This window comes from Marmota monax, unplaced genomic scaffold, assembly GCF_021218885.2.
Source record: "Marmota monax isolate L192 unplaced genomic scaffold, Marmota_monax_Labrador192_F-V1.1 WCK01_AAM20220418_F8-fsc00057, whole genome shotgun sequence".
Lineage (NCBI taxonomy): Eukaryota > Metazoa > Chordata > Mammalia > Rodentia > Sciuridae > Marmota > Marmota monax.
Genome location: NW_026693933.1, coordinates 3,743,466 through 3,815,554, shown reverse-complemented (window position 1 = coordinate 3,815,554; position 72,089 = coordinate 3,743,466). Strand labels below are relative to the sequence as shown.

At 34.8% G+C, this 72,089-nt stretch overlaps 1 protein-coding gene across 1 annotated transcript; it reads right to left on the bottom strand.

Annotated features, from left to right (window-relative positions):
- Positions 1-12,774: 12,774 nt before the first annotated feature.
- On the bottom strand, positions 12,775-67,405 carry Ahr (aryl hydrocarbon receptor). Its single transcript, XM_046463516.2, has 11 exons — positions 67,272-67,405; positions 55,994-56,181; positions 42,379-42,482; positions 35,883-35,972; positions 33,563-33,686; positions 25,215-25,345; positions 23,631-23,833; positions 22,872-22,981; positions 22,096-22,237; positions 18,750-19,992; positions 12,775-16,250 (listed from the first exon to the last, which is right to left on the bottom strand). Exons 1-11 carry the CDS (start codon positions 67,334-67,336, stop codon positions 16,104-16,106), a joined length of 2,547 nt encoding a protein of 848 aa, XP_046319472.1. The 5' UTR covers positions 67,337-67,405; the 3' UTR covers positions 12,775-16,103.
- Positions 67,406-72,089: the final 4,684 nt, after the last annotated feature.

The following is a 72,089-nucleotide window of genomic DNA, read 5'->3' as shown; positions in this document are numbered from 1 at the left end:
TAGTGTGTATAGCCAAGGGTTACTGCTAGACTTCCCATGTATGTAGACTAGCCCCTCACAGTAAGCAAGAACTAATCCCCAAATGTCAACAGTGCCAAGGTTGAGAGACTCATCAATGAGTGCATGAAGAAAGGAATAATGTGGGTTAGGGAAGGAAACTTGTTATGAGTGAAAGCCAGTAGTTGTGTTCCCAGGGAATATTTTGCTAGTTGCCTAGTTGCAATTTTGCAATGTTGATTATTACTTAAGAGGAAGCAAAGCATGCTCCAACTGAGTGGGAGACACAGCTACGAACTTTTTAATCATGATAGGTCCCTCTGCCAAGGTTACTCAGGAATAAAATTTGTGCATTGGTACAAATAGAAGAGGACATATCTTATGCAATTCTACCTCCAACCTTGAAACTTAGCTTTTGAAAAAAGCACTTGAAAGAAATTCTATTTGTTTCAGAAGTAGCAAAAGAATTCTCTGATGGGAACTCCCTACTATACCAGGAAATAATTCATGGTGGGAAGTCCTGGACATTTTTCTCCTGGAGGCTCGTGTCCATACAACTAGGCTAGGGTGTTGCCTAAGAATACTCAATATTCCAAAATGAGCGCCAGCAGTTTGGGTGCAGGAGAGAAGCTTGTGAGAAATTTAGACTTTCAGGACCTCCTGAACTTACTGGTTAGAGCCTGCACTGCAACAAGATCCTTCAGGGATTCCTATGTATATGAAGGATCAAGATGCTTTGCTGATGATCTTTATTCCATGGTAATAAGGCCTATTTTGTTGACACCATGAATTAAAGGATTTTGCTGTTATCAAGATATGTGGGCATTTGTTTATGACCAGCAATGTTGCACTGAAAAAGTTAGTTTACCTTTTGGACTTCAATATTCTCATTTGTGAAGATGAGAGGGTCTCTGAGTTCTTTTCTAATATTGCAAGAATTATAATGTTTTCCTCCAGTGTAAACACAATCCATAATGGTTTAGGTTGTCCTAGTGAGTGTAAATGTGTGAAGCACAGGGTCTCTGTCCAGTGCCTAGGATATGGTCAGAGCTATATTAATAATCATTGAATTCTTATGCAATTATACCTCAACTTTGAAACAGCTTACTGAAGGGGTGTGCCTTGGGCCTACTCTTTACACAGGTATTCTTTGCCACCCTCGTTGCCAGAAAATTATGTATAAATTGACCCATTACCAAGAACCAGCTTAGCCTGAAGAAGCAGGCCCTGCTGGGAGTGTCAGCGTGGGTGCCGATGCCTTGCCTACTTGCTCTTGGACACCCTCATCTGGAAGCAGATTTCCCAGCCACCTTCTAGGCAACACTGTCTGAATGCAGAATGCTGGGTAGGGAGGGATCTTGAATCATAGCTCACAGAGGTGAAAGGAGATCTATAATGCCCCTTGTTTTAAGAACTACCTCTGGGAAGTGGTTTGGGGAGATGGTACCTCAGCCTCATTGTGGTGATCATTTCACAAAGTAATCATATATCAAAAGACCACACTGTATACTTCAAACAATTACATCTCAATGAAGCTGAAAAATATATAAATGAATCAGACCACATATTAGAATACAAGAGTGCTACATTACATATAATATCTTAAAGAATATATTTAATTGGTTAAAACATTTTTAAAAGGTTTGTAAATAATAAAAGCAGCAGGGGACGAGCAAGACCATACTGCACATAAATCATAGAGGCCACCACCCCTCTGTTCTTGAAAAGTCCATGAGAAACCCTCAAAATCTTTGCCTTTTAAAACGATGGGATAATTAAAGTAGGAAAGTAAAATTTAACTTTTACTATAAACTAAAGCATAGAAAATATTTTTAAAAAACCATCATTGTACATTTAGTCAGTAAAAAACTCTTCTGTGATCTAGAGATGGAAATAATGTAACACTTCTTCATTTCCCAAACCAAGATAGACCTGATCCCAGCTGCCAAATACCAGACAGCAGGAAGTCCAGCATTACTTCTGCTCCCTGGGTCTTCAAGAATAACGAGGCCTTGTGCCTTGCTGCTTTGACAGGTTACCACCAGGTGGGAGGCCTGGAGGTGGCACCCTGATTGGACATCAATGCAGACCCAGAGCAAATCTTCATACCAGGCTCTGCACACGTCTGGCTGGCACTGCAGCTCAAGGCATATCCAGCCTCCTGCCTGGCCCCCTGCAGATGGCTTCATAGCGAGTACCATTGCCTCATAGCCTATACCACTCAGAATTGTCTTGATGGTTTATGCCAGACCCTTTAGACACTCTAGGATTTTTAACTGGAGCATTTCAAGGGAGTTGACAGGTCTGGAACCTCCCTTGTGTATAATGGCACCATTGTGGAACCAGAATAATCAAAAAAAAAAAAAAAAAAAGAAAGAAAGAAAAAAAATCAGCTACCATGAACTTTGTCAAGATGATTCCAAGATGAACTATAAATGTTAAACAATCTCCTTGCATTCATTATATCTGTTATCATAGGTTCTAGCATTCAGGGTTGTGACCAAAATAAATTTTCTTCTTTCATTCCATTCTTTGTTTTGTTCTTACTGAGCGAGTCATTCCAAAGTAAGTGGTGGGGGAGGGGAGACTTGAATTTGATTAGAACAAAAATACATAAAATAACATGAACAGAAAAAAATAAATGCAAAATAACAGCAGAGAAAAGAAAGAGTAGGAGGTTAATGCAAACTAGTAAGAGGTGAAAATATAACTGTGTGGGCTATAACAACATAAAGCATTGTCATAGTTGTGCCCTGATTTGGTTTTAAGCTTCCTTTTGTTCAAATAAAAAGGGAGTTGTTTACAGTTTGATGAGGAGAGAACATGCTATTTTCCTAGTCCAAACAATAAAAACAAACGGTCTTTTCTAAGGTGTTTAAGTATGATCCCTATAGCCATCTTTCTCATACACTACTTTTCCTAGTAACTCTCTATGAAAACTAAGATAAAAACACCAGAAACTCTGGCAAATTCTTTCTGCAGATGGCCAAAATAACATGGCTGAACTACAAAGAGTTTTCTGATGGTCAATTTTGATCAAAAGAAGATTTTAGAATGTTTTTATAAATGAGACAGAAAAGAAAACACACAGTGGATACTTCAGATGTGAAGATACCATTCAATCTCCCACCAAGTGAAAAGCTGGATTGGGGAATGAGGTAGAAGCATGCAGGAAATTCTTGAGTCTCTTTGCATAGGCAGCAAAATGGCAAGCAAGTTTAACAAGGGCAGAAGCTTCATATCTGTTCTGAAGCATATTACAAAATAAGGACTCTGAGCCATAGAAAATACAAGTGAAGAGCCTGGGGTCTTTTACTTCAGATGAGATTTTTCTCAAGATATCTTTCTTGGAACGTTGGCACCTGAAAATGGTTTTGGTGTCAACTTTGGAAAATATTGCAGACCAAGTTTTTCAGAAAATCACAATGTACATTAACACTGAAGATCTTTATAAAGGAAGCTGATTAACTATACATTGTCCAGTGTTTCCCAAACTTATCTGGTCACCAAATTCACATGTTGATATCTCATGTGACTAATATTCTATATAACACACATGAAAAAACATTTTATTTTAGTTTGTTTCTGATGACAGTGACTTAGCATGCTACTGAGATTAAAAACCCTAAGAAAATGTTACTGGGAAGAATGTCAGGGAAAGAAAAACAGCAGTCATTAACTCAAAGTTCTTACACACCCATAGCCAGAATGGAATCCTACAAGGCTGACTTTAAACAAGTATAAAATGAAAGTAAACCTTCCTCAATACTCCAAAAGGCTGGTGAAAATTTACATATGGAATGTTAGCCATACAATGATACTCAGAAGGGAAAGCTCCTTTCTATATTATAAAATCTGTTTGGTAACTTCAGTTTTGCAATGAACTGTCAATTTAAGGAACATATGGTAGTCTTTTAAATAAACATTCTAATAATTTTGTTTTAAACTGAAATAGTGTCATAATTTCTTAAATGTCCAATTTGCAGGTAAGGGCTTTTCTTTGATACATATGCTAGTGTAAGAATAAATTTTGTGAATGGTCTTTGTGCAGAGACATATAAAGTAAACTTTGTCATATGTATGTATGTATAAGAAACAGACAGCAAGAGAAACAATAAGAGAGGTAAATAGGGAGCCTACATCCTGGGAACAAATATTTACCCCTCACACTTCAGATAGAGCTCTAATCTCCAGATTATACAAAGAACTAAAAAACAATAAGAAAACAAATAACCCAATCAACAAATGGGCCAAGGACCTGAACAGACACTTCTCAGAGGAGGATATACAATCGATCAACAAATACACGAAAAAATGCTCACCATCTCTAGCAATCAGAAAAATGCAAATTAAAACCACTCTAAGATACCATCTCACTCCAGTAAGAATGGTAGCCATTATGAAGTCAAACAACAACAAGTGCTGGCGAGGATGTGGGGAAAAGGGTACACTTGTACATTGCTGGTGGGACTGCAAATTGGTTCAGCCAATGTGGAAAGCAGTTTGGAGATTCCTTGGAAAGCTGGGAATGGAACCACCATTTGACCCAGCTATTCCCCTTCTCGGACTATACCCAAAAGACCTAAAAAGAGCATACAACAGGGACACCGCTACATCAATGTTCATAGCAGCACAATTCACAATAGCTAGACTGTGGAACCAAAGCAAATGCCCTTCAATAGATGAATGGATAAAAAAAAATGTGGCATTTATACACAATGTAATATTATTAGCACTAAAAAATAACAAAATCATGACATTTGCAGGGAAATGGATGGCATTAGAGCAGATTATGCTAAGTGAAGCTAGCCAATCCCTATAAAACAAATTAGAATGTCTTCTTTGATATTAGGGGGGTGACTCAAAACAGAGCAGGGAGGAAGAGCATGAGAAGAAGATTACCATTAAATAGGGACGAGAGGTGCCTGGGAATGGGAGAGAGAAGGGGAATTGCATGGAAAATGGTAGGAGACCCTCATTGTTATGCAAAATTACATATAAGATGGTGTGAGGGGGAAGAAAAAAGAGAGAGAAATGTGTCACAGTAGATTGGGTAGAAAGAGGTGATGGGTAGGGAGGGGAGGGGAGGGGGGATAGGAAGGGCAGCACAATACAATAGACACTAGTATGGCCCTATGTTAAAACAGGCTGTATAACCAATGTGATCCTGCAATCTGTACACGTGGAAAAACAAGATTACGTACCCCATTTGAATCAAATGTATGATATGTCAAGATCATTGTAATGTTTTGAGCAACTAATAAAAAATTTAAAAAAAAGGCAAGCTTTCTAAATATGTAAGTAAAAAAATTCCAAGTTATGTTTCCCCTAGTAACTGTAATGAATTTCTTTGTGTAAATAATAAAGAATAATATTAGTATGATGCACCATTGTGCAAAATAAATATAAATGGTGACTTACAAAAAAAAAAGAAACAGACATGATATATATAATATATATGTATATATACATACACATATATGTATATGTATATGTATATATATATATATATATATATATATCCACAGGTGTGTGTGTATGTGTGTGTATGTGTATATATATATATATATATATATATCACATTAAAAACATTATATATATATACATATATATGTATATATATATAAATGTATATATCGCCTGTGATTTTAGGCATCCACTGGAAGTCTTAGAACATATCCCTGTGGATAAGTGGATCAAAATAGTTGGATTTGGAAATCAGATATCTTGAGTCTAATCTAATCTTTGATACCACCAGTTAATATTTGTGTAATGTTGAACAATCTTGGCTTCTTCCTTTTCAATAAAAACTCACCTTATAGTGTAGTGATAAAACCAATTCCAATAATAGATCTGAAGTTGCTGTGCAAATAAAGAATGACAAATATATGCTGTACTGTGTTCATATAAAAAGCATTCTGATAGTTTGGGTCACTTATGCTCATTTCATAGTCTTTTCTTAATCCTACTGGGTGTTATTATCCTGATATAGGTAATTTAATATATATATTTTTTCATACACAAAGACCTGAGACACATATAAAGCATACCAAAAAACAGCTTTGTGCAGAAAAAAAAACATTTTAAGATGGATAAATGACACTGCTTGTATATTGTCTAATCCACTGTAATAGAGTTTTTTTCTTCTTGGATAGACCAATATTTTAGGGTTTTTTTTTTTTTTTACAAGAACCAGAGACATTATCAGGGCCCTTCTTCAGAAACACATGTGAGGCTGTGAGCAACGCATTTCCTGGTTGCTCACATGAGATAAATATCTGCACAGGCAAGATGGTAATGTGATTTTCCACATTTCTTTGCAATGCTAAAGCAAGGCTGGGGTGCATCAGGCACCACTGTCAATCTCATAGAATGGGGGCTCTTTTTCAGGTCCAGAGACATCTCAGGGCAAAGAGGAGAGATGGGAAGTACTGCCAAATCTTCCTGGATCTTTGCAGCATGATAGCAAAACTGTCATAGTCAAGTAGAAGCAAAGAACAACTTCCATTTTTCTTTAGTTATTATCTTAATGGAGGAGTAGATGCTTTCTTTCCAACTGCATCTCTTGTGTTCTTAAAAATCTATAATCATTGAGTACTTTCCTATTGTTGCTGTAATAAATTACCACAAACTTGGTGGCTTAAAACAATACAAAGGTATTACCTTAACAGCGCTGGAAGTCACAAGTCCGAAAGTCAAGGTGTCGCCAGGGATATGTTCCTTCTGGAGGCACTAAAGGAGAGTCGGTTTCCTTGTTTTGGTTGGCTTCTAGGGGCTGCCTGATTTCCTTGTTGTGTTATCCTCCATCTTCAACACCAGCATCATAGCTTTCTTTTTCTCACACCCTCTCTCTCTTCTCTGGGTCTGTCATCAAACCCCTTTCTCTGACCCTCCCACCTGCCTCTTATAAGGACCACTGTGATTACATTGGGTCCACCCAGATGATCCAATTAACTTCTGTGTTAGTTTTCCTTCACTTTAACAAAATACCTGAGGCAATATACTTAATAAAGGAGAAGGTTTATTTTGACTCTTGGTTTCATTCCACAGTTGCTAGTCTTCTCGGTGGAACATCATACATGGGGGCAGAGTGGAAGTAAAACCTCATGGCAGCTGGGAAGTAGGGAGAAAAACCGAAAACCGCCAGGGTTCCCATATCCCCTTCCGGGGCACACCCCCATGACCTAACTTCCTTCCACTAGGCCCCACCTCCTATAGGTTCCACCACTTCCCAATAGTGCTGTAGACTTTGGTGGATATTTAAGATCCAAACAATAGCAACTTTCCATCTCAAGGTCCTTAATTTACTAACATCAGCACAGTCTTTCTTGCCATCTAAATTAAAATATTCAGAGGTTCTGGGCATTAGAGTATGAATGTATGTGGCAGGCCGTTGTTTTATTACTATAATCATCTTTGTCATTTTGATTGAATTTTAAAAATCTAGCTTACATATCTGTAAAACTGGAATTATTATATTTACCTCCTGGAAATATAGGAAATAAAGGAAATAACCTGAATCAAGCAACAGGCAAAACAGCTGTCAGAGCAAAGCCTTTACAAAGTGGCTGCCCAAAGATCTACTCTTAGTAGAAATAAGCTTAGATCTGTTTCTACCAAGACCCAAGTGACTGGAGGTCCCTTTGCCTTTATGGTCTCAGTTTCCTTATCTCTAAGGTATAACTTGAGTTTTCTCATCAGCTTGTGTGAGTTTGCAATAGTGATTCAAGTTTCAGTTTGACCCCACCCACAAAAGAAAGTACTTAACAGTTCCCCACCCAGTCTCACTTATTTGTTTGTGGAGGTTTTCAGGGACTATTTTAAATGCATCAGCACAGTAAACTCCCTCAAATCTTTCCATTCTGGTCCCCTTGGTTTACTTTGGTTTGACAAAGAAAAGAGATAATATGTATGATAGGAAACAATAGATCTAAGACAACTATAATTGGGCATATGAGAGAGGCCAAAAGAAAAAAAAAACATAGATGTTGCAAATAATTTTAAGTAATCAGGGTAAAAGGGAATGAACATGCTGGTGTCACACATCTCTAATCCCTTCTACTTGGGAGCTGAGGCAGGAAGATCTGAATGCTAGCTTCTGCAACTTTACTGAAATCCCATTTTAAAATAAAAAAATAAAAAGGACTGGATGTGAAATTTACTGAGAGCCCCAGGGTTTAACCCCCAGTACCACACAGTACCACAAAATCAATAAATTAACATATGTATGCATATCTATGTATATCTATATATAGAAAGAAAGAGGAAAATAGGGAATGAGCATGGAAACATGTCATATTATCTGGAGAGACAGACAGGATCCCACCCATTATTCATAAACTATTGTCTTTGTACCTTAGACACTACTTCTATGCTGAGTCAATTACCTCCTATAAAGCTTGCTAAGTTCTATTGTTTATCTAAAGATAATAGTTTATCTAAAGACATTCATGAATAGTTTATTTCTATTCCAATATTTTTTCTACTTCACTGAATTTACTGACTGCATCTTTATATGGATAATACATAGCCTACCTTAAAAGATTTTTGTGGTGCTTCAAGATGGAAGAAATAGGAGGAGCAGTAATGCAGAAGCACAAATGCTTTTTCCTGAAATAACAGCAAGGGAAGTTGCTACACGCAAGAACAAAACTGAATTTTTGTGATTCGTAACAATGTGAAGAATTAAATTAAATAAATGATACAGTACTTTTTCAGAAAAGACCAGCATTTTTCTAAGTGACCTAGTTATAGATATTTCTAGTTTTTACTTAGAAACACCGAAAAAAATAATAAACAATGTAAACAGCCCTGAACAGAAGTTTTTTGTTTTGTTGTTGTTTTGTTTCCTTTAGAGTAAGAATGATGATGGTGATGATGGTGATGGTGATGATGGTGATGGTGATGATGGTGATGATAGTGATGTTTTCGACAGAAGAGTCTTTTTCTATTACTCAGATTTCCATGAGGAAGGATGAATGTTCCCAGCCTCTTCTTGCTTTGTCCCTTAAGTGGTAGAAGGGCAAGGTCCACAGCATTCCTCAACATGTCAGTCTGATAGAAGGAAATCTATCAATGGTCCTGGGTATGAGGAATTTGGTCTCCTTCTCTCTCTCTTTCTCTCTCTCTCTCTTTTTTTTTTTTTGGTGTGTGTGTGTGTGTGTGTGTGTGTGTGTGTCTGTCTCTGGAATTGTAGGAGACAGTGACATGAAGTAATGGGCTGGCTTAGTCAAAGTATCCAGGTGTGGCTATGCTAAGGATGGACTTTTAAGTTTAAACTCAATAATCCAGGAAGGCTCATAGGGCCTGCTTAAACTCCTGCCAAGTGAGTGTAGGGTCACTCAAAGCACATTGTGGTTTGGATCAGGCCTCCCTCGTCTAATAATTAAGATATACTTGTGATTTTTAAGGATTGTAGAAGGACAAAGAGGTCCAAGAGTAAGCAGGAAAATAATTAAGAGTATAGTGTTACAGAAGCCCAGGTAAGAATGTATTAAGGAATGATTTCTTAATTTAATAGACCATTTGCACATGTGAAATTGGCATAGTTAAATCCAAACTGAAGGTTTGAAAAATAGAGGTTGGCAAGGAAGCAAAGAAAGCAAGTCTTAGCCAGCTGCTAAGATGTATAACAATTCTTTAAAAAAATGTAAGGAAAAAAACAGTGGTGATTTTATTTATTTTCCTTTTTAGAAGAGGATTGTTATGCTCATACGCTGAAGAAACCAATGTAATCAATGACTAAAGATGTGGAAAGATGAGGGTAAGGAAAACCTGAGGGGAGAGCTGGTAGGAAAAAACGTGAAAGGCAAAAAAGTAGAGAACTGGAGATTATGTCAGACTCTTCACTCAAGTTGGAGATAATGCCATTGTAGAGTGAGAAGACAGGGCCATGGTGGGGCAGGTGGTGAGGTAGAGAATCTATTTATTTCTATGGATCAGGGTTTGCCTGGTAGTTCTGTCAGAAGGGCCTCTGGATCTTCCTCTTTTTGCTTGATCATCATAGTTGATGGCTTCTGTTACCTAGCTCAAGGTGGCTGCTGGATCTCTATTATCACATCCACAAGCACTGGCTAGAAAGACAAAAAGCAGAAAAAGCTCTTTCTGGTGTCAGTAGGTTTCTTTGAGCAGCCTTTCTGGAAATATTTGACAAAATTTATACTTTCATATATTTGGGTATGTAAGGTACATCTATCTACAAAAAAGGATGGCAAATTTCTCTCCCCACCTCCAATGTAACCAGCAAAATGTCAGGACTTTTGTGCTAAAGGAGGGTGAGATGCTATGGCTGTAGGCAATCATCAATCTCTGCCACAGACATGGTAGGAATCTGGTGAGGTCAATTACTTTAGTATTGTGACTTTTGTCTAGTAATACTGCTCATCGGGAAAACAAAGTGTTTTGGCCAGGCCTGTGGGCTGGAGTGACTGTTATCAATAAGAAAATGAACAAATTCAGGATACAAGTAAAAATACTGCTCAAGTCCTGATACCAAGGTCCAGGCTGGACTACAAAAGGGCAATGTAAATTTAAGGTCTGTAGGTCACAGAGGCGAAAGAGTTGAACAAGATTGAGAAATGATTGGGAAAGTGATTAGAAAAGGAAATTTTGAGATGACAGAGGTTAGGCAGTTACGAACAGCAGAAGTATGAGGTTGGCTGTACTTAGATGGATGAAAAATAGGTTATTATAGTTGATGCTCGGAGATCTGAGAACCCAGCTGGACAGCAAAGTGAAAAGGAACATTTTAGGAATTGAAAACCACCTATTTATCAAATCGACTGTCAGCAGAATGAGAAGGACTAGTGGGGTATGGATATACCTACAAATGAGAAGAGGCTATTGCAATACCATAGGAAAATATCAAAGGCAAATCCTTATTGGGTACTTGCTGTGTGGCAAGATTAAAAACATTTTTACATGAAAATTCTTAAACAACTGTGAAACGATTTTAAATTGTCAGAAAAGTTGAAGGGTATGAAAAGAATTCCTTTACCCACCTTCCTCAGTTCTGCTATTGTTGGTGTGTAATATAACCATGGTCTTGGTGAAAACTAGAAATCTGACCAAGTGCAATAACTTCACTTAGATTTCTGAAATTCTCACTAGTGTTTGTTTCCTATTGCCAGATTCCACCCAGTGTATCACATTATATTGTGTAATGATGCCTCTTTAGTCTCCTCTGATCATTGAGGATTTCTTGGCCTCTCTTTATCTCTTTCATGACCTTAACATTTTACAGGATGCTCTCAGGAATTTTGTGGAAGGTCCCTGAATTTGGCTTTGTCTGATTTTTTTTATGCTTAGACTAGGTTTTTTTTTTTTGTTTTTTTTTTAAACTTGATCATTTGGTTAAAATAGTGTTAGATTTCAACAATGTAAAGTTTTTATTTTTTCCTCATCTGTAATCTTATGTTTGGAAGCAAGTGACTGAGTCTAAGTTAACTTCAAGAAATTGGTGGAACCAAGGTCCACATGTTGGAGGGTAGAATAGCTAAAGATATTATTGGGGATTTTTCCAAGGGAATGATTTTTTTTCTTTCCTATTTTTTTCCAGGAATTTACTCATATGAGGATGCATTGATGGACATCTTATTTTTTAGATTGTAATCTGATGCTATCATGATGTTTTGTTGCTCAAATTAATATAGTTTTGGCCACTGAGAGCCAAGTATTTTTACATAAATTTGTTGAATCCTCCAAGAATCTAGTGAAATAGGTATTAACTATTATTCTCATTTTGTACAAAAGGAAACTCAGGTTCAGAGAATGTATGAAACCTTTCTACTGATTCATTTCTTGCATGTGTTGGAGCCAGGGTTTGCCCCTCATCATCTCACTCCAGTCCATGTGATCAGCCTTGTTAAGTACTCTGCAAGGGAAAGGATGTTCCACAAATGCCAGAGGTGAGACAGCTTATCACCTCCTTTTACAGGTAAGATAACATTTGAGGGTGTTCCTTTTAGAGATAGTAGCTGCAGAATAGATAAGAATGCATAGAAAGATCATGAATAGTCAAAACTAAGCCTCTTGCCAGATGGGAAGAGGGAAGACAGACTAACAGAGGGGCAGGGAAGGAATGTTAGGAGTTTGAAGGACAGACAGTATCATAAAACCTAAAGGAAGAAAAATGTTCTTTAAAGGTGAAATCTGGTTGCAGGGCCATAGAAAATCAGTCTATGGTAAAAACAAGAAAATTTTAAAAAACCCACAAAATCAGATTTAGGGTGACCAAAACTGTTTCTCAGAAAGGAGTCATAAGATAATTTAGTCAAGAAAAGGGATGGAGTCCCAAGTGTATTTTCCCCAGGAAGGAGGGAGACCTGTACACACAGACTAGGAAGAAGTATGAAGAAGCTATTTGCATGAGAATGAGAAAGGAAGGGAGAGCCAAAGAGACATACAGACAGATTTTAGATGAACCTCTCCATGTTATTACCCAAACGGACATCTGCAGAATATTAGAGAAGTATCACCCAGTCCTGTGGGTGGCCAACACTACTGGGTCAGTGTTTGGCGGACTTGGTGAGCTGGGGCCAAGCTGGAGTTGTTCATGGTTGAGGGAAGCCACTGGGTTGGGGGCAAGCAGAGATCAGAAACAGATAGGTGGTGCCTTGCTCAACCACATGGATCCACTGTGAGAAATGAGATGTGAGATGATTTTGTTGTGTGAATAACACTAAGTATACTTATTTAGATGGTATGGCCCACTACTCATGTGTAATAAATGCAATCTGTTGTTGACTGAAACACTGTTATGCAGTGCCTGTTTCTGGATTTTTTTTTTTTTTTTTTTTTACTTTTTTCCCCTTCAAACCAAATAGTTAAAAACAAATGGTTTTGCATGCATATGGCCTTGGGTCCAATTTCTAGTATCACAGAAACAAAACAAAATAAAACAAAAAGCCATCAAATGCCTGAAAACCCTGAATATTTTAGGTAATTCTTAAAAGACAGTGTTAGTCTTTCTAAAATGTTCTCCAATAAGTGTGATGTTAACTTATGATCTGGTTTTTGAGAGACATACCTGAAGAGACACACATAAAACTAAAGTAAAAGTAATTGTTACTGGAATGAAAACTTTGCTTATCTCAGGAATTATTCTTCAATGAATTCCAATTGGAGACTGTTTAGCAGTTATGAACTTAAGATCAGGGTTTCTGTGTCATTTATATTCGTTAACAATAAAGCCCTAGGTTTGGGCAATATTTTTTCTAAAGCAAGCATAAAATGTACTTAAAAAAGGGTTATTTCAAATTTTTTCAGAAGTATTCTTATATTCTTATTTATTAAAATGGGGTTTTGGATTTTAGTCTTAGATCCTAATGCCACTACATTTATAACACTGGAAATACAATGATTTTTTTAAAACACAGTCCATTTCAGAGGCATTTTAACTTATGAAGTTATTGAAAGTTTTTTTTTTTATATATAAGTAAAGATCAAAATATCTAGGGGCAGGATTGGATAAGAAATTTATGAGTTACTGACTTAACACATCCTTAAATATTGTAGGCTACCTTTATCTAATGTAGTTATAACACAATACTACACTGTCTGTAATCATTTCCTTTATGAGAACCAGAAAGAAGAATTTACATAAAAACATTATTCATACTTGGTGACTGTTTTATTATCATATATATTATTATACACAACTCTGATAGGAAGGATAGTTATAAATCATACTCTAAACAAAAATCTATGCATGGCTTATATAAGCAGTAATAGTTTGAAGGATAGAGAAAAGCCATGAAAATGTTCACCCAAAATTGATTAATAGTGAAAAATGCTAGTTTGTACATATAATGATTGAAAAGCTTCATAATACATTGGAACACTTATAAATCTTCAGGTACCATAAGAACAACCTGGTATAGGAACGCTCAAATTCAACAGTCACATCCCTAGATGTGTACATCATCTCAATACAGCAGTTAGCATTCTTTCTTTCTTTCTTTGGCACTTAGCAATACAGACAAAGGTATATTTGGTTTAATGTGATTTTTATTATTCTTAAATTTTAGTTATTTTATATAGTTAAAAATATACAATACTGCTTTAAAAACTTTAAATTTTATAAGTGTATAGTTGATTATCATCATATTCACAATTTTAAAAGCCTATTTTTTTCAACTAAACAATTCATCCCATACATGTGAAAGAGACTAACAAAAAACAGTTTATAAGAAGACTTCAATGAGAAGTTTAAACATAAAAACAGAATATTAATCTAGAACACTGGTCTAAATCCTTAGTGATACCTCAGGCTAAAACAAATTATGAAATGTTTAGACATATTTTTTAACATTTAAATTAATCCTATAAATTCAAAATTGTGACTTAAAAAGTTTAGAATTGAAGAGATTTTGTTTGAAGCCTTATTTATATACATTAATTTAATAAAAAGAGAAAAGAAATGAAAAATAATGTATTCTAATACTACATAAGTTTGAGATTCCATCGGATTTTAAAATAATGTATGCACAATGTTTCTACAACCTTCAGGAGTTATATAAAAACAAAGCAAAAGAAGAATGGCAGATAGTAGCATTTTTTCCTTTAAATCATTTGAGGACAGTAAAATTGGTAGGGTGATTAAATTTGCCTTATGGAATACAGGCCATGATAGCATAAAAACAACCTAATGTTTAAAGGTAAATAAACTGTGTAGCTTTTTCTTAATATCAACTTAAAAATTAAATTCATTATTTAATGTAAGAAGATACACTGATAAAATATGTAAAGCCCAAACAAATTATTTATGTGCATATATAAGGTATTCTTATAAGAAAAGTATTTTACAAATAATTTTGTTCATCATATCTACACAATGCACCATTCATTTCACTCATTACAATACTTTGCACCAAACATTGCTATCTTCAATCTTAACATTCCTCAAATATGAGGAAAAACAAATTGTTTCCACTGTTCTAAAAGTGAAATTTATAAAGTCAATATATCATAAAGGATTACAGATCTAAGATAGTTTTTAAAGACATTTATACACATTGAAATGAGTGCTTTGCTTAATTTAATTAAAAAGCTAGACATAAAGCTCTTCTCTTCATTGCGATTCAATAAACATGGTTACATTTAACAATTTTTTTCACACTGAGACATTAACTATCATTGTGGAGACTTTAGTAAAGGTATAAAGAGTGATTATCTTTTTGGAAAACACTGTTGAAATATAAGTGCTACAGTCTTAATATTTATATAATAATTAAGAAATAATTTGAAAAGACATTTTACTTTCAAAATTTTTCAACATAAGGCACATAGCAATATTTAGTCTAGAAACAACTAGATTACATAATAAATAATTATCTTTTCAAACATTATTTACCCTTTACCTGAAAACAGAGGGTGAGTAGTGCAGTAAAACATGCCTGAATTACTTAAAATGAATTATGAAATTTCATAATTAAGTAATTGATTAATTACTTAAATGGATTTAGGAAACAATATTTATGTGCCGAAAGAATGTTATTAGTTTAAAAAACGAAAGGAACATTTATATAAAATATACATCCCACAGTGTTATAGGTAGGAAAAAATGTGAGGCACTTAGATTAACAGTGTAGGAGGAGAGCATTGAGATTATCTATTTGTAAAAGCACCAAACCATTTATTTTAACATCTGAGATAAAAGCAGAGGCTAAAAATATAGGGAAATAGGTTAGTCTTGTAACTTTGTACTCAGTCTACTAATGAGAACCCAGAAGTTCAAACTGAAAGTGTTTCATTTTTATTCTGACAAATAATTTACATAAAGTTTTCTAATTTGAGAATATCAAAGTTCCCCTGAATAAGTTTTGTGTCTTCTGCAGTGCTCAGGTGATATGAAACGTAGATGGCATCTCACTACTCTGTGGTACCACACTTTCTATTGTAATGATGATAATCTACCACATTGATATGTTTTTAAAACTCCTTTTGTAAAAACAAAGATTAAAATTTGGTTTGGAATATCAGTGCGATCAACATGCATCAGTGCCTCCATGTGTACTTGCTGATGCCCAACATTTACAGTTTTATTGTTCTATGATCCTTCACAAATTAATCTGATCCAAAAATTCAGGTGAAAATTGGACCTGGCATTATAGGAATCCACCAGGTGGCAAGTCAGGGAAAGGTCTGGCTTCTGATGGATGATGAAGTGGCTGCAGATGAGTGGTGGTCTGAGCATTACTTAAGTTGTTTAATTCAGCTGGATATGTCTCATTTAAAACACCTCCATTCTGAAACTGAAAACAAAAACAATATTGCAACTTATTAGGCAAGATCTTCCAAATGTCTTAAGCCATTTAATAATTTTATTAATACGTATTAAAAAAAACAGTCCTGCACATTGTTAAACTTCAAATTCCTTTACTACTGCTGAATTTTAAATCCTCCATTCAGTGAAGACATGTTGAGAATATATTGCATATATTAGTTATATTCATAACCTTTTGGTTTTCCCATTAATTTGACAAGAAATTTTGAAGGTGGTACAGATGAGTGATACAACTGTCTCACTTAGGATTGCCTTTGGATTAGACAGGAATTGCTGGGTCAAAGATTAACAGTCATGAATCACATTAAATATTCTCTGTCACAGTAGGTTTGCATTGACCAGACTTCATCTCAGTAGACTATATGATCAATTAATTAATTATATTCAGGATTGCAGGTGACCTAGGATTTTTCTAAAAATAGTTCTTGTGGAGAGTGGTCGGGTCCCTGATCATTGGCTGATCCTGCGGTATTGGCAAAAGCCAAGCTTGGGAAACATTGCTTGCCAAAAGGCAAGGATAACAGCCCAGAGACTCTGCTCTGATGCTTAAAAGTTATCAGACATTCCAGTACAATGGGTTTCCTAGGTGCAGCAGGACAATAGCAGGATGTTCCTAGCACTGTATGTAACAGGATAGCTGCAAAAATGTTTCTTGCTCTGTACCTTCTTAGTGCACAAAGAAGCCTCTTGATAACTCACAAGCCATGAGCACTTTACAATGTTACAATGCCCCTACAGCTTAACTTCTGATTATGAGACCATATATACTTCTGAATCACTGTTCCTCCATCAGAAGGATGATCTTAGCTTTGCTTAAAAACGTCTCTGTGTTTTCTTTGCCTCTGTGTTTTCCTGCATCTCCCATCGCCCCTACTCAAGATCCTTTGTGGATGCTGCATGGGGTGTGTCAAGTTCTGATTTTCAAAAGCTTTTTCAATATTCTAAAAATAATACATCAAGTGTATGATTTGCTTAACCATTATTTCTAATTTGTAATATGCTTTTAATTAGTAAATACCACTAAAAGCATTGTCCCAATTATAGATCAAGTTACCTATCAAACAGAAATGCTTTTTCCTTGTCTTTTTACACTAAAACTAGTCCCATGTCTAGAACTGTTATTACAAATTCAAAGAGAAAAAAGAAAGGAACGAAAGACATCGAACTACATAGTTCTCTACAGTTTTATAAACTCATATTTATAAGTTCATATTTTGGGGGGTTACATTTTAATACATTCATATAATGCATAATGATCAAAAAGGGCAATGAGGATATCTAGTACCTTAAAAATATCATTTATTTATGATGAAAACATTTGAAGTCCTTCTAGCTATTTTGAAGTTTAGAATAAATTATTGTTAATTAAGTCACCCTACTGTGCTACAGAACACCAGAATTTATTCCTCTAATCTGTCCATTTGTACATAATAACCAACCTCTTTCTAGCCTCCTGTCCTGGCCTCTGGTAGCCTCTACTCCACTCTCTACTTCTATGAAATCAATACTTTCAGTTTCCCTATGTGACTGCAATCATGTGGTATGTGTCCTCCTATGTCTGGATTTTTTCACTTAGCATAATGTTTCATTCATGTTGACACAAATGACAAAATTTCATCCTTTTTATAGCTGAAAAATATGCCACTGTGTATGTAAACTACATTTTATTTTATCTTGAATATTAAAATTTAATATAATTAAAGGAGGTCAGAATAAGAACTAAAAAAAACCTTCACTATCATTTTCTATTAAAAAGTTCATATATAATTAAACATTGAATGTATGAAAAAAGCCAGTAAAACAATTAGAGATAAAGATTCAAGTCACATTTATAAATTGTTATACTCAAAATGTGCAGTGAAGAGAGGTCAGTGAACTTAACTGTAGTCAAGATATTCTTCAAAACTAACTTAGATATACTTTTAAATGAACTAAATATTTTATACACACACACATATGTTGTAAATGGACATAATACTTTTATTTTATATATTTATTTTTATGTGGTGCTAAGGATCGAACCCAGGACCTCACACAATGCTAGGCAAGTGCTCTACCACCCCAGGCCCCATGAACCAAATATTTTGTAACAGAAAGGCATTAATGGAAATATATTCGTGGATAGTCAGAGAGTAGATGTTATCATCAATATTAATTAATTTTTTAAAAAAATAACCATTTTTTAATTTAAAGTGTATTTGCTGCTAGAAGGGTTCTAATGACATATCTGAACTATGCATCAAACTTGATTCACATGACAAAAAGCCAACTGGTTTACTTTTTCAAGAATGTGGGCAGGGACAACAAGATAAAATTATATCACAGATATAATTAGAAATTCTATCTCCAAAAACATAGCAGATAATAGATTAAAATCAGCAATTGATGTAAAAAATGTTAACTTACGTCTATTTATAAGGTAGGGAGAATCATGGAAAGGGTTTATTTAGCTCTATAAAACCCTTACCTTGTTTAAAAATACCTGTGGGCCTGGAATTGTTGGATTGTACTGCATCTGATCCACATGGGTGTGCTGAGGATCTGGCTGGCACTGATACACTGACATGGCCCCAGCATAACATGTCTGAGGAGTTGCTATGGTTGACTGCAGATTCATTCCATGCTTTTGGTTTTCAGGAACTTGTAAACAAGTGACAAAATCTTCCAAATTAGAAGTAGAAGGGTATAGGGATGGCTCAAAATTTCCTACAGGAAAGTCCAACTGTGTACACTTGGAATGCTGTGGTAACACAGGCTGATTACAGGGAACAAAGTTCTGTGTATAAGGCATAGTGTCTATGTCAGATTTGTAGGGAAACTCTTGACTGGCCCCATGTAAGTCTGAAAAGACATTGTATTGTTGTAGGTCTTGCTGAGGACAACTGCAAGGCACAGGCTGGTTAGAGTTCCAATTTGCAAACATGCCATTAACTTGCATATGCTTCATTTTCTGACACAGTTGTTGTTGTGGCTCTGCTACTACTTGCTTTTGGTGGTGCTGTAGATGCTGCTGCTGTTCTAACTGTAGGTGTTCCTGTACCATACAACTTGGGTTCAGAGCCACAGACTGTTGTTGTTGGTAACCAGAACTCAGGAAGGTAGGCTTATTTAAAGAATCTTGGACATATGTTAGGATTTCATCTGTTATGTCAATGTCTCTAAAGTCAACCTCACCAGAAGAGTCAGTTCTGAAAAATTCCTCATTCTGCATGCATTTGATATCTTCAAAATCAATGCCTAGGTTTTTCATAATACTGTATAATTCATTATTTTTATTATCTGGAAAGAGCCCTGTGTGAACTCCAGAAACTGTTGGGTTCATTTCCTGAGAATGTCCAATTTGCTCATGTTTTAGGATATTATCATTTCCCACTGTAATGATATTGCCTTGCGAATTACTGCATTCACTCACAGGTTCATTAAAAAAATTTCTTTCAAAAGGTACAGTACTTGAAGCAGGATAGTGATAAACAGATTCATCTTGTTGCATCATGGCATACAGGATGGAACTGGGATGCAGAGAATCCTTATTTGGAGTTGATGTGGTAGCACAGTCTTTTCCACTAGTGCTGGTTTTATTCCTTATTGACAAGGCATCCATTATGGGAGGAACAGGGTTGGTAATCTCATACAACATAGCTTCTCCAGTAGTAAACATAAAAGGCAGCGTCATATTTCGTTTTCTTAAGTGCTCCCTTCCTTCTTCATCTCTAAAATGTATATAAGAAAGTCTGCATATATTAGGAAGAGTTTTATCATAAACATTTTAATGAAGATATCAGAAAAGATTAATAGCAAGTAAAGCATACTATAACTGAGTTTAACAGGAGGTAACATGGACTTTATTATTTTGATATAAATTATTCTCAAGACTGATGCTATAATGTCTTGGACAAATATATTTAAATAATTTAGATTTCCCCAAAAAACTTAGTGTAGTAGTTAATTCCATGCTCATGTAACATGCCTAACCTGATATCCTGCAGAAAAAAATAAATTTTTGTATTTAAAATGTAAAAACAAACTGGAACAATTTAGAATCTGAGGACAGGCATGTCTAAATAAAACAAAACAAAGAAGCACGAAAGAAAAAGACCGGTATAACTGGCAATATGAAAACCAAAACTTTTCATATTTTTGCAAAATAATCCATAAATCAAGTTATATAGTCTAGAGAAATATTTTAACATATACATGTACTTATAATTTAATATATAAGTACAAAATATCATATTTAGCATAGAGAGCTTCAGTGAATCTGAGAGGCAAACAATTCAGAAGAAAAACTGGCAAAAACTGGCAATTCATTAAAAAAGTCCTAGAAAGTTATGAAGAGATGCCCTGTTCATTAGTAATAAGGAAATGAAAACAACTAATCTCTTAGTAATTGACAGAACACACACACAAAATATTAACAAATGTACCAAAAGGCAAGATGAACAAACTAGATCACTGAAACATAAAGAGCACTACACTCCTAAACAGTGGAACATGGGTTGTTTACAAGAGCACATGGAATATTTCAGCAACACGGACCATATTCTAGAGAACAGAGAATAAAGCCATAACATATTTCAAATGACTGAAATCCACTCAGAGAATGTTCTGACTACATTGGAATTAAGCTAAAAGTCAATTGCAAAACAACAGCTAGAAAAGTCCCCTAATGCCAAATACCACAATAATACTATATTTTTAAATAACCTATGAATAAAAAAGTGAAAATTAGCAAAAATATTTTCAATTTAACGAAAAAAATAACAATGAGTAGACATAATGAAATGGGAAACAAATGTATCATAGGCAAAATCAACAACCAAAAGTTGGATCCTGGAAAAGGATGGTCTTCTAACAATATTAATTGAGGGGCATAAATTTGTATAGGTACATACATTTGTGTCCCTCAATTAATATTGCTAGAAGACCATATACATTCATACATTCATCATGTTCATGGGAGGGAAGACTATATTATAAAGATATTAATTCTACCCAAAATGATCTATAGTTTCAATATCATCCCATTCAAAGTTCCAACAGATTTTTTGGTGGGACTTGACAACTGATTTCCAAAATGTATATGGAAATAGAAAGGGTAAAGAAGAGCAAAGGCAATTTCAAAGAACAATAATAAAAGCTAAATAAGCAGGTATTAAAACTTATAATAAAGATAGAATAATTAAGACAATATCATGGCACAAATAGAAAACTAGACCAATGGAACTAGACCAAGAAAGTTTAGAAATAGACCAGAAATAAAATTCTCTGATCAATATGCAGTGTAGTAGGGAAAAGTCGACCTGTTAATAACTGTCTTTTCAATAAATGTTACTTATCAATTTGATATACATAAAAGAACAAATCATCTTGATCATTACCTCAAGCATGTATAGAAAGCAAGTCTACAGAGTGGGAGAAACATTTGCAATGTAAATATTTAACAAGGGACTCATTTATAGATTACATAAAATCTTTCAAATCACTGCTGTGTTTAAAGAATACATTCTAAAGCAAGCATTGTATTTACAGAGAGCACTAGGTTTCACCTTTCCTTCATAAGCCCAGGAAAACTCAGGAGTTTGTTTTTTCTACAGTGTTCCTTGTTCAGCTATTCAATAAAGTGTGTTGATCCTGTCTTCGCAATATTTCTCACCTGTGCCCTCTTTTTTCTCTACATATTATTTTAGCTTTTCAATGATGATTTCTAGACTCATTTGTCTTAGAATTATTTTAAGTTTTCATTTAAGACAACTTATAAACCAAATTATTATCAAAAAATAAAATTAGGAGATATTCTAAGTTTTTGTACTTACGTTAGAGGTCTCTGGGTTGAGATGATATAATCTGGTCTTCCATTTTTATAAACTAAGCGTGCGTTGGACTGGACCCATGTCCATCCATTGTGTTTTGTAAGAAGCCTGAAAACCGTCATGCCACTTTCTCCAGTCTTAATCACTTAAATAAGATTTAAAAATCAAGTTATCAAACTCCAAACCAATACATTAAAGATAATTTTTGAAACAAGGCCTCTCTGATGTCTTTCTGGATATATTTCATTTATCACTAATTCTGATACATATCTTGACAAATTTTAAAGGCTTGAAAACAGTTCTTTATATCTGTTTTGCTCTTGCTCCAGACTAAACATTTGAAATGTTGAAGGGAAGGGTAAGTACCAGTTGATAGACTTCAGTACCACATGCAAGTCTAGAGAGCAGCTTGTTGGGGAAAAAAAGATGAAAAAAATAATTTCCTTTTAAATAGGGAATGTTTTCCAATGGCTCAATACTTGACAATTTTTAAATTTAAATCTATATTAACATAGATTATGAATTACTAATGCCATTTAAAAATTCCTGAGCAAATCTTCATGGGCCAAATATGGCCGTTTTTGTAGTAATTAAACAGTGTTCCTGTACAGCAGCTGTACAGGAGTTAATGAACAAAAAGTGTAACTCTCATTAATCAAAATAATATTAAGCAGCAGTTTATTCAAATAGTTTCCTTAAATATGGTCCCTAATGTAATAGTTTAAACATGCACTATGATATATTTTTTTCAGGTTTATTGGTAAGGAATTACAACTTACTCCTAATATGTAATTCGGCACAATAAAGCATATCAGCAGCATGAACAAACTGATATCCTGATCCTCTTGAACACAGCTCTGCTTCAGTATAGCCTAAAACAATCTGTCCTCTGTTTAAAAAAAAATGTAGAATAAGAATGAGTTAAAATTTAACATAAGTAATCAGGATAAATTGGTTATATGCTCTTTTCTAGAATATTCTTTACTTGACATTTAGAATTTCACTTTAGTAGGTAGAAAAAATTAACCACATCTATCTAAATTTGTTCTCTTGCTCACAGTCATAAATTTAGGTTTTAGCCTATTTTCTTCTGGATAAACAATTAAAACTAGTACAGCTAAAAGTGAATCTAATAGATCAGACTGTAAAGGTAAAATAAAGTCTTCAGTAAAAATCTAGAATGCTAACACTGGAAGTGCTAACACTTCACTTTGGGGGGACAAGATTTGTCAAATTACCTCTCTGCATTTGCATACTAGAGGAGAAAAGCACTGACATTGTTGACATGATATCTGGATGCTTAATATCATTCTACTACACAATTTTTAGAAAACTACTAAGCTTCTGGAGCTAAAAATTGTAAAAGAAATGACAAATGTCATCAGAAGAATGAACCCTGCAATTTACCTTACTTTAATAGGATACACACAAAAAAGTGAAATAATAATGGCTAATACAATAAACAAATAATATTATAACCTACATTGAAACAAAACATACATTTGATGAAATAAAAGTAGAAAAGTTGTTTTACTCACTTGGCATCACAACCAGTAGGTGTAAAGTCTAGTTTGTGTTTGGTTCTAAAGATGAAATTTTTGGTTCGAATTTCAAGTATGGATGGCGGTTGAAGCGGAGTAGCTATTGCAAACAAAGCCAACTGAGGAGGAAGTATTGACCCGTCTTTCCCTTTCTTGTTCTGTCCATGAAGATATTTTAACCTTCCTTGGAAATTCATTGCCTTAAAAAAACAAAAATAGTTCATTAAAACTAACAGTATAAAATGGTTGAAATTTCAGTTTTATGAAATTGCTAAAAGTTCCTGAAGCTGAGAACTGCTACTTACTTTCACTGTTCTCTCCACAGAAAGCCAACTAAAACTATCCCAAAAGGTTGAGTGAGAAATATTCTAAAAACCACCCCATGCTTCTAATGGTCCTGAGAAAAATATCTGTATCATTTTCTAGGCTTGCAATTGCCCTATCATTTTCACCTACCACAGCTCCTTGCATACCATGCACTTGCTATATGTTTTCTCAATGGAAAAAACAGTAATAAGGTCATCAAGAAAAGATCAGTTCTCAAACACGCATAAGCTATGTTTCATAGCTCACTGTAATCTTCCTCATGGAGATAAAACACAATTTTGTAAAACACTAAAATGAATCATGAAATCACATGAAGAATGGAGAGTGCTATTAAAGAATAATTTTTAAAAACAAGAAATAAAGACAATTAAACAAGAAAAGATCAGTTAGTTGATTAAAAAAATATCACCCCAGTGGATGAGTCTGACATCAATTTGACAGCAGCTCAAGGCAGAATGTCTTTTGCACATAGACATTCCACCTCAAAAATAAATAATAATTAATCATGAGCATCAGTAACAGGAAACCTATATCAAAGCACAACTCTAACACAGAGTAAGGAAAACTATCTTCAGATATACACTCATAAACACACACAAATCATTGTTTAGTAATGGTTAATTTAAGATTTTATTATCTGATTAAATTCTCAAGAATTCACAAAAGATGCAATTTGTTTTATATTCTCTTTTCCTGTATTTGTAGAGTGAACCGTTAAAGGATACAGTTAAGGAATAGACCACTTCCACTCTTGAGTATTCTGCCTAAGCTGTTTCCTACTGTTATTCCACACAGGTGTTCAGACTACACAGTGAAACATCATCCCATGTCAGACATGAGTCTGCAATCATCAACACACAATCATTTTTCAGGTGTGCAGAAAAGGACACAATATTCTTGTGTAGCAAGCATTAAACCCCAAGATGGTAAGCATTTTCTGATTAAAGAAAGGCTATTTAATTCTCTATGTCAAAACTAAAAAGCCCTAAAATAGCCAAAATACAGGATTTCATGTTATTTCATTGAATTTTTATTATTAATTATTAATAATTGTTTTATTAAAGAACAGGATTTCTGAGTCATGGAAAATAGTCAAACTCTGAAATAATGATGTTAAAAATTTTCTTTTCTTAAATTATTGAGTAAACTTTTCAGACTGAATTTAATTATGACCAAAGAAGGGCTTCAATGAACTTTTCTTTTGTATTTTTTATGCCTTCATAGAAAGAGTCAGTCTAAGATTTTGTACCATACCAGAAAACCAGATGAATTATCCAACAGACACCTTAGCCGGCATATGAAGCACCTCTCCATAAAGGAAGAGTTTTCTGGAGGAAGCTGCTCTGGGCTATAGTAGACTCCTGGCTGTGTGAGGCCATGAGTTTCTGTAGAAATAAAAGCAACACAAATTTTATTTTCCATTTTGTTGTAAAATCAAGTGTTTGAACAGTTATAATTCATGTTAACATGTAAACTGAAGTTTGTATTCTGAATTTAAAAAATCATTTTCAGAAATGATTCTATTAGGAAAGTGCCTTCCCCCTCTTTCTAGTTAACCCAAACCTAACTTTAAACAAACTTGCTAGCTAACTGAAGCCTAGCTTGTAGCAAGAACTGGCCTTGAATAGGAATAGAAACCTACCCTTCCCCAAATCATCTGACCCTCATCATGAGCCATCTATGGGCTGTGTGTGTGAGCTACGTGCAATTGAGCCTATGAGGGGACTGGTCTGGCACTATGCACTTTTTTGGGTGTATGAAACATGTGTACCTTTTTCTGTTGCTCTGCCTGTGATCCCACTCAGCACCTGAGATGGGTGTGGCTTTCCAAGATGTCAATCAACCTGCTGACCACAAGACATCACCAAGCAAGACTCCACCCTTCAAAACCCAATCCCTTGCCTTATTTGGGTGGAATATTCTATGAATGGCTTTTCCCCAATAAATAAGGGGGTTTCAGATGTGCGCTCTCTTGCCTCCCTTGCTCCCCTTGCCTTCCAGCACGGGAGCTGATATCTGAGTTCTCAGAACCATCCCTGACCCCACAAAAGGTATTTCTGTGTTTGTGTGGTTTTTTAGTTGCCAGCCCAGCCAGCTGGTGACAGACCCTTACAGGCCAACCAAGAATGTTAACCCTGCCCTTTGAAGAAGTGGCAGCAGTTGTTTCCACTAGAAGACGGTCTCCCCTTAAGAAACCCCTTGCAGATTTTCTTTTTTTTTTTAATTTTTTTGTTGTTGGTTGTTCAAAACATTACATAGTTCTTGATATATCATATTTCACACTTTGATTCAAGTGGGTTATGAACTCCCATTTTTACCCCGTATACAAATTGCAGAATCACATCAGTTACACATCCATTGATTTACATATTGCCATACTAGTGTCTGTTGTATTCTGCTGCCTTTCCTATCCTCTACTATCCCCCCTCCCCTCCCCTCTCCTATTCTCTCTCTACCCCCTCTACTGTCATTCATTTCTCCCACTTGTATTATTTTTCCCTTTCCCCTCACTTCCTCTTGTATGTAATTTTGTATAACCCTGAGGGTCTCCTTCCATTTCCATGCAATTCCCCTTTTCTCTCCCTTTCCCTCCCACCTCTCATCCCTGTTTAATGTTAATCTTCTTCTCATGCTCTTCGTCCCTACTCTATTCTTAGTTACTCTCCTTATATCAAAGAAGACATTTGGCATTTGTTTTTTAGGGATTGCCTAGCTTCACTTAGCATAATTTGCTCTAATGCCATCCATTTCCCTGCAAATTCTATGATTTTGTCATTTTTTAATGCAGAGTAATACTCCATTGTGTATAAATGCCACATTTTTTTTAATCCATTCGTCTATTGAAGGGCATCTAGGTTGGTTCCACAGTCTTCTATTGTGAATTGTGCTGCTATGAACATCGATGTAGCAGTGTCCCTGTAGCATGCTCTTTTTAGGTCTTTAGGGAATAGAACTAGAAGGGGAATAGCTGGGTCAAATGGTGGTTCCATTCCCAGCTTTCCAAGAAATCAGATTTTCTATAGGTGCAGCACTCCACTCTCAGGGTGTCTACCTGGCAGTATGCTCCAATTTAATCTTTTATTATATGCAATGTGGTTTTTCTAGGCAGTTAACCTTATAGATTCAAAAAACCAAAAACTTATTTTAATACACAGAACTTAATTTTTGTTTACATTTTTATTGAGCTATCACTATTAATAATTTCCATATTTTAATGTCTTTTTTGTTTTCTTAACACTTTGACAGATTTCTGAAAAAACTGCTTGCATCAAGAAAGGCTTTTCTGGGGAAAATAATCAAAGAGGAAAACAAACCATGTTTAGTAACATAAATAAACAAATATGGCTGGAAGAACAACCCATATCTCAATAATAACCCTAAATGTTAATGGCTTAAACTCACCAATTAAGAGACACAGGCTAGTAGAATGGATCACAAAACAAGACCCAACAATATGCTGCCTACAAGAGACGCATTTGATAGGAAAAGACATACATAGGCTGAAGGTGAAAGGTTGGGAAAAATCATATCACTCATATGGACTTCGGAAACAAGCAGGAGTGTCCATACTCATATCAAATAAAATAGATTTCAAGCCAAAGTTAATCAAAAGGGATAAAGAGGGGCTGGAGCTGTGGCTCAGTGGTAGAGCGCTTGCCTGGCATGTGTGAGGCCCTGGGTTCGATTCTCAGCACCACATACAAATAAATAAATAAATAGAGGTCCATCAATAACTAATAAAAGTATTAAAAAAAAAGGGATAAAGAGGGACACTATATACTGCTTAAGGGAACCATACACTAACAAGACATAACAATCATAAATATATATGCCCCAAACAATGGTGCAGCTATGTTCATCAAACAAACTCTTCTCAAGTTCAAGAGTCTAATAGACCACCATACCATAATCATGGGAGACTTCAACACACCTCTCTCAACACGGGACAGATCTTCCAAACAAAAGTTGAATAAGGAAACTATAGAACTCAATAACACAATTAATAACCTAGACTTAATTTACATATATAGAATATACCACCCAACATCAAGCAGTTACACTTTTTTCTCAGCAGCACATGGATCTTTCTCAAAAATAGATCATATATTACGTCACAGGGCAACTCTTAGACAATATAAAGGAGTAGAGATAATACCATGCATCTTATCTGATCATAATGGAATGAAACTGAAAATCAACGATAAAAGAAGGAAGGAAAAAGCATGCATCACTTGGAGAATGAACAATAGGTTACTGAATGATCAATGGGTTATAGAAGACATCAAGGAGGAAATTAAAAAATTCTTAGAGATAAATGAAAACACAGACACAACATATCGGAATCTATGGGACACATTGAAAGCAGTTCTAAGAGGAAAATTCATTGCTTGGAGTTCATTCCTTAAAAAAAGAAAAAACCAACATATAAATGATCTCATACTTCATCTCAAAATCCTAGAAAAAGAAGAGCAAAACAACAGCAAAAGAAGTAGAAGGCAAGAAATAATTAAAATCAGAGCTGAAATTAATGAAATCGAAACAAAAGAAACAATTGAAAAAATTGACAAAACTAAAAGTTGGTTCTTTGAAAAAATAAATAAAATCGACAGACCCTTAGCCATGCTAGCGAAGAGAAGAAGAGAGAGAACTCAAATTACTAGCATACAGGATGAAAAAGGCAATATCACAACAGACACTTCAGAAATACAGAAGATAATCAAAAATTATTTTGAATCCTTATACTCCAATAAATTAGAAGATAGTGAAGGCATCGATAAATTTCTTAAGTCATATGATCTGCCCAGATTGAGTCAGGAGGATATAGACAACCTAAACAGACCAATATCAACTGAGGAAATAGAAGAAACCATAAAAAGACTACCAACTAAGAAAAGCCCAGGACCGGATGGGTATACAGCAGAGTTTTACAAAACCTTTAAAGAGGAACTAATACCAATACTTTTCAAGCTACTTCAGGAAATAGGAAAAGAGGGAGAATTTCCAAATTCATTCTACGAGGCCAACATCACCCTGATACCTAAACCAGACAAAGACACTTCAAAGAAAGAAAACTACAGACCAATATCTCTAATGAACCTAGATGCAAAAATCCTCAATAAAATTCTGGTGAATCGGATACAAAAACATATCAAAAAAATTGTGCACCATGATCAAGTAGGATTCATCCCTAGGATGCAAGGCTGGTTCAATATACGGAAATCAATAAATGTTATTCACCACATCAATAGACTTAAAAATAAGAACCATATGATCATCTCGATAGATGCGGAAAATGCATTCGACAAAGTACAGCATCCCTTTATGTTCAAAACTCTAGAAAAACTAGTGATAACAGGAACATACCTCAATATTGTAAAAGCAATCTATGCTAAGCCTCAGGCTAGCATCATTCTGAATGGAGAAAAATTGAAGGCATTCCCTCTAAAATCTGGAACAAGACAGGGATGCCCTCTCTCACCACTTCTGTTCAACACAGTTCTCGAAACACTGGCCAGAGCAATTAGACAGACGAAAGAAATTAAAGGCATAAAAATAGGAAAAGAAGAACTTAAATTATCACTATTTGCAGGTGACATGATTCTATACCTAGCAGACCCAAAAGGGTCTACAAAGAAACTATTAGAGCTAATAAATGAATTCAGCAAAGTGGCAGGATATAAAATCAACACGCATACATCAAAGGCATTCCTGTATATCAGCGACAAATCCTCTGAAATGGAAATGAGGACAACCACTCCATTCACAATATCTTCAAAAAAAATAAAATACTTGGGAATCAACCTAACAAAAGAGGTGAAAGACTTATACAATGAAAACTACAGAACCCTAAAGAGAGAAATAGAAGAAGATCTTAGAAGATGGAAAAATATACCCTGTTCATGGATAGGCAGAACTAACATCATCAAAATGGCAATATTACCAAAAGTTCTCTATAGGTTTAATGCAATGCCAATCAAAATCCCAACGGCATTTCTTGTAGAAATAGAGAAAGCAATCATGAAATTCATATGGAAAAATAAAAGACCCAGAATAGCAAAAACAATGCTAAGCAGGAAGTGTGAATCAGGCGGTATAGCGATACCAGACTTCAAACTATACTACAGAGCAATAGTAACAAAAACAGCATGGTACTGGTACCAAATCAGGCGGGTGGACCAATGGTACAGAATAGAGGACACAGAAACCAATCCACAAAACTACAACTATCTTATATTTGAGAAAGGGGCTAAAAGCATGCAATGGAGGAAGGATAGCATCTTCAACAAATGGTGCTGGGAAAACTGGAAATCCATATGCAACAAAATGAAACTGAATCCCTTTCTCTCGCCATGCACAAAAGTGAATTCAAAATGGATCAAGGAGCTTGATATCAAATCAGAGACACGCCGTCTGATAGAAGAAAAAGTTGGCTATGATCTACATACTGTGGGGTCGGGCTCCAAATTCCTCAATAGGACACCCGTAGCACAAAAGTTAATAACTAGAATCAACAAATGGGACTTACTCAAACTAAAAAGTTTTTTCTCAGCAAAAGAAACAATAAGAGAGGTAAATAGGGAGCCTACATCCTGGGAACAAATCTTTACTCCTCACACTTCAGATAGAGCCCTAATATCCAGAGTATACAAAGAACTCCAAAAATTAGACAATAAGATAACAAACAACCCAATCAACAAATGGGCCAAGGACCTGAACAGACACTTCTCAGAGGAGGACATACAATCAATCAACAAGTACATGAAAAAAAGGTCACCATCTCTAGCACTCAGAGAAATGCAAATCAAAACCACCCTAAGATACCATCTCACTCCAGTAAGATTGGCAGCCATTATGAAGTCAAACAACAACAAGTGCTGGCGAGGATGTGGGGAAAAGGGTACACTTGTACATTGCTGGTGGGACTGCAAATTGGTGCAGCCAATGTGGAAAGCAGTATGGAGATTTCTTGGAAAGCTGGGAATGGAACCACCATTTGACTCAGCTATTCCCCTTCTCGGTCTATTCCCTAAAGACCTAAAAAGAGCATGCTACAGGGACACTGCTACATCGATGTTCATAGCAGCACAATTCACAATAGAAGACTGTGGAACCAACCTAGATGCCCTTCAATAGACGAATGGATAAAAAAAATGTGGCATTTATACACAATGGAGTATTACTCTGCATTAAAAAAATGACAAAATCATAGAATTTGCAGGGAAATGGATGGCATTAGAGCAGATTATGCTAAGTGAAGCTAGGCAATCCCTAAAAAACAAATGCCAAATGTCTTCTTTGATATAAGGAGAGTAACTAAGAACAGAGTAGGGATGAAGAGCATGAGAAGAAGATTAACATTAAACAGGGATGAGAGGTGGGAGGGAAAGGGAGAGAGAAGGGGAATTGCATGGAAATGGAAGGAGACCCTCAGGGTTATACAAAATTACATACAAGAGGAAGTGAGGGGAAAGGGAAAAATAATACAAGTGGGAGAAATGAATGACAGTAGAGGGGGTAGAGAGAGAAGAGGGGAGGGGAGGGAAGGGGAGGGGGGATAGTAGAGGATAGGAAAGGCAGCAGAACACAACGGACACTAGTATGGCAATATGTAAATCAATGGATGTGTAACTGATGTGATTCTGCAATCTGTATATGGGGTAAAAATGGGAGTTCATAACCCACTTGAATCAAAGTGTGAAATATGATATATCAAGAACTATGTAATGTTTTGAACAACCAACAATAAAAAAAAATAAAGGCTTTTCTAAACATAATTGGAGAAAAGATGGCCTCTTCAAAAAGAGGTGCTGGGAAAACTAGAAATCCATATGTAGTAGATTCAAACTGAACCCCTATATCTCACCCTCCACAAAACTCAACTCAAAGTGATCAGGACCTTGGCATTAGACCAGAGACCCTGTGCCTACTAGAAGAAAAAGGTAGATTCAACTCTATCATGTCTGCTCAAGAATGGACTTCCTCAATAAGACTTCTAAGCACAAGAAGTAAAATCATCAAACAATAAATTGGACAGTATCAAACTAAAAAGCTTCTTCACAGCAAAAGAAATAATCGAGAACATGAAGAGAGCCTACAGAATGGGAGAAAGTCTTTGGCACCTGCACCTCGAATAGAGCATGAATTTCCAGGATATATAAAAAACTCAAAAAAATTCACACACACACACACACACACACACACACACAAACCCACAATCAATAAATGGGAAAAGGAACTGAGCAGACACTTCACAGAAGTACAAATGGTCAACAAATTTGAAAAAAATTTTCAATGTCACTAGAAATTAGAGAAAGGCAAATTAAAATTACACTAAGATTCCATCTCACTCTAGTCAGAATAGCAATTATTAAGGATATAAGTAACAAGAAATGTTGGTGAGGATGTGGGGAAAAGGGTACACTCACACATGGCTGGTGAGGCTGCAAATTGGTGTAACCACTCTGGAAAGCAGAATGGAGATTCCTTAGAAAACTTGGAATGGAACCACCATTTGACCCATTATCCTACTCCTTGGCATATACTCAAAGGACTTATAGTCAGCATACTACAGTGATACAGCCACATGAATGTTTATAGCAATTCAATTCACAATAGCTAAGCTATGGAACCAACCTAGTTGTCCTTCAACAGATGAATGGATAAAGAAAATATGGCATATAAACACAGTGGAATATTACTCAACCATAAAGAAGAATGGAATTATGGCATTTGCATGTAAATAGATGAAGCTGGGGACTATCATGCTAAGTGAAATAAGCAAGTTTCAAAAAACCAGATGCTGAATGTTCTGATATGTAGATGCTAACCCATAACAAGGAAGGAAGGGAGGGGAACTATAGAAGTTCACTGTATTAGACAAAGCGGAATAAAGAGAAGGGAAAAAGTATGTGAATAGACAGCAGAATGAATTGGACATAACTTTCCTAAGCTCATATATGAATAATTGACCAGTGTGATTCCACATCATGTACCACCACAAGCATAGAATCAAAATTGGATTGGGATGCATTCCATGTAGGGATAATTTTTGAAATTGCATCTTACTGCCATGTATTATCTAAAATCAACAAATAAAAAATGATTAGGCATATACCCAATGGAAATGCCTACCTATGTTTACCATGTGAAACAATGTTTACAACAGCATTATGTGCAAACTGGAAACAATTCAAATATGTATAAATAATTAAAGAATAAATAAATAAACAAATAAAAGAACTTTCTATATTTGCTTATGCTAGTTTACTTTTTATTTGGTGCATTTTAATCAGAACTGTTTACACATACTCCAACTACAACTTTGTGCTTTCTTCTCACCTTTCATGATGTTGCCAGTTATTTTTATTAAAATGTTTTTATAAAAATGTATTGCTCTCTTACATGAAACTCCTCAATGGCTCTCATCTGTCAAATATTCCTTAAAGCCCCAGCTCTGTGACCTGGCTCTTGCTTATAGCTACAGCTTCACCTCTTTTACTCTTTGCTATCTTTAGCATGGAGTTATGTATCCTAAAGGGTCCCAGCCTCCTTTAACAGAAACATTCAAAACCACCAACACCATCCTTTGTAAATATTCTTACCATCAAGTACTTGTCCAGCGTCTGTATGCTGAGAAGTGTTCAATGCCCAGTGCAGCTGACGTTGAAATTCAGCTCGGTCTTCAGTATGGATAAGTTCATACACGCTCTGATGTATTACATCAGACTGAAGAAAAAAGACAAAGAAATTAAACGACAGCACTGACTAGGAAATTTTATGGCCTACAGAAGCAATTTCAAAACCTACTTGTTAGTGGTGATGAATGTAAATAAAATGATTGCCAAAGCTCCCTGTCATCCAAAATAGGAAAAGCTGGAAAGAGAGACTAGCATTATAACTGATAAACCCAATGCTACCTGCCATCACTTTCCACCATGCATGCTTTTTTTCAAATAGGTCACCTCCCCATTCCTTAAATGTACAATATTAAGATCTGCTTTTGTTCTTTATCCACTTATTGATCTTTTAAATCTGACTTCTTCCATGAATCCTTCCATTAATACCCAGGTCTCTTTGACTTCTTTACTCTTAATAGTATTCATTTTGTATTTCCTTCACTGTTCCCTAAAAGTTTTCTTTATATTAAGTTTTTGATACAAGCAGACTCCATTTGTGTAAAGGGAGCATGCCTTTACCATATCACATCCCTCATTCCTCTTGCCTCTCTGCATTTACATCAGTGCTGAGCTCCTTCCTTTAAATTAGTTTTCCTAGTTGTTTTTTTTAAATGCAACTCATGGTATGATACATATCTGCCATCAGATACAGGATCACACACACACACAAGTTTCATGAAACAATTTTGTGTGTGATGATATTGTGTGTTCTATATTATTATTCCATTTCATTCTAAGCAATTAAAAAAAAGGTTGGATGGTGATCTACTATATAAACTGCATTATTATCCATTAATGGGTCACAAATAGCAACTTTAAAAATGGTGGCTTAAGGGGCTGGAGTCGTGACTCAGTGGTAGAGTGCTTGCCTGGCATGTGTGAGGTCCTGGGTTAGATCCTCAGCCACCGCATATAAATAAATGATAAAGATCCATTGACAACTAAAAAATATTTTTGAAAAAATGGTGGCTTAATCTACCACATGTGTCTCAGGTACTGAAGTTTTCTTAAATCCAGGCAATGTGCATGCCTGAGAAGTTAAAATGGAACACAAGTTAAGAGTTTCTCAATTGATATAAATCATGATGTCAAATCATGGTTAATACGATTATGTAATTCATTAAGTTTTAAACAAACTTTTTTATGAACATTAATATATTTGTTTTAAAATCACAGAAAACTAAAATTTAGGTTTTGACAGTAGCCAGATTCTATTGCTTTAGTCATTTAAATTTAAATCTCTCTAGGAACTTAATCTACTAGCATTAAATTGTCTCTATGCCATCCATTAGGCAATTGCCAGAATTATCACCTAAATTACAAATTAAAGCACACACATTCCTTTAAATAAAAATCTTTACTCCATTGTGTTAAAAATATAGAAAAAAACACAGTCTGTATAAGAACATTATATAGACAATGTTATTCAGTCCAGCAGCCTGTGAGAATGTTAGAAATGCAAACTGAATTAGAATATCTGGGAATGGAGCACAAAGATTTTATTAACTTCTTTAGGTGATTTTTGTGCACATGTAAGGTCTAGATACATAAGAACAGCAAGCATTTGAATATACTTACAATTTGTTCTCAAATCATATCAGATGTTCTTGTCCATTAAATATGCAAAATACTTTACAACTCCATTTATTCACCCTTCCTTTCAATGCTGTTAAATGAGCCAAATGTCGACTTCCTCCAATGACTTCCAGATTACTGCTTACAGTGCTTCTAATTCAGCTGGGTTCCCTTGTACAGCCATCTGATCACTACACATTTTTTTTAGTTTGGCTTCAATCCATTTCCTTTAGAGTATTTTCCATAATCCACATAAATCATAATTAAAGGTACAAACCATGACATTTTACATGTACCTTTTCATAGCACCTCACTAATTTCACAGTTGTCATATGTCCTCTACGAACCATGTTATTTGATGGCAAATATTTTCTTTTTTGCTCCAATAAACTCTACTTGCCTTAAAGTTTGTTATATGAGATTACTGATTAGTGAAACAAGAAACACAATAACCACTAGTGAAACAAAATTTCAAGATATCACAGTGCTATAAATTATTAGTATTAAAAAATATATTGGCTACAAATATAGCATTTTTATTTTTATACCATCTATATATTTTAATTGATATTTTATGTATACAAATGGTTAACTCTGTCCCTGAACTGCAAAATATAAGCAGAAAGTTCATTTTCTTAAAAAGTAGTTTAAATAACAAAAATATACTTACTTGCTGAAAGCCCAGGTAATCTTGTATAGTAGAAGAAGCATAAAAGACCAAAGCATCTGTAGTGACAACCAGCACAAATCCATTCAGAGCCTACAAGGGAAAAATGTTGCAAAATTAGTAATGGAAATTAAAATTGTTATAAATATTGTCAGAGAAAGGCAATTATTTTATCTCTGAAAAATCTCTTCAAAATGATTAAAATTATATCTCACAAACATAGACATTCCACATACCTTGGTAAAAGAAATTTATGCTTCTGATTTGGCAGAGAAAAAAGAGCTAAATTTAAAGTTAAGCCCCAGAAACTTTAATTGGTATCCTATTTTTCCTCATATTTTAGCTTTTCTGAAATTTAAATGTCATGCCTATCTTTTTTTTTAAACACAGAGTGTATAGAAATCATTCACTATTATCCATCACACTGCTTTTTTTTAGAGGAAAACAGCAAGTAAAGATGCAGACTTTGGGATTTTTTTCAAGATGTGAGAATAGAGGAGGATGCTTTCCTGGCTGTTCTGTGGAGTGAAACCAAGAAAGCAGATAGGTAACTACTTCTCAGCAACATGGGTGAATGGAAAATAAAAAAAAGGTGGGGATGTCACTGGAATTTAAAACTGGACATTATAAGAGGATCAAGGACTTAGGAGATTGAATATAATAAAATAGGGAAGAAAGCACCAGCACCAGCACCAGCTGCACAGCCACTGCTGCTGCTGGGCCAGAAGTACCAGCCAGAGCTGCCCTTCTCTGAGCAAAGTGGAGCCATTAGGGAATTAAAGCAACCCACATTTTTAGGAGGCCTGAGGCGTGTCTGGGTAAGAGCATTTAGAAATCAAGGATTCTGCCCAACTAAACTGAAAGGTGCGCTGCACAATATCCTTGTGCAGGAAAGAAGCCACCATCTCTCCAGGCAGCCAGTGAGGGACAAAGGAAGGATCCATTTTGCAGCCATGATGCAGAGGATGGTAGCTGAAGGAGCGGATTCCTGGCAAAACCGAGTTTGGCCTAAAATACAGGCCCACACTGAACACCAAAGAGTATGCTTAAGTGACCAGGAGAAAATCAAACATGGGGAGAGGTTTATACCTCTGGTCATGGAAAACTGGTTTTGGAAACCCACGCAGCTATACCCCTCCCCATCCAACCTAGGTGCTTGCAGGACTAGCTGAGAGACACACCTCTGGTTGGGAATTCAGAAGGCTGGGAATGGGAGAGAATGAGTTTGGAGACTGAACCCAAGACCAGGAAATATGGGGGCTGCACTTGCCACAGGGGACTAGGAATTGGCTCTTCTACCACAGGAATAGAACCCAGGAGAGATCTGATTTAAAATCTCCAAATCAACTGGCATTCATTAAAGAGCCTGGAGTCCACCTAAGCCTAAACCCTGCCTCTAGGAATTCCACCTACAGGATAATCTCTCCTACTCCAGTAATCTGGAGGGTGGAGCATCATGCTCCAGATGACTCCACCTAAAACTGCTGAGAAGAAGCAGATGAGAATCTGTTGAACTCCAACAGAAAGAATTCTTTAACTTTTCATCAAGAATTATTTTTCTTTTTTTCCCTTTCTTTTTTCTGTTTAATTGTAACCTTAACGGTACACAGACATTTATACAGCCTCATATTTGTGTTCTCATTTCTAGCATTTTTGAAGCCAGTTATGTTTCATGGATCAGTTTTTTGAGGACTAGAATGTTTGATTAGTATATTTTAGGTGAGGTTTTTTGTATTCTTTTATTTTTGTTTTAAATTTTAAAAAATTATTACTTTTTATATATTTTTCTCTTACCTATTTCCCTTGGTTCTCTTTCTCTCTTTTCTTCTGCTAACACCCAATCTCTATTGTCCTCTCTTTCACTCTTCTTTTAATTTTTCACTTCCATCTTCTCTCCTCCCTCATAATCATCAAATCCTGTATCATTTCTGCTCTCTCCCTATGCACCATTCAAAACTGTAAACCCTTTTGCAAACTTACTGTTTTTATTGTAGACAATAACTGATCATATCATTTATGTTTATTGTATAATTAACATTGTAGACATCTTAGAAGGAACTATTTGGTTTAATAGTGATTAGTTGTTGCTATTATTTGTCTCTCCCTTAACAATGAAGGACTGGAAAACTTCAGGGACACTATAAGTGTAAAATGGGTAGACACACAAACAGAATGAAAAAGCAAAGGAACAAATTCCCCCCAAAACAAACAAGATACTTCAATAACAGAATCCTGTGACACCACAGTGGAAGAAATGTCAGAGAAGGAGTTTAGAATATACATAGTTAAACTGATCTACAAAGTAAAAGATGGTATAAGAAGTGAAATCAGACAGAAAATACAGGAAGTGAAAGATCGTTTCAATAAAGAGATAGATTCTGAAAAAGAAAAAAAAAAAGCAAAGATCCTCAAAATGAAGGAATCAATAAACCAAATTAAGAATTCATTGGAAAGAACCATGATCAGACTATATTACTTGGAAGACAGAGTGTCAGGAAATAAAGACAAAATGTATAATCTTGAAAACAAACTTGACCATGGAGAAAAGCTGTTAAGAGACCATGAACAGAACTTCCAAGAAATATGCAATTACTGAAAAGACCAAACTTCGGATTTATAGGGATAGATAAAGGCTCAGGGAGACACAAACCAAAGGCGGCCCAGAATAGACAAAGCAATACTTAATAAGAAAACTGAAGCAGGAGGCATCACAATATAAGACGTTAAATTATACTACAGAGCCATAGGAACAAAAACAGCATTGTATTAGCACCAAACAGACATGTAGACAATGGTATGAAAGAGAAGACACAGAGAAAAAACTCACATTAATCCAGTTATGTCATAGTAGACAAAGGTGCCATAAATATACATATTCTTTCCTTCTTTGAGTCTGAAAGTTACTGCCTTTTAAAAAGTCTTTTAGTGTTGTTCAAGTTCAATGTTAATTAATGCCTTCATTCTTTATTTTGGATAACAAAAGTATCTTAGTTCACTTTAAGTGTTTATTGTTACATATTTTAATTCTAAAAGCCTTTGCTTCTTCCTGCTCGTCTACAGTTCATACTTGTGTTCTTCACCAGGACTTAACCCTTCTGAGACTGGTTTTTGTTTAAGTGGAGAAGTGGTACAGTTTATGTAAGAACCACTCAAAGTCAAGTCAGACAATTTGGACTGGACTCCTGTCTCTGTCACTTACTAGATGTGCAGCTTTGCTTTAGTTATTTATCTCCTCAAGCTTTAGTGTCATCATTTCAAATATTGGCATTCTACTGGGTGGCATGGTGACTCATTTAATTCAGTAGCTGGTATAGAACTGGCACTCATCTAACATAAGGTACAGTACCATACGGTGTGGAAAAGAACAAAGATTGGCTTACATGATCATGCCTGGAGAATTATAAAGAGCTGCATAAATAATTAGTTTATTCAACACTTAGCAAAAAGGACAGATGCTAAGTCCTCAGGGGATGAGCTAATAAGCCACTGCCCCTGTGCTTATGATATTCACACAGTTTGGTAGATACACTCATTATCAGGTGAGGTAAATGAAATGCAGTAAGTCTTTTCATTCCAATTCTTTCACCTTCAAGATGCTTGTTTTTTTTTTTAATTTATATATGACAGCAGAATGCATTACAATTCTTATTACATATATAGAGCACAATTTTTTATATCTCTGGTGGTATATATATATATTGGTATATTCACACCAATTCATGTCTTCATACCTGTACTTTGGATAATAAAGATCATCACATTTTACCATTATCACTTACCCCATGCACCCTCCTTTCCCCTCCCACCCCTCTGCCCTATTTAGAGTTCATCTATTACTCCCATGCTCCCTCTGTCTATCCCACTATTTCACATTATGATTTTTAGAACTTGATTACAAAGATAACAACATCTATTATTTAGTGGTCTTTCTCTAAATGTTTTCATGTATTTGAGTGGTTTTAATTCTCCCCAAAATCCAAAGAGGCAGATTCCAGTTTTACAAATGAAGAAACTGAGGTAAACAACTATAGAATAACTCACCCAAGGACATAAAGCCAGAAAAAACTTAAACACAGTATGACTCTAAAGTCTATCACAATATGCTGCTGTTATTGAATGCAGATTGTGGCCTGGCTCTCACTTTTTAACTACAGCTGGCATCTAATCTAAGTTCCTTCATTATAGAGATCATATATAAAACCTAGCTATATTCCTAGGATAAAGATTCCACAAATTGGAAACTTGAATATTTCATCATAAACATATCCAATTGAATGTTCTTAAATTTGGTTGTCAGTAACAGTACATACATCCATTACTGAACTGATTAATCTTGAAATATCTTCTTTTTAGAGAAAACTATTTATTAATAGGATTCATATTATTCTGGAGGGCTTTTTCAAACAAATTCAGTAGTGAAACTCATCAGTGCATGCCAGAGGACAAAAGGATAAATTAGGATGCAGTATCAAATTCCTTTAGGTGAATGTTAATTATCAAAAATAAAAAGCAAAAGAATAGAGGCATACTGATTTTTCACAGAGCTCACATTTGAGCTTAAATACCAAGAAAACTAGGATATTATAGATGAATTATTATTTTAGTAAATCAAAAGAAGGAATTAATATGGTAATTAAATATTAATACAAAGGGTTTTTTTAGTCTTAGTCACAAATATCAACCCAATTTATCTCAAAATCATATTGATGTTTCCTTAGTATTTGATAAATGAGAAATATACTATAATTGGTACTGTTATATATAATTCTCATTGCTATTAACCAAAAAGTGAAGTTCCAAGAATATAAAAAGCAGAGTAATAAACAGCACCAGATAGGACTTGTTTTAAATGTATGAAATAAACATGGGAAGTAAATAATAGTTAATATAATAGCAACAAAGTTATTTTATTATTTCATTTTGTTCCGTACAAAATAGTAGTAATTTAAGCTAATCTAGAAAGTAAAATATTTAAATTTTTCTTTATTTGCCTTTATTAAAAACAAAGGGAAAGATTTCTAATCCAAAATTTCAGGCCATTTGGTATACTGCACCTCTGGAACTCTCCTTCACATTTTATTGATTACTGGCTCATAACTACAGGTTGAAAATAAGAAGCAGATGGCTTTATGATAACTATATATAATGAAATATGCTATTTTCTCATGTCTTCAATGTTTTCATTCATTTTCTTCAGAGAGAACAGACAAGCATGGCCCTAATCAAATCACAGTGTGTGATGCTTCCTACTGACCAGAAGTTGAAAAATGGTACCAAACACAATCTGTAATGAGTGGGCTTATTTTAAAGATGGAAGCTTTCCTATTTTAGGTAACAAACACAGATTTCTAGCTTTGCATTAATATTATTCTTATTTATTGTGTTTAATTGGTATAGGATATATCATACAGTTTGTCTAAACATTTAGGAAAATAACAACTGTTGTATTAATTAGTCCATATTTTCACTTGAAATAAAGAACTTCATTATCACCTTACTATATAACTATAAATGTGTTATATCACATTAAGTGGCAATTATTAGAAGGTTTCCCTGTGACCTGAATAAAGAGTGTATATTTTAGCTAACATAAACACAAAGATTCTCAGCTGGGTGTTGAGAGAGGAATTATGTTTGAATATTTTCAATTTACTTAACATAATGGAAGCAGAGTTATTTTTGCTATCAGCAATTTGGGCACAATTACAGAATAGTAATAAAAACATTACCCATTATTAGGCTATACTGCAGCATTCAATGAATGAATTCAGAGAATTACCAAAACTTTTGGCAACTTTTTGTTACAATAGTAAATTGAGTTCTTCCATTCAGTTCACTATATAGAAGTATAAATTATCATGTAATGGTGACAATTGGACATGGCACATAGCTCCATTCTATCTTCAACGAAATAAATATCTGAGAATGCTAAATGAGAATCTAGCATACTCTCAGTTCTAAGAAAAAGAAACTACATTTTAAAAAATCTATTTAAAATACTTTTACAGACAGATCTATCAGAAACTCTCCCAGATCTAAAGCATAGAAAGAAGGCTTGCAGTTGTTGAGAAAAATCTATGTAACATATTAAGAATCCACATACATTTGCTAAAACTAAATGTAAATTATAAGATACTATATTTATAAACATAAAATTTGTGTTAAGAATAATTTTTAAATTTTAAGTAAATGTAGTTAACTATTTTAATTGAGCCACATTCCTGAAAAAAGTGTTTATAAATCCAATGTCTTAAGTGAAAATCTTTAAAATAAGCTACAGTTCTTCCTATTTGTAGAAACCTAACAGAGGGTGATTAGAGGGTGACCTCTAATTAATCTACTTCACATGATTCCATTTGGTCACATTCACACTACTGTTGCAATTCAGATGAAAGTGGCATAGAGCACCAGCCAAGAACTACATGAGCTGGGAATCAATAAAGATTAATTGGTTAATCTTGCATTTTCAATTGCTTTTATTTTAAGATACTGTGTTTACCTGTAATAAGAATTCTCCTTCTTGCAAGTTCAGGCCTTCTCTGAATTTTCCTCTACTGCTATCCTGGCCTCCATTTCTGTCAGTGGGAGAGGATTTTAATGCAACTGTAGAAAAAAAAATGACACAGGTAGATTTTAAAATAATCACTATTAAAAGCTGTAACAGAAAACTTCTGAACACCAAAGAGACAATTTGAAATACTTGGGTCTACAGACACAATCATGATGTAAATAAACCTTTTCACAATGCATGATTTCCAATTCTATGCTCATAACAAAACTGAAGGAGCTAATCAAATTGTCAGCAAGTTGACAGACTGTTTAAAAATAGTTTTTCACAAACTTATTCTATGATTTTTACCATACAACTTAGAAATTCCAAAGAACTGCATGATGCTGCCATAAGTACTCTCTTCCCACCCTTGCTCCATTCCTATTCACTTATTTATGAGACTAAATTTCCTCAGACTGTAACCTATAAAAATGATTTTAACATCTAAATATCAGGGAAGTAGTGGTGGTGAGGAGAAAGAATCAACCATCTCTTATTAGGAGATGTATCTCTAAGTAAAGTTTTGAATCCAGTAGTCTAGTTTCGGGGTAAAAAACTATTAACATTGTTATTAACTTCATGTTATATTCATAAATCAACTCATGGAACAATCACATATGAAGGGAAGTCTGATGGCCAAAGCAGCATGTTGTAATGTTCTCTTGCTCTGTGTGTGTGTGTGTGTGTGTGTGTGTGTGTGTGTTTAGGGGGCATTTATTTGGGAAGCAACACAGCTGAACAGAAATAATAATTATAACTACCATTCTACCAAACATTTTCAAGTATGATCTCATTTAAAAGCACATGACTATTGGTATCTGATGAGCACACATCTTAGCTCTGCTATTTACTAAGTGTGTAAGCTCTTTGAGGATGTTCCTAAAACAAGTGGTCATTTTTTAAAAAGTCCATCTTGTAGGGTTTTTGGGAGGAGGAATAATAATTTGTGAGGTTCTTGATATATAGTTGATCAATAGTTCAGTAAATTGTAGCTTTAATTATTAGTATTTCCTGGTGCTTAAAAGTTACCTTATTATAAAGCATAATCTTTTAAGTACTTCAAATTTTTATCTTTCCATTTTTCTGACTCTTTTGTAAACTGTGACATTTTAAATAAAAGAAACCATTAAACAAAAAAACCACCTTGGCAGTTCTCTGAAGACTCCTTATTTCATTAGATTTTTATATGCCAAAAGAGTATGGCTCAGTGAAAAGCTCGATTTACGAATAACAAGGTTTTTCTCTCAGTTTCAGCAAATCATCACACAAAGCATTTTCATGTTTGCAGTGTATTTTCTGGTAAATCAATGCATGTGTCATATGAGAATCTTAGGCCATGTTCTTGCCTTTGCTGAAGTTGAAAGACATCTCACTGAAAGAAGAGACCAGAGCTTGGACTCTGAATGTAACAATTTTGAAAAGGCCAGAGAACAGATTTCCTTAGGCCAAAAAAACTGGTTGAACTAAACTGATCGAACAATCAATCAAGACCAAAGGAAATAAACTTTTCTCCCTGAAAGGTAGCAGAGAGAATGGCTTTTCTCCCCTTTCTGTTCTGTAAGTTACATCGTTGCTGTTGTTTCTTGCTTTATAATGGCCAAATTTGCTTGAATGTACTAAAACTTTACAAAGCCGTTAACTAAACTCAGTTCCTTTTCCAGATGCTCTAGTATGGGGCATGATTTAAAGTCACACCAAATAGGACATATTGTTAAAGGGAAAATAACAAAACCCACCCAAACCTTCATATACAAAATCAGCCTTAAAATGGACAGATAATAACTGCCAAATTTAAATGGCTAGATCAATAGGAATATCTTAAAATAATTTTTAACCAATGGAATTGATGTCAGTTCCAAGTAGAGTTACTGATAGAAGACAAAGACAGATAAACATTGGGAGATGACTTCTTGACCACTGAGAACCTGAATAAGAAATTAAAGAGACTATTCACCGCAGAGTAACTTACAATTTGTTTTGGGGCTTGTACTAAGATATTTGTAAATGGAATTAGATGTGAGATCCTTTAAGAAGGACATATAAGCTAAGAAGAACTAGAAAAGAATGCTAAAAATATTAAGTGCTAGAATGGGATTTAAGTAAAGTGTTATGAGAACTTATGGGTGAAAAAAATAATAGGATCAAATTTTCTCTAAATAATTCTTAAAATTCTAAATGTTGAAAGGATAATATTTACTACAGTACTATTTAATTAATATAACAATATAATAATTCTTATAATTCTAAATGTTGAAAAGGCAATAAACACACACACACACACACACATACACACACACAAGCTTAAGTAGGAAAAGTGACCACAAGAAATAGATGAACTCTAGATAGGGCAGAGGGGTGGGAGGGGAAAGGAGGGTGCAGGGGGTTAGTAATGATGGTGGAATGTGATAGAAATCATTATCCAAAGTACATGTATGAAGACATGAATTGGTGTCAACATACTTTATATACAGAGTTATGAAATACTGTGCTCTATATGTGTAATAAGAATTGTAATGCATTGTGCTGTCATGTATTTAAAAAATAAAATCAATAATAAAATAAGTAAGAATTATTAAAAAAAGAAAAAAGAAAAGTGACCACAGTGTATATAAATGCATTTGGGAATCATCCCTGACAGGTTATATCAAAAAACACAAATAATTATTTCTGCTGTTCCTGTTAGTCATCAGTAAAGGCTTTAAGTAAATATGTGTAAAGATGAGTTCAGGAAGGGTGCCCTCCCTTGACAGTTCCATCTAAAAAACACTACTGTGACATTTTAGGAAACTGCCCTGGCTGCTCCACCAGACTATGCAATTTTTACCCTTCCATAAACTTTCCCCTCATGTTCTTGATCTCATACCTACTACTCTCCCTTCTTAAATCATCAAAAGCTATATTAATTAATACTATTCACTTTCATGTATGTATTGGTTGCCTTGACTGTAAAGCAATGGAAGAGTAAGATGGTGACAGCACTATTTCTGACCATCAGAGTGAGTTTAAATTTATTACTTAATAGCAATAAATGACACCAAGCACATACTCTATGCCCAGTACTTATGTTTTATTTAATTACTAATGCCTTATGATGCTGGCATTGTTTTATTGGAATATGTTAGGAAATCGAGACTTAGGGAAATTTAAGATCTTTCCCAGATTCTTAAACAGAGTTTTAAGTGGTAGAGCCTGGACAAAATCCCAGGTAGCCTGACCCCTGTGTGTGTGGTGGTTTTTCAACTTCCTGCCAGAGAGAGATAATGAACTCTAAACTGAGTTTACATACTCTGAAACCATCAGGAAAAACTTATAATAAATTGCACATCAGTGGGGTCACGATTTAACTGAGTACTTTCTCATCTCATAGGGCTTCTATGATGACTGACTATGAGATACAAATTTGAAAGTACTTCATTCAAAACTGCAAACCATTATATAAATCATATGCCTAATAGGATATATAACACAATTTAAACAGTACACCACTGAAACGTATGACAGTTCACATAAATAGAATATAACACCAGAAATCAAGTCATTAGCTAATTCTACTACTTGGGAAGCATCTGTTGTACTGTCACAGACATTTATTAAAGTGTTCCCCATTAGTGGGATATGTGCAACCTTCCCAAGAGAAAGGAATACAGATACAGTGAAATGCCAAGAAATTTCAACTATTTCCTCATTGAGAGGTCTCCAAAGGAATTACAAAATACAAATAGGAATTTAATCTAATCGATGATGGAATTTAGAATATAAATATATTATAACAGTAACAAATACATCATGTTCCAAATGATTAAAGTCTTATTCCTACATGCATTTAGTCATTTCCATGTTTCTTAATATACTACTTTCCTTCCTTATACATCTAGGTTCAGATGCCCATTTCTCCCGATAAGCCAAATACTTTTTCTTAAAAAAAAAAATATGCTTTTAATTGTTCAAAAAAGAAAATTCAGGAGGAAGAAATATTGGTTTGTGGTAGATATATTTGTATTTTGTTATTATAGTTTGCATTTAAACAGAAAGATTCCATGATAAATTTTGCCAAGGAAAAGCATATGCCCTTTAAGTCCCTATTCCCTGCTACAAATTCAATTCATTTTACAATAATATTTGTCATTCCTATTATTACTTTGACAGGGAAAATTAAATTCCATTCCCACGTTGACAGAAGAATAAAAGAGAGCAAAGCAATGACTAATTATAAAAAATTCAACCTAACACATAAACTTTTATACAAGAGAAAGGGTTAAGTACTGTTGTCTTTTTAGCAAATCTAAAAAATAACCACTATTTTCATTCTGAAAAAGTACCTATACAAACAGAGATATGAAAAAATTGTGGTATAAATGTGTATGAAGAATTTAAGGCAAAAAAGAGTACATGTATAATGGCATAATTTGGCATGAACATACTTTATATACAGAGTTATGAAAACTTGTGCTATAAATGGGTAATAATGAGCATAATGCATTCCACTATTGTCATGTATGTTAAAAAAAAGGCCTATTACAACTCTCAAGTGAAAACTGACTTTCAAAAATGTCACTTTAATATTCCTCCAGTTTCATATTCAGTTATATACAATTCCTCTGTAACTGGTTATGCCTCTGCATTAATGGAATCAATAAGATTAGTTAATTTAGCTTCTCAGTATGGGAATGAGTTGAATTTAACTTTTCACATATAGAAAAGCAGAATTCAAACTGCACTTTAACTAACATAATATAACTAATCATTTAGAACAGTGATTCTTAAACTTTGCAAGGCATCAGAATTACCTGAAAAGCTTATTAAAATATGTTGCTGGGTCCCTGCCCCCTATAATTTCTGATTCAGTAAGTTCAGGATGGATCCCCACATTCGTATGGATAACAACTCCCAGGTGATGCAGATGACCAGGTGCCACTCTTTATGAGAACAATGACTTAGAACATAAGAACTTAGGAAATAATTTAGAAATATTCTGGATGCAACATCTCTATATTTCCTAAATTAAAATTAACATTTAAAGAAAACACTTATTAATATTACTATTGGGAAATAATAACTCTAAAAACAATTTTACGAAGACAGAACCAAAGTATATAACTTAAGACTGAAGCAGGGCAATAACACAATAGCACACTATGTGACAATAACAATTTTAATTATAAAATTTACTTCACAGATCTAGTATGTCTAGGACTAGTCCACTACAAACCTAAAACAGCAGGCAAGAATTATTAACATCCATGCTGAAAGGATGAAGAGTGTGGAACAGTGAGGTTAAAGATCTTATTGGAACCCACAAAATCAGTGACACCTCCTACCCACCAGTGCTCTCACTAAAAGACACTCTTTCCCTCTGACCTCCTGAGGCAAGAGATGGGATGCTGCCTCAGAACACAGAAAGTAGGCACTTGTCACCAGACATGATCAAGAATCCAAGTGACAACAGGATATTCTGTGAAACGGACAATAAAAGGTGGCCCCACATCACCTGGGAAAACTTCAGGACAGGGGAATAAAAAACAATGAACAGGAAGAAGTCAGTATGTACAATTTTAGGCTCATTAAGTTAACCAATCCAATTTGACTGCTTGCCTTTCATCCTCTCGATGAGGACAACAGAATGATTTTATGACAACCAAGGACCAGAAAATACCTCCTCTTGTATTTACTCTTCGGCATGACTTTAATTTCATTTTGGTTACATTTTCAGATACAATTTTTCTCTTTGGCCCTGTAACTTAAGAACTTGACATACCAAATGACAGCATCTTAAATGAACTCACCTTAGCACAGTTTCTTACTCCCAAATTTGCTTTCTCCACCTCATGCTTAGAACATCTTAGCTTTGACATTTTCCCTCTTACTCTACATGATCTTCACTTAGAATAATCTACTTACTTTCATGGTTAAAATATTAATAAAACTATTTTACAATAACTCCAAAATCTAAATCTCCAGCTCTGAACAAACAAATGAGTCTGAGCTACTAACTAAAATAAATTGATCAGAAAATCGAAGGGCTGTAAGGCAGAATTTAAAAATAATGCATAAATACTATTAATAAAAAATGACTAGTGTAATGTACCTGTTTGCTTTTGAACTTTAAAATGATTAATTTAATGTTATACGTGAATACAATTTCTAAAATATTAAACAGTTCACAATGCCTCACAAAAGGTCAAAAGGTTAAATGTCTGTATTTGAAAATTTAGGAAAAATAAAAACTGCTTAAAGTTGGCTGGCTTTACCATGTCAATGGTGCTGCCTAAAAAAATGAAAAATGTAAAGGCAAAAATTTATGACTAACTCAATCTCTTCATGGCCAATCAAGGACCTCAGAGACATATAACATGAATTAACAATCAAAGGGAACATATCAATAAATAAATTAAAAGACAGAAAAGAAAAACAATGTACAACACACAAATACAACCCATTTAAGTTCAGTCTGAATCTCAGACAGGGATTTGTCACTTTTAAGTATACATAAAAGCACGCCAGCAAGCAAACAAACAAGACACAATCAGGAATGAAAGTGTCCTGTATGAAATTATATCATGAAACACTCTACTCATTCACAGAATATAATGAACTATATAATGTAAATTGGGATATTTGAGGAAAAAAGAGATTAAGTTCCTGATCCAAAGAGGTCAGAATGTTAAATATAAGAGCCAATATTTGAATGTGCTCACTCAATAAGAATGTGTTACTGTTCTTTTTATTCATTCATATTTGAATCTACTTGGATTATGTTAAAGTCCATAAATTAAAATCTTAAACAACTTCTAGATTTATAAACTTTACTTATGGAAGTTATCATGAATCTTAGAATTAGACTGTCATGTCTTAGAATGTGCATATATGGTCAATTCACTATCTCAGAATGATAATGCTATTGGTAAATGAAACTCAGCAAACATTTAATAATTTCAAATATGTCAAACTGCTATACAAAAAAACCTACTTTGGACATCCCCAGAATTAAGAAACCACGTTTGTTGTGACACTGACTTCTGCAAATTACTTAGCATACTACTGCAGATGACTACTGTATAACTTAAAAATTATAGCAAAGCATGTGAAATACAGAATTTCCATGAATGAAAAAGCAGATATATAAATCCATTAGACTTAATGAAACATCAATCCTTGAGAGCAATTTATTATTTAATTCATTTTTACTGATTATTCAAGCTTCTTGGTACACAGACACAACAAACAGACACATACAGACACACGCAGACACACACACACAGTTTTTCAAGAATACTGTTGTAGTTTAAAACAATACAGGACTGAAATTCACATAAATGCACAAGCTGAAGATGAATAAACACAATTGCTCTTTTGTCAAAACCTAATGAACTGGGAATAAACAAAGAATCTGCAAAAGAATGACAAAGAAGGATCCATGTGCTGCTGAGAAAAAAGTGTAGCTGCTTGATGTTGGGTAGTATATTCTATATATGTCAATTAAGTCTAGGTTATTAATTGTGTTATTGAGTTCTATAGTTTCCTCCACCATTTGACCCAGCTATTCCCCTTCTCGGTCTATTCCCTAAAGACCTAAAAAGAGCATGCTACAGGGACACTGCTACATCGATGTTCATAGCAGCTCAATTCACAATAGCAAGACTGTGGAACCAACCTAGATGCCCTTCAATAGACGAATGGATTAAAAAAATGTGGCATTTATACACAATGGAGTATTACTCTGCATTAAAAAATGACAAAATCATAGAATTTGCAGGGAAATGGATGGCATTAGAGCAGATTATGCTAAGTGAAGCTAGCCAATCCCTAAAAAACAAATGCCAAATGTCTTCTTTGATATAAGGAGAGTAACAAAGAACAGAGTAGGGTCAAAGAGCATGAGAAGAAGATTAACATTAAACAGGGATGAGAGGTAGGAGGGAAAGGGAGAGAGAAGGGAAATTGCATGGAAATGGAAGGAGACCCTCAGGGTTATACAAAAGTACATACAAGAGGAAGTGAGGGGAAGGGGAAAAATAATATAAGGGGGACAAACGAATGTCAGTAGAGGGGGTAGAGAGAGAAGAGGGGAGGGGAGGGGAGGGGGATAGTAGAGGATAGGAAAGGCAGCAGAACACAACGGACACTAGTATGGCAATATGTAAATCAATGGATGTGTAACTGATGTGATTCTGCAATCTGTATACGGGGTAAAAATGGGAGTTCATAACCCACTTGAATCAAAGTGTGAAATATGATATATCAAGAACTATATAATGTTTTGAACAACCAACAATAAAAAATTAAAAAAAAAAAAGAATGACAAAGAAAAGAGAATTTGTGGGCTTTAATTTAAAAATAAATTTCACAAAGATCCATGATAGACAATGAGGTTAAAAAAAAAAATGTTAGGCCAGGCACAGTGGTGCATGCCTGTAATCCCAATGGCTTAGGAGGGTGAGACAGGAGAGGGCAAGTTCAAAGCCAGCCTTAGCAATGGAGAGGCACTAAGCATCTCAGTGAGACCCTATCTCTAAATAAAATACAAATAGGGCTGGGGATGTGGCTCAGTGATCAAATGCCCCTGAGTTCAATCCCCAGTCCCAAAACGAACAAAAAGGTTAGATAATTACATCTAATATCATACCTAATAACTGTTAAATCATCACCTCTAATAAGTTAACTGTATCTTCCCTTCCTTTTGCATTTTAAGATTTCATTAATTTAAAATATTCTAGCATATTAATAACTACACTATAAAATGGTGATTATTTTAAGCATGCATAATAAATCAAGACTCAGATGTTCTTCTGCAATACATAGTTCTTAAGCAGAAAACTATTTCTTATGACAATTACAAACATAGGACTTTAGAATTATACAATCAGATCCTAAAACTCAGTTCTGTCAGTCTTAAAGGTAACCTAGACAGGAAATCACCTTCTTGTTTGTAAGTTATTTTTTACAAAGTAAATTTATACATATGAATTATAAGGATGTCATAAAAATAGCCCATGACTCAGGTATAATGGAGGATGTAAAAGATTTCATAGTTACTGATTACATTTTAATTTTTACTATGAATATTTTACTGAATTAATAAATACTGCATGACAGGTAACCTCTACTATTGTAGAAATAAACATTTTTCTGCCTTTTTTTTAACCTCATTAGATATTTGTTTTTAAAAAGAAAAGATAGGAATTTCCAAGTGTTTACTTTGTTTTCCAAAATTTAATTTTGGGGGTTGCTATTAAAAAAGCGAACAATTGGAACATAATACCTACATGATAATGAGCATTTAAAAAGGTAATAAGAAAACCTAACTTTTAAAAAATTAATATATACCAAAATTCCTCTAAGAATAAAATATTGCCATACTCATTAGAAAGGTCAATAAGCTCAATGTCTACTGGTCTACTGTTTGACAACTGTTAAGAGACACAATATAAGAGGAAACAATTCTTTCCCTTGACATCAACAATTTCAAAGATAGGTTGAAACCACCAAAATCACAGTCTCTGTAAGTAAACCTCTACTGATCATAGTCTTATTTAAACTTTTAAAATACTTTCTACCTCAGAGATAATGTGATAATTGAGCTTAACATACAAATAGTTATCAAACTACTTTGAACTTTGCCATAATGATAAATGACTAAGTCCTGTTCAAGTACTTAAAAGTTATATTTTAGAACTTTTCAATTAATTAAAAGTATATAAACATTAATGTTATATTCAAGTCTTAAGTGTTGCTTTTTAGACAGTAACAGCAATACAGTCATGGCTTCAGAGATTAAGAAGATCCATCCAAGTTGGATTATTTAAACGTGCAATAAATAGATGTATTTTCTTGGAAAAATATCTATTGTTGTAGTAAAACTTGAGTTTCCTTTCTAACAAGATTGTATGATTACTCGTTTATATTGTTCTTTCCGCAGGAATTTGCACACCCCCTGTTTGCATCCTGTTATTCATTTTGAATTTCCTTCACTTCGATATACTGTTTCCCTAACAGTGGGAGAGTGGATCCAACTGGGCACAAAATCCCAAGCAATGTCAGCGTGCTCAAGTCTCCTAGTTTGTATTTAGTATTTATTCAGTTTGTAAGGGTGACCTTCAAAATTTTATTCTCTTTGTGCTCTAAAATGTTGTGCTGTCTTCCCTGACCATTAGTGATCTGGTGAAGACTTTGGGATCTCTTTTGATTTTAATCAATATTTTTTCCCCTTGCTTTCCATCTCACTCTACATTCCTGGACTGAACAACCTAAGGTACTAAATCAGATGTGTGCACATCATTAAAATCCAAAGAAATACATTTAGATTCTTCCTAAAATTTTGTATTTTTAAATTTTTCCTTCTACAAGGAAAGCAAATAAATATTTAAAATTTAAAAATAAGGGATGATCAAGGCCAAACTAAGACACTGTCAAAGACTCTGTAACATGCTCATTAAAATACTGATTCCTGAGTTTTACATAAAACCTACAGAATCAGCATATAAGACATATACCCTAGGATGTGCATTTTAATAAGCTTTCTAGGTAATTTCTAATGCACACTGAAGTTTGGAACTATTATTATTAAAGATCTAAAATTAAAAGATAATATAATGAATAAAGGAATTAAATGAATAGGTAATGAGATCCTACTGTCAAATACACTGAACGAAAATTAAAAAAAAAAACTCATTAATTGAGAGCTGAGAAAATACTTTTTAACAAATGCTGTAACATTCTTTTAAAGATAAATTCTGGAATCTCCTCTGAGGCATTAAATAACAGGACACCTAGCTATTCATATGTGTGTGTGTGTGTGTGTGTGTGTGTATTTACACACGTACACATATAACATGCTTTAAATGTACATGTGTGTATATCTACATGTTCATATACACACATCTGCCTTGAGGGCAGTAATTTTTTTTTTAAAGTGAGAGAGAGAGAGAGAGAGAGAAAGAGAAAGAGAGAGAGAGAGATTTATTTAGATAATATTTATTTTTCAGTTCTCGGCGGACACAACATCTTTGTTTGTATGTGGTGCTGAGGATCGAACCCGGGCCGCACGCATGCTATGTGAGCGCGCTACCACTTGAGCCACATCCCCAGCCCGAGGGCAGTAATTATGTTAGTACTTAAATGGCATGCTGGTTACTCTAAGCAGCTTCAGTTCTGGTCCTCTACTTCGAAATAGGAAAAAACTTCCTAGTTTTTTTCCCTCTTTTCCATATATGTAGTCTGATTGCTTATTATAAAGGCAAAGAAAAATGATTCAAGTCAGTAAATATTTACCAGAGTCTAAGGACTAAAGCCTTCCATCCTAGTTGAAATACTTAAATTTGCAATACATATATTTTCTTAGCAAAATATCTACTGATAGTAAAAAACAAAACAAAGCAAAAAAACCTGAAGTCCCTTTCTAACAAGATTGTATGATTACTCGTTACTCAAACATTAAAACTCTCTAATGACAGATGATGTCTTATATGGCATGAATTCCCCACTACACAATGAAGCAGTAGGCTCAGCATATCAATAAATGCTAAAGATGAGGACAGAATTCCATGAAGCTGGGACTGGCTGCAAGGTTACGATCTATAGCAGTGACTCCCAAAATTCAACATGCATCTGGCCCCACAAGCAATGTATGATTCCATGGGTGTGTGTGTATGTGTGTGTGTGTGTGTGTAGAATTAGCATTTCTAACAAGTTCCCAGATGATGCTGATACTGCCTGTATGGGTACTACTCTTGCGAACCAGAGATCTAGGAGAAAAGTCCTCAGAGCTTTGCTATATAAGGGCTCGCAGAAAAAATGAGACAACTGAGATATGATCAGGAAAAACAATATAAGGAATCCAGAGACTTGAGTTCTAGTTTCAGATGTATCACAAAAAGACTAGATAACTAAAACACACACACTCATGGACACACTACCGAATACTGCGTAAGCAACCTTCAAGATGAAGGGTTTGATAAGATGAAACTGAAAATTTCAAGACTTTTTATTCAAATCTGAGAAAACCATAGTGTCTACTATGAAACTTTTGAATACATAATCCTTCCTGAAATCACTACTTATAAATTGGCATATATTAATAGCCCAGACCACAAGTGTTAAACTATACAGCTTTTGTCCAAAAGAAAAAACAAGCAAGCAAACAAGCAAGCAAAAATATGCTTAGACTAAACACATCAAATCACAGAAATATGAATCTAAAGGGAAACTGTTTTACAATATTCTAAACACAAATAACAAATTCAAGTATTTGTAAATGTGTTGTCTAGATACTGCCTAGTGACCTAGACCAGCACTCTCAAATCATCTGGGAGCCTGTTAGAAATGTAGAATCTCTGGCCACAGAGAATAAGGATCTGCACCTGCACATGATCCCTGGGTGACTGTAAGTCCACAGAAATTTGAGAAGCATGGGTATAGGCCACTTGGAATTTCCCATTAATTCCTTTACTATAGTTTGTAAAATAACATTTTAAAAAGGTAATTTCCTTGAAAAAAATCTATTTTAAATTTATAAACAGATAAAAGAAATTAAGGAATTATTTTACAGGAGAAAGTCCACTGATTAGACACAAGAGAATGAAGGGAAGGGGTGAGGAGAGAATAGGAAGAATAGTAGAATTAATCAGATACAACTTTCCTATCCCTGTATTTGAATACATGACCAAGGTTATGACCACATCATGTACAACCACAAGAACAGGATCCTAATTAGAATAAGTAATACTCCATGTATGTATAATATACCAAAACTCATTCCCTGTCATATATATCTAAAAAAGAGAAAATAAAATAAAAAATTAAAAAAATTTTAAAAATAGACAATTTAATATATATTCAAGACATAAAAAAAATCACATTGAAAATAACTGCTTCACATTGAAACGGTATTTTCAACAAAAACTTCCATATAAAACACTCTATGATGACAAAATACTGTATTATTAAAAAGACACAAATATCACGTAGGCCCTTAGCTCCAAACCCTAACTTTCAAGGTTGAGTAAACTGAGATACAGGGATGTTACCTGTTTTGGTTAAAGTCAAATAGTTTGTCAGTGGCAAAATGGAGAATGAAATCCAATTCTATTAATTCCTATGCTGAAGAGCTCTTTCCAGTGAAGAAAAAAAATTATATTTTCTTGTAGTAAACACATAAAGGAGTAGAAATACATATATAATTTTGAAAGGATAAATGAAATAACATACCACAAAAACAAAAAATCCAGCAATAATATCTTTGCCTTCTAAAAAAGAGAGAGTAACTTTAAAAATTAAACTGGAAGACAGAGAACTTGAACATATAATCGGAGCATAACTTCTAGATACATGAATTTCAAAGACTGACAGCATATATCATTCAAGTGGCTGCATCTGTTTAATGAATGAAACTGGAAAACTGATTTTAGAAATAATTAAATTTGGGTTTGTCACCTAAGTTTTTCTATATAGTAGTAAACAAAACTTTCTTTCACAGATGGCTACTTTTTACAGTTCTCAACAAAGAAATATCCATATTTAATATAAGTATTTTATGTTGTTACAGAAAAATTAAACCCTGCTGTCATACCATCAAAGAAGCTCTTGGCTCGCAGGTAACTGACACTAAGCCTCAGAACTGAAAGTTTGTCCAGCTTATTAATAACATCTTGGGGAAAAGGCAGCAGGCTAGCCAAACGGTCCAATTCTGTATTAAGTCGGTCTCTATGTCGCTTGGAAGGATTTGACTTGATTCCTTCAGCCGGGATTGGCTTTACTCTGAAAAACAAACAAAATACCATAAAAATCCTTTAAAAAATATAAACCAAAAAATTCTATTGCATTATAACATCTCTCAAATATTTCTCTAATAAAACAAACTTCAAAAATCTACTTCAAGTTTACATAAATCTTGCCCAAATCTTCCTTTTATATCTTAATTAAGAAAAACAAGGGAAAGAGTAAGATTCTTCATAATATTTTATTAAAAAGCTTATGAACTCATCATAGGAAAAATGTTAAATATATTGTATGAATACTCTTACTTACTAAACTTCATACATATGAAGTGTTATAATTCCCAACTGACAAGTCTACTAGAATATTTTTTCCCTCACCCAAACACAGCCATTGTTAGAGGAAAGAAAATAAATGTATAATAAATTATGTAAAAATCATACTTCCTTTTCTGTCTTCCATAAGAAGTATCTTAGCATCATTTATGTTGTAGATGAATAGAAAAACCCTATTTAAAAAGTTTATCTTCACCATTCCCAGCTTCCTCTATTAATACATTTCATAATCATTCCAATAGTAACGATTTCCCAAGCCCTCTTGGTATCTAGAGATGTTCCTGTAGCCATTCAATGTGGTTCTCAAATATTAAAACAGTAATAAATACAACCATAGTTATTTATATCCGTTTAATTAAAATTAATAGAGGTTAACTGTGATTACTGGAAACTTTTGCTTTCATTACTAGACAATAACTCCACTTAATAATAATTAAGCTTTCATAGTCTGTAATCTGAATTAGAAAGTTCAATGAAACCTCACTTCAACTTAATCCAGAGATCATCTGATACCCACAGTGAAATATAGAGAAGACAATAGAAAACCAAAGTGATTTTTAGACTATATCTCTTTATACCTTTCCAAAGAATTCTTAAAGACATTTTTGACAAGCCAAAAGAATTATATTATGTTAAAAAGTGGAAAATAACCTGGGTAGAGTGCTATTAATTTGATTCAATCAAAACATTTTTAGATAATTCATATTTAAAATGATATACATGGAAAATAAATTTTTACATAGACGATGAAAGAGTAAATATGGAATTTTAACATGTTAATTACTCAACCCTAGCAAGTAATATCTTCAGCACCTTATTTCTGTTTTTCTCTATAATAGTTCATGTTATTTCTATTTTTAAAAGGGTATCAAATTGGCAAAGTAGTATATAGATAAAAGTCAATACTTTCTCTAGACTATTTTCCTATAATCATGCTGTATCAAATCAAATCATTTTGTAATCAAATTCAAATCACATCTATTTAGTGTATTTCTCTAATTAACCAACTGAATTTCAACCTTTACTTGTAATTCTTGTCTACAGCATTGTATAGTTCTCTACTGTTTAATAACTAGTTAACAAATACTTATTCCCACTTATAATATCCTAGATAGCCCAGGAAAACACTCTTCTACATATTCAAAAAATGTCGTGGAAGCTATGTAGAAGGAACAACTGCCTTAAGAAAAAGATTTTATAGAAAAAGGTAGCATGAGGGGGGAATCTTGAAAAATGCAAAGGATTTCATAAGGAGGTACAACTGGGGGCGGAACTGTGGGAAGTCCCTATCTGCAATGTGAAGCACAGATTGAAAGTGAGAAGGGGAAAACTGTTGTGGCCACTTTCTTTCAACAGTCCTTGAACATCTACCATGTACCAGGTGCAGAATACTTAGCAGTGAACAAAACAGACAAAAACTCCTGTCCTCATGGAGCGTACATTTCAGCTGGAGGACAGGGAAATAAATGAACAAACATACATTTTTTTCCAGGTGGTGACTGTTAAGAAAAATAAAGCTGGATAAGGAGTTAAGAAGAGATGGAGGTGCTGGTTTTGACAGCCAGGGAAAGTCTCCCTGATGGGACGTTTCAGCAAGGGTATGTATGAAATGAAGGAGGAGCACGTCCCATCTGATGAAAACATTTTCAAAATGGAGAAAACACCAGATTTCCTCAAAGTCCAGGTAGAAAACCGGATTTTGCTGTCTGAGAGTCATCTTAAGCTTTGAGTTGGGGTCTGCACAATCAGCCCTGTTTTGTCAATCTGTCTTTGGTGATAGAGAATATGGAAAGCAGGGCAGGGGATTGCTAAAGTTAGAATTTCATCACCAGGAATTTCTTTGCAAAACATACATCTGCTTACGTTACTCCTCCGATTAAAACCTCTCAGTAGCTCTGAACTGTCCACCTCTCTTCACAAAACCCTTCACAACCTTTCTAGCCTCTGTCTACCCTCTGGCTTCATTTCCTCCATCAGACTTCTTATCTTATTACTTATTATCTTATTGTTACATATTACATATGTAATAATTATTATTACATCCCAGAACTAAGAAATTTCTTAGAGTTATCAACATTCACTTTGGTACGTTAAGGCAACCTCTTTGTTTTGTCTTACCCACTTTGAGTCCTTGCTCAAGACTTTTATAAAAAGTCATCCCTGGGCTGGGGCTGTAGCTCAGTGGTAGAGTGCCCGCCTCCTCGCACTTGTGGGGCACTGGGTTCGATCCTCAGCACCACATAAAAATAAATAAAGATATTGAAAAAAAAGTCTTCTCTGACCTGCTTTATAGTGGATTAGATACTCCCAAATGGCTTCTGTATCTTGAACAAATGTTTTACAGAGCCATTACATTAAGGAATACTCTATACAAATAACTTCACATAAATTGAAAATGTGTACACAGTCTAGTCCTGAACTCTTGGTAACTTTCCAGTGGTGATTACAAAACACTGGGGAGAAGAGAGTAACACAAATACTGAAGCAAGACAAGTTATATGACACAGGGGAAACAACAGCAGCTCTAAAGCAGTCTCTATCTGCTGCCTGTTGAGTGCTGGCTCTTTGTGGTAGTCAACCCTGCACTAGATTCTGAGGCTGTTTCTTTACATAATGCAAAACTGCCCACATCTCTAATGTACTGCTGTATACCTTACGAAATATTCAGCATGAGAATCTAATTTCCAAAAGTCAAGTACTGAGCAACTTCTCTCCGTATAGTTGTCTGTCGCTCACATTACAACAGAAGCATCGTCATTTTTGTAGCCCCAGGGTCCAGCACAGTAGTTGATGCAGGGTAGATTCTCTATTTATGTTTGCCAGACAGAAGTGTTGAGAAAAGAAAGGATCAGAGCCTGCCCACAGGCAGTGATGGTATGGATGGTAAGAAAGGAGTGGCTTGAAGAGGTTTAACCCAGACTCAAATGGGCACTGAACTAAGCCTAGTTGGTAAGGGAAGTAAAGGAGAGGGAAGCACTGATCCAGGAGAGGTTTCAGATGACTCTGGGCTTTGTAGCTTAGAAAAATAACTATGTTTCCCAATGGGAGATACATTAAAAAAGGAGAAAAGTGGCTTTAGTGATACTTGCGTTTAGGTATAGGCCTGAGGAAGAGGTACAGGCAGCAATATCTGCCTTATCACTCCTTATCACCCAGGAGGAATATAAGACAGACTAGAGAAGAACCAGGATATCTAGAAGCCACAGAAGAAAGTAAAATACACAGAAGAATTAAGTAAGGTCAGGATAGAGAAGTACTCAGCACTTCAAATCTGCTGTGTTTCCACTAGATTTCAAGCTTTTAAACAGATTGTTAAAGTACTACATTTGGCCCTGATTTGTAAGAAATATTCAGAATCATTTTGTGGAAATATTTCATATATGCTCATACAAATAAAAGCTGCACAGAATAAATGTAAATAACCAATTACAGTTATCATAGGTAATACTAATGTTTTTATTTTTATAATGTCTTTAAACCTATACCATAATACAATGGCAACTAATGTTTAAATAATAGGTTACATTTTAAATATAAATAAACATCACCGGGAGATCTGGAGATCAGAAATCTGAAATAAGAGAGACTATGTAAGATGTTGATGAGGCAAAGAAGCAATTTATTATTTTTTTAAACCTTAACCTCAAAAATTCTGTCCCAACTTGTAAAACAAAACTGTTGTGAAATAAGGCCCTAGCTGACTGCATGTCACGCTTCTGTTTTAAAAGCCCTGCACACAGTAACTACTGGTGATAACAGGCCCCACAGTATGTCCAATAACCGTCTGAATGTTATCTTAAAGTCTTCATAACCTCCCAATCTAAATGTTAGCCATAATTTGTGCCCAGTGTTTGAAGCAATGTCCTCAATATTGACAATCCAGTTTAATAACAAAATTAGTTGAAGTTTTTTTTTATATATTTATTATAAAGCATCAAAATGACAATGCAAAGATATAGTTTCAGTGATCCTATAAACTTAAAGTGATGTTTTCTAACTAGAAATTAGCTCTCAGTACTGAGGAACTTCTTTTGTCACTTCTTTTCTCTGGGCAATTTAACCTACTACCACTGTTTCAATCTACCTGCCAATAACTGCAAATATCTTTATTGGCAGTCTCTGTCCTGTATGTCCCCATTCATGGTTTTCTGGAACTTGGGCCCACTCTTCTCAGCATCTATGATGGTCCTACTTTCCATCCACCAGCTAGGAAATGTGAAATATTCTTCAACACAATCCCTCTACCAAACAAACTACACCCAACAAAGCCCAACCTCAACCCATAGTTATTCTTTACTTTCTCCTCTTAGCTCCAGTGTATATGTACTCATCTCTGAATAAAAAGCTCAAGTGCTTATAAATTTTGTGCTTATTATAATATTCAGTCAAATTTCATTTATATGGTGGATATTGCTGGGTATTTTATTCCCTATATGAAGAAAAAATAATTTACAAAAATTTCTGAGATTTCTGGTTGGAAGTCACTTTGAATATGTAGGAATTCTGCCACTATCCTATTGCCGCTTTCTAGTTATGACGGGCTCTTTGCTTTCCCTGTAAGATATAAAAAGCATAATTTCTAGCACAACACATTAAAAATAAGAACCAAGAAAATGAAATATGCACAACACATTAAAAATAAGAACCAAGAAAATGAAATATGCCCTAGGAATTGCTAATCTTCCCATAATATTTTAAAAAATCATTATGAATGTTCTCTTTTCTTAAATTTTCTATGCATGTTCACTTTTTAAAAGAAAAAATCAATACCCCTTGATCCTACATAAATCTGGATCTTTCATACTAGAATCACTGAAACATGGCCAGAAAAATTTTAAGTGATGGAAACTTGTTAAATTAGTGAATCTCAAATATCTACTATGTGCACGGTTCTACATGCACTAGCTCTGACAGCTACAAAGATAAAAGAAGATTCTATCTTTAAAGGGCTTACTTTTCCTACTAGGAGGAACTATATACTATACCAAGACAAATCAAGCATAATTTATTGCTCAAAAATTTATATGCTATAAAAGTGATGTACCAGATGCTTAGATGAAGATGTGGGTATCTAAATCAGGTGTTAAATACAAGCAAGACATTTCTGGTTTCATGATAGTAGAAAACATAACTTCTACAACTATCTTGCTCTTTCAGAAAAATCACACCAAAATAAGGAAAACAAAGAGAAACACAAACCGTCTCCAATAAACCTAAGAAACAGCTAAACCTAGATGCAAATAAATAAAAAGATGGAAAACAGGTAGAAAAGAAATCAATGGTAGCACACAACTAGAAGAAGAATGTAATCATAGCATATGATAATAAGCATAATACTTATTTCAGCAGTAAATAATATTTAGATAATTGAAAATAATGAAATATTGAAAGTGAATGTAATTCAAAATTGCCACGATGGAGACAGATGACAAAGGTTAAGGAGAGCTGAAAGAATGCTAAAATCCTTAACTCCCACATAAGACATCAAAGGATAAAGCCTAAATTGCTAAATTTAAGAGAGTACCATAAACACACACATGTATATGTATGCAGGCATATGAACACTACATATATATACATACATATAATTGACTTTTTAAATGTGCATGTATATTATAAATAATAGGAATACATTTTAAAACAGTATTTCAATAAAAAGGAGGACCAATTGAAAAACAAAAATGAGATAAAGCACATTGATATGTAAAGGACACCTCAAGTAGAATATATGGAAACCTAAATATTCCTATTATCACACACAAGTGCAATCCCAACATATAAGTGCAATTACCTTCTCAACCTTTATTTGCTTATGAAATTGACAATATTTTTAAAGCAAAAATGAAAGGATATAATCATGTCCACAGACTGTCAATGTAAATATAATTAGCAATCTTTTTGGAACTAATTTGACACTACCTCTTTGAGTATAATATTTGGTTCAACCCTAAAAGTTCTACCCAAAAATTCCTCTTATAGGGATTTTTCCTAAGGAAATAACTAATAACTAATATAAGAATTTACATATCACAAGGATATTCTCTAAAATACTAGTTAAAATATTGACAGATTGGAGAAACAGAACTTCCCCCAAAATGAAAACAGTGAAAATTATGGAATACATGGCTATGTAGCCATTAAAAAACAATGTTTTAAACGAAGGAGATCGGTAACAAATTAGCAAGATAGGAAAAAAGAGACTCCAAGAGGAAAGGACATGAATGCAAGCATGGGATGAGCAAGTATAAATCATGATGGGAAATGGGAAATAATTTACTTCAGCCACAATGCTATCTGAGGAGAAACAGTGGACAACAGGAAATCCTTAGGATATGGGTGTACCACATGCATCACTGAACTTGTTCACTAGACAGTACTGTGAAGCTGGTTAAGAACATAAGCTTTGGAACCAAAAGACCTGGGGATCCATCATCCAAACTCAGGATTTTTATGTACTACCCAACTAATTCTGTACCTAAACTTTGGTATCTATCCATAAAACTTAATATTGTTTCCTTAGTACTATTATAAAAATAAAATAAGGTGGTATATGTAAAACATTGTTTTGTGTCAGAGTAAATGCTAATAAACAGTTGATTGTTATATTAAACCACTATGCAAAAAGAAGTGTGGAAGTACAAAGGAACTATTGTTAAAGATTTGCATGGTTTTGCCAGGTGCTTTGGCAACCTCCTGTAGTCCCAGAGACTCAGGAAGCTGAGGCAGGAGAATCACAAATTCAATGCCAGCCTCAGCAACTTTGCAAGGCCCTAAGAAACCCTGTCTCAAAAATTTAAAAAGGGCTGGGATGGGATATAGTTTAGTGTTAAAGGGCCCCCTGAGCTCAATCCCCAGTATCAAAATAAATAAATATGTAAATAAAAGATTTGCCTGGTTTTATTTCTATGTAATTGTCTTAATTAAATTCAGGAATAAGCATGTGCTACGTAAGTTTATTCTCAATGAAGTGACACATTTCAGTCGCATCTGAAACTGAGAACACAATCATCTACTGCCTCTCACTGTTTCATAGGAGAATTGATTGTTCTGTGATAATGTAAGCTATAATTATTTAAAGAAAAGGTCTTATGTTCCTGTCTCATCTGTATCTTTAACAGTCTTCACAATTTATAAAATGCTCATTGTTCTATTAGTTTTAACTGTGATAGTGGCAGTGTAGTAGACTGTCGTGTTTTAGTCATAAAACTTGACTAGATCTATAACAGTCAGGAAATTCGATCTCAACTTTTACTTCAGATCCAGTGCTTTCAATTTGTACAGTAAACTTTCTTTCCTCTTTTTGTCATTTAACGATACCTATAAACATTTTTACTCACTTCAGTTCATAGTCCAAAGTGTGAGAGTATTGATAGCCACAACATATAAACTTTCTGAATAAAGCTATTTGAGAGAAATGATGGAGAAATAGTTATATAATTGAAAAGACCCACCTTTATATTTCAAATGCTTGTTAGAAAATGGCATCACACTACATCTATATGAAACATTTAATGAGGATAATATATTGAAAATAATAATACATAAATAAATGTATTATATAAATGAGGTTCGTGATGTTTAAGGAGATGGAACTGCAAGTTAGCAAGAATAGCAAGAAAGACAATGCTTTTATATCAATCTTATTAGTATGTTAATGAAGTCAAAGATTTCATCAGTGTGCATTTTAACAGAGGACCCTCCAATGCTCAGAATACTTCCAGTCCTGACACCTCACCTCACTCTTTCTGGCTTAATCCCCACTACTGCTGGAATCATCTTTCAGTGTGGCTGTCATCAACTCCACAGCTATTCTTTGTAAACATTCAGTACTAACTTCCTAGAAATATGGTAAATTGAAATGCCATTAATTTTTTTCTGTATTAGTAAAACTTCAAAAATATATTCAAATTTATTGTCGCTGAAAGAAAAACAGATTCTATTTAATCCTACAGTGGGCTTTTCAACTCTCTTCATGAGACAAAATAGACAAATACACAGAAACTCTTTCGTCTCCAAAGAGAATAAAAGAACAGGATGTAAATAAAAATGTCTGTTCTCTCTTTTAGAAGGTTTACTAAATATGGAACAATATTCGAAGAAAAGTTAGTGGATTCTACTCCTAATATTGTCTTTGAGATTTTCTTCTTGAAGGTAGAAACATGGGATTGTATGCAAGGTTGTTACAGATTCTATAAATTCCTAACATTCATTGCTCCAAAAAGAAGGGGAACATCTATTCAGAGTCTACTTTGTATAAGACACTTCAGTGAAATTAAATTTAACACATTTAAAATGTATTTCCTACTAATAAAGATAATTTTCAATGTGACACCTACCACTAGAGGGAGTTTATTTTGCTCAACAAATTCAAATGACTGAAAGAGCTTCAGGTTAAAATTATGTCACCTACTTTATTCCAAAATTTATGGAATTGTATAAGCAAATGACCACCTTTTTAAACAGTTCTATAATAACTGCCATAAAATAAAATAAAATGGCTATAATTTAAAGAGTCCAAGTAAAGTAAATCAGAATAGCATAGCATCTTCAAGTCAATGTCTTTTTCCCAAGGTTATCATGTTTTAGGCCTCATTAGCTACAAAATAGTAGTTTAATTTAAAAATTCATATTAAATTTACTAGAAAGTTTAATGGTCTCATTCTTTGAGCAAACTTTGATTAACTGCATTTTTATTTTTATTCAGGTAAAAATAACTTCAACACTTTCACTTGCTCATCTAACTGTCAGCACTAGACTTTTCTTATAGAAGAAACTGGTGACACTTAAAACATCTATATGATTAGAAGCAATGCATGGTGATTAGTAAATGTTTGCTAAACATTTATAATAACTATTAATATCTATAATAAAGTGTGGATGAATGAGAATACTTATAGTAGAAGAAAGTATTGAACGCAAGGATATTAAAGTCTAAGGAAGTATCAAAATGCACTCTACTGCTATGTATAACTAATTAGAACAAATAAAATAAAATTCATTAAAAAAGTCTAAGGAAGTACATTAAAATATTAAAATAATATAATAAAAGAACATCTCATTCAAAAGGAAAATGTAGTATATTAAAAGGGAAAAATCTTTTATAAAATATTAACTAGAAAACCCCAAATGTTAAAACTTTATAATGAATATAAAATTAAGATACTTGATTTTGTTTATAAAGCAATCTATGTCCTTTTATAACCTACTGACTGAAACTTAATGTCTTTAAAACCATTCAGGGCTTCAAATTTTCTTACCAAACACATAAAAGCCTATTATAAATTATGCTAAGTGTATCATTATATTAATAAATACATGGAATAGGCATTATAGAATGCCTCTCAGTTTTAACCATCAAGAACAAAATCAAATTAGAAAAACATGCTTTACTTTACAAAACCTTTCTACAAAATAAAAATATTATAAATCAATGTCTCAGAATTGTCAAGACAGAAAATTGCTGACTAGACAATATTGCTGTCAGATACACTGTATTATAAAACCTCTTTCTATATTATAACCAGTCTATCTACAGAGTCCTCTGTTAATGCAAAACTATTAAGTCAAAGGTCTGAAGACCTATGGGAAATGAAATTTTTAAAGGAAATTAAAGTTCCATTAAAATGAAACTTTAGGTAACTAACTTTAAATACTGTATAAATATGAAACTGCTATTTTTATGGGTTCTCATATAGGGACAGTTAAGTCAAGTTTTAAGTGAAAAGTACACTTCTGATTTCTTCTGACTAAAAGTTTAAGTGTTTTCAAAATTGTTCACTAAAATTTGAAAAATGCTGATGAAACTCAGAAGACAATAATACATCAATAAGACTCACAAAAGGAAATCTGTCTGAAGTGCTGATTTTTTTTCTGAAAACATCTTTTTGATGTATTTATTTTTCATCTCATACAAACATTCCACCAAAACAAACACCCCCAACACCACCAAAAAAAAAAAAAAAAAAGGAAGAAATTCCAGTGTAGTTACACTATTACAATAGACAAAACTTTGAAGTAGGGGAAAAGGGAATTACAGGTAGATATTAAGAATGAAAACTTCTCTCTCAATAAAAACTGTTCTAAATCTTTTACTTTACAGACCCTAAAACCAACCCAAAAGTGATAAGAAAGCTGCTTCCAAAGATAGCTAAGAATACAATCCCCTGTGGAACCTGCCCACTGCACACTCCTACCTGCTCCCATCCCTGTAACTCTTTTTAACGATATTGTCATTACAAAATTACTGCCTAATAATTAAATAACGTGGCACAACATTAAGCCAACTGCTGTGGAGGGAAAAAAAAAATGCCTTTAACAGCACTCTGCATCTTCCTTCAAGACAGCACGTGTTTGGCTCTTTAAAACATCTCACCCCACAAAGCTTTCTACCAAGAATCAGAATTAAGACTGTCCTCTAACCTAACCCATGAGGATATTTAGAGTGGAGAGGGATTTCAAGACAGGTTTAGGCTAACTAATCCAGGAACACCACAAAGCAGGTCAGAGCTGTCAACAAATTAGTACCAAATAAGAGATTACAGAGTTGCAAATGTCAGAGGGCGCGTCGTTTGCTCTGGTAACCCGGGGTGCAATTATTTTAAATGCAAAAACTGGAAATAAGAGAATCCAAGTCCTGGGTTTCTCCTCTGGCCTTCAACTCTCCATTGGGCTGGCTGTGTGGGGAATGGACCTAATCCCCCCGGATCGCGGGGATTTGGGGGCGGGGTAGGGCCGCCTCCAGCACTGGTGAGCCTGAGCGCCCAGCCCCCGTGCTGAGGACGCGCTTCGGACACTCACGTTTTCTGCACCGGCTTCCGCCGTTTGCGACTGGCATAGGTGATGTTGGCGCTGCTGCTGTTCATGGTGCCCAGCCGGTTGCAGCTCCTTACCGGCACAAACAGCCCGGTCCCCCCGACTCTGGCGACGGGGAAGGCGGCGACCGCCCGCACGTTCCACGAAACCGCGCTCGCTCCACCTGCGTCCTCCTGGGGCCGTGACTAGGGCGCCGCGCCCCTCGCGCCTGGCTCCCGCAGCTTGCTGTGGTCCAGGTGAGCTGCCCGGGCCTGGCAGTCGAGGAAGGGGGGGGTTGTGGGGGGAAGGGCGAGGGGCGGAGACCGGTAGCGAGGAGGCGCAGGTGTCCTCTACACCCGCGGAGGCGCGGAGGCGCTGCCCGAAGGTGAGGTGGCCCGATCGAAGGAGGAGCCTGGGCGTCTGTTTAGAATCCTGGTCTGGGTCGCGCGCGGTGGCGCCGCGCCCCGTGACCGTCACTGCTGCCCCTAGGATGAGGGAGGCGCCGCAGCGCAGCTCCCGGGGCTTCCCCGATCCTGGGTGCTTCCCGCCCGCGGAGCTCAGGCACCGGCCACCAGTCCTTGGTGCCACTTGCTTCCGTTCGGCTACACGCCTGATCCTGGACTAAGCTGGCGGTCCAGGGCACGCTCTCGGGACTAAGCGTCGAGTGGACTCCCCTGACGCAGCCTCCCGCAGCCGCGCGCACCGGCTGAATAGCAGAAGCGTCCCCGACCCCACACCGGCCTGGCCCCGCCCTGCCCTGATCCCTGGTAGCCCCGCCCACCTGCTGGGTCCCGCCCCACCACCGTCTCCCTTAGGGTCACACCCTCATCCCAGCACGTGATGACGTAGGACGTAACGACACCCTCCAGTAGCCATCTTCATGAGGTCCAAAGGAGGGTTTTTTGTTTGTTTGTTTGTTTTTTCCTGTAGACCTATTTTCCACCTGAGAAAGAGGTGTCAACGAATTATGCTCAAAATTTCTTAGGTATATATCTTTGATTAAATCAAGATATGCCAAGTTGTGAGCTTAATTCCACTTATTTGATATTAAGTCCGCTAGTCAGCTAACTTGGCTAAGACTTTCAGTGAGCTGACAGATAACCAGTGGAACTGTAAGTGTTCTACTGGGGAACGCTTCCAAAAGATACATTTGAGTTGAGACTTGAAGAATAGGAGGAATCTTCTTGGCTATTATTATTATTATTATTAGGAAGAAAGCATGAGAGCATTTAGGATATTTGGGTGATATTAAGTAGTCTTGTATGATTGGAGAAGAGGAGCTGGAATAAGAGTCTGATACAGAGTTGAAGAGAAAAACTGGAGATAATATTCAGAAATTCTAGAAAAAAATGATGACGCCTTGATGAAAAAGTTCTGATTTTATTCTATGGGTAATGGAAGTCTTTTAAAGATATTAATCAGGAAAATGACATTATGGTGTCTTGGAAAGTCACTCTCAGAGGAATTTGCAAACTGGATTACTGGAGAGCAAGAATGCTTGCAAAGAGAGTAGTTAAGAAGTTGATGAAATAGTCCAGGTGAAAGCGCAAGGAAATAGCAGTGGTTAGAGATGAGTGAAGAAAACATTGAAAATTTTAGAAAAGTGTAAGGGAAGAGGAGATGACAGAAAACAATCCGGGATGGATCCAAGAGTTCTGACACTTCATGTTAACCACAATAGTGAATAGAGACAGGAAAATGTTTGCTCACAGAGACCAGAGAGCACCAATGTAAGATGAAGATTCCTAGATAATTTCTCACACCATACTTACTCCTACATTTTAAAATATCTTCAAGTCAGTCTACTCTGTGAATTTGTCACCTAAAATTCAGTGCAACAAATTGAACTCATTGACCCTGAAGATCTCCATGTTCATTCTTCACTCCACCTAGGAATCATCTTAAATTCCTCTACATTGTATGTGGATCTAGAAAATACTATTGAATTTTGTTGGTTGCATTATCCACAATTCAATTCCCTCCACCTGTTCTCAATAATAACAGAAAAATAGTACCCTGATTAAATGCCAATTCATTCAGGATTCCTTAGCTTATTACAATATCATTCCCTTCCATACATTAATGCATTCAAAAGATATTGTGAGAATATCTACTTATGTGCCAGGAATCATGCTAGTACTGGAAAATTAGTAGCAAACAAAACCAGAAATACACTATGCCCTCAGGAATTAAGAACATACGGAATGTCATAAATGTAATGGGGAAGTACATGATTCTGTATTATGTTCTAGTGGATAAATTTTACCTAGTCATTGAGGCAAAGAAAGATTTTCCCAATAAAATAATTGAGTTGATGTCTGAATAGGATTACCTAGGAGAAGAGCATTCTGTGTAAGTAATAACCCTTTGGTGGGAAGGAACCTGGCAAGTATGAAGGACTAAAAGACGTTTAGGATGAGCAGAGGGAAGAGGAAATAATCAAATTGCATTTCAGAAAAATCACTATATCTGTACGCTGTGGAGCAGATTAAAGATGGAAAAGTAAAGTGAAATGGATGGTGGCTTTTTAAGAAATCACTGCAGTAGCCCAGCCAAGAAATGAAAATGCCAAAACTAGAGTGGCAATGATGATGGAGATAAAGAAAATATAAAAGATTCGGTAGATACCTGGGAGATGTCAGATAAGAGGATACGTGGCAGTGAAGAATAAGGATATGTCAAGATTGCAATTCATAGTTTTCTGGACTTGTGCATCTGGTGGAGTTAAAAATTATTAATTAATCTTCAAGCCTCATGTTTAAGGTATCTTTGAGACATCTAAGAGAAGATGTTGAGTAGACCAGCTCAAAGAAGAGGTATAAGCTGGAGACATAAATTCAGAAGTTACTGCATTTAGGCAAGAGAATATGGAGGTGTCATGTATGTTCATTAAAATGTCAGGAATGTATACTAGAAAAGAATGAGTAGAACCGAGCCCTAAATAATTAAAGAGCCCCATATTAGAACTCTGTATCTAATGGTAGATAAAAGATTATGATACTGCAAAACACATTGGAGAAAGAATTCCTAGAATAACAGGAAAGTAAGATGACTATATAGTGTCATGAGGGACAATAAGCACAAATGTTGGTAGATGTTAACAGTAATGAATACTGTTGTTTTAAATAAAATGAGAAATGAAAATGTCATTTTTAGCTCTTTGACCTGAGGTCATGGATGACTTTAGTGAATGCTGTGTTAGGTAGTCACATTGAAGTGGGCACATTGATGACATTCAGAAAGTCAGAAAATGGTACCTACAAGCAGATGATTTCTTTTGTGTATGTGTGTGGTGGGGAGGAGGTGGTACCAGGGATTGAGCCCTCATGCATGCTAGGCAAATGTTCTATCAGAGAGCTGTATTCCCAAATCTTTTTATTTTAAGCTAATCTAAGTAGGTTGCCCAGGCCAGCCTTGAATATACTATCCTATTGCCTCAGCCTCCAGTATAGATGGGATTTCAGGCATGCACCAATAGGTCTTGTCAAATAGTTCTTCTTCTTTTAATTTTTTTAAAAATATTTTTATTTAGTTGTAGTTGGACACAATACATTTATTTTATTTTTTTTATAGTGCTGAGGATTGAACCCAGTGCCCTGCATGTGCCAACTCCTCAAATGGTTCTTTTTAAAGGGTTAGTGGTTAGTGATGAATAGGAAAAACACTAGACAGGAATTGAGGGGGTTTTTTGTTTTGTTTTGTTTGGGAGCCAGGCATGCTGGCATACACCTATACTCCCAATCACATGAGAAGATGAGGCAGAAGAATCCCGAGTTTGAAACAAGCTTGGGCAACATGATGTTGTTGTTGTTGTTGGTGATGGTGTTTTGTTTTGTTCCGGGTTTTCAGGGGGTGATACTTTAGCAGGTGAGAGAGATGGAGAGATTTACTATGTAAGAAGGACAAGGAGCAGTGAAGGAATAATAGAGATTATTGATAATAAAAGCAGGAGGGAATGAGTATCAAAGTGTAAATGGGAGATTAGGACTATAACAGATTAGATAATAGTAGATATAGCTTCCTAAATGCTTTCTATTAAAAGTGGTCCACAACTTTTCATGGGGAATTATAGGAAGTGCAGAATCTGTGTGTCCTTCCTAAGTCAAAATCTGAATCTAACAAGTACTTCCAGGTGAATCAACTGTGTATAAAGTTTGAGGAACCATTCTATACAGCCACTGGAAGAAAGGATAATGAGTGAGATATACTAGACCAGTAAATTTTAGATCAGAAAGATGAAGATGTGATGGGAGAATATTTTAGCATGAGCTACAAAGGAAGTGTGTATATTGTAATTTATAGTTTTTGTTTTAATTTTAGAAGAGCATAAAATAAAAATAATCTGGGAAGGGGCAACAGGAAGGTGAACATCAACCCTATATCTGAGCTATGTCATAAGGGAAAATAATTACATACCATCTGGGAAGGCTTGTAGGGAATAATATCCTCCTGGAGAGCCAGCTTTCAGTTTAAGGCAAAAAAAAAAATCCCCCCAAATATAGTGCATGCAGCAGGAATTTACTATTTATGGATTAGTAGATTAGCAATTCCAGGAGCACAGAGTCAACTATATTACTTTCTTTTCCATTTCTTTATCTCTGTATAAGCATACAGAGCCATTCTATCTAAAGTGTATAAAGTGTAAAAGAATAATTTCTTCCCAGCATAGTAAAAATGAACATCAAAACATAATTTATTGATTCTGTAGCTTATAGCTCCTCATTAGAAAAATGGTGTATTCAATGTACTATATTCAATGAATTGATCTTCATTCAGTTTTGTTAATGTCTACCCTTTTTGGAGTTGTTAGCATTTGATTCAGTC

What these genes read in the sequence shown, in the direction of transcription:
- Ahr (XM_046463516.2), bottom strand. Translation starts at nt 67,336, where the DNA reads ATGAACAGCAGCAGCGCCAACATCACCTATGCCAGTCGCAAACGGCGG. An exon ending in ATAATTCATCTGGTTTTCTG is followed by an intron (nt 23,834 to 25,214) that starts GTATGGTACAAA and finishes TGTTTTTTTAAG; the next exon opens with GCAATGAATTTCCAAGGAAG. An exon ending in TGCCGAATTACATATTAGGA is followed by an intron (nt 22,238 to 22,871) that starts GTAAGTTGTAAT and finishes ATCTTATTTAAG; the next exon opens with TGATTAAGACTGGAGAAAGT.